A 54,756-nucleotide genomic window follows, 5' to 3' on the forward strand; every position below is an offset into this window, starting at 1 on the left:
AGAAATTGTGAGAGTATGCTTCTTATTTTAAGCCGTAAGCCATTTAACCTATTTTTTTTTTTTTTGGCGGTGCTGGGGTTTGAACTCAGGGCCTCATGCTTACTAGGCAGGTGTTCTTATCACTTCAGCCACTCCACCAGTCTGAGTTTTAGAACAATTTGTTACACAACTACAGATAATATAGTGTGTGAAATGTTTTGAAAGCTGTGTGACATGATTGTCTCTGTACAAGCAACTCCATTTTACAAGTAAGAGGATGAAACTCACCTGGTAAAGTGATGTTCCTGGTACAGACACAATGGGACTTTCATGTCATGAACCCAAGACTTTTTTTTTTTTTTTTTTTTGGTGTTACTGGGGCTTGAACTCAGGCCTTCGCCTTGAGCCACTCCACCAGCCCTATTTCTGTGGAGGATTTTTCGAGATAGGGTCTCATGAACTATTTGCCCAGGCTGGCTTTGAACCTAGATCCTCCTGATCTCTGCCTCCTGAGTAGCTAAGATTATAGGTGTGAATCACCAAACACCAGGCAAGAATTTTTTTTTTGGTGGTCCTGGGGTTTGGATTTAGGACCTCATGGCTACTAAGCAGGTGCTCTACCACTTGAGCCACTCTGCCAGGACATTTGATGCCAGGTTATAGGCTCCTTTTTCTGCCTCACTGTTCCAGTTATCTACTGTAAAGGAGTTAAACTAGCAGCATAAAATGATCACTTCAGGAGTTGCCTCAGTAGTTGGCAAGTCTGGAATTCCAACAGGATGGTGGATGATATCTGGGGTGTTCATTGGAAAATTGAAAGTCTGGGGATGATCTGACAACTGGGGCCTGTATCATTCCTCATGTGTCTGGCAGTAGGTGCTGGCCTCTGGCTAGGACCCTTTCATGTTGACTCTCCATGAAGCTATGTCCTGTGCCTTATAGATGGTGAATGGTTTAGGAAGGGGGTGAGGGAAGGGGGGAGAAATGACCCAAACATTGTATGCACATATGAATAAAAAAAAAATAGATGATGAATGGTTTCCAGAGTGTACCAAAAGGGAGAGAGTGGAAGGTACCACCTCCTTAAGGCTTGGACCCAGAAAGAGGAAGAGTATCACTTTTGCAATGTTCTATTGGTCAGCCTGTCAGAGAGTCCAAATTGAAGGGAAGATTTGGATCTCCATGGGAGACATGTCAACGAATTTGAGGGCCTTTTTTTTTAAACTACCACAATGACTGCAGCTGTTTGGTGAATGGCTCAAAGAAGCTACCCCTGTCCTGGCAGTCCATGTTCCAACAGGCTGGCCTTACGTGCTCAGAAAAGAACTGTGTTACACAAGAACTGGCGGTGTAGTCCAGGGTGGAGTGTTTGCCTAGCAAGTACCAGGCATGGTAGAAACAAAGATCTCAAACCCTTAGGTAGTGGCTTCATAGCACAGAGCATAGCCTAGAGGGAAGTAGCTAAAGAAACACCACCACCTTCATACAAGCACACTGAGAGAAGCCTGGAGAATCTTTTTTAAGCCCAGAGGACAGAATGTCTGAGCCATATCAGAAGGTCATCCCAGGTGGAGGGACAAGCCACAGAGAGAAACAAAGTGTTTGAGCAAGTACAAGTGATTCAGTGTGGCTGTGGGGGATGGGACGCGGTGGGCCTTGCTGAGAGATAAGGCTCTAGGCGTACATGGGAGCCTCGTTCCAAAAGTAGTACAAAAGTTAGACTGCTTGCTTACTGGTGACCAGTGGGGTTATGGGCATGCAAGAAAGGATGGGGGTGTGGATGACAGGAGTTGGTGCTGCCATTGAACTTGAGTGCACTCACAAGGGGGCCATGGGGCTCTCTCAGGGAGGGAGGTATGTTTGGACATGTGGAGTCTGAAAAACTCATGGGTATGCATGTGGAAATTTAAGTTAGTTCCATGTTTGGACAGCTTTGGTCTGTGTAGCAGATGGGACAAATGGGAGCTGCTGATGGAGAGCCTTGAAATTCAGGGTAAGTAGGCCAGGTCTGTGTTCTGCAGGCAAGAGGAGGCCTTTAAGCAAAATATCATAGTGGCTGACACTTAGTGAGCACCCACTATTCCATGCAGTTCCAAACTTTTTTGGTGGGGAGGCAGTACTGGGGTTTGAACTCAGGGCCTCACTCTCGCTAGGTGAGCACCATAGCACTTGAGCCACTCCACCAGTCCATGTTCTGAGCATTTAAAAAAAAATTTTTTTTTTGAGACAGGATCTCTCTATGTAACCCAGGCTGACCTCAGACGTGGGATCTTCCTATCTCAGCCTCCCAGGTGCTGAGACTACAAGCATGTGTCACCATGTCCAGCTGTCTCAAGCATTTTATATGGATCTATTTTTACATTAGAATAATCCTAATAAGGTAAGCACTATTGCATTTCATTGAATTTAAGCTATCATCAATTGTAATCCATATCATTATTTGTGTATTGCTAAGGAAAAAATGCTATTAATTAAGGCATGGCCTACTTAAAAAAAATTTTTTTTGTGGTAATGGGATTTGAACTTAGGTCCTCCAGCACTTTGCCACTTGAGCCACTCCACCAGCCCTTTTTTTGTGATGGGTTTTTTCCAGATAGAGTCTCATGAAGTATTTGCCCCAGGCTGGCTTCAAACCATGATCCTCCTGATCTCTACTTCCTGAGTAGCTAGGATTACAGTCATGAGCCACCCATGCCAGGCAATGGCCTACTTAAGATACATTCTGCCTTCAGATGTCAAAATGTAAAAAAAATTATAGAATCAGAAAATATAGCCGGGTGCTGGTGGCTCACACCTATAATCCTAGCTATTCAGGGGGCAGAGATCAGGAGGATCGTAGTTCAAAGACAGCCTGGGCAAATAGTTCGAGAGACCCTATCTTGAAAAATCCCATCCATCACAATATAAGGTCTGGTGGAGTGGTTCAAGGTGCAGACCCTGAGTTCAAACCCCAGTATTGCAGAAAAAAAAAAGAATCAGAAAATATGATACTCTCTCTCCAACAAAGTTAGAGATAAGGGCAAAATAGTTTCTGCCTGGTATCAAGGGGGTAAAGGGGGAGAGGGAGGGGGTGGGGGAGGGGCATAAGAGAGGGGGTGGAGGAAGGGGGGAGAAATGACCCAAACATCGTATGCACATATGAATAAAAAAAAAAAAAAACTTCCTTGAAGTATCGGAAAAAAAAATGTTATCTGCATTTAAAAGATGAGAAGGAGCTGGCAGAGCACTTGCCTAGCATACCTGTGGGAACAGGCATGAAGAGATTAAATAAACTGCCCCAAGGTCCAGGAAGAGATAGTCAGGATTTGAAATCAGGCAATCCAACTCCAAAGTCAAGTTCTTTCTCACATTTTTGCGCAGGGCCGGTGGTCTCCTGTGAAGCTAGGGGCATAGGCATGGACTACCAACCCAGTTTATTGATTGAGGTTGGGTCTCACTAACTTTTTGCCCCAGATTCTCTTAATCTCCACTCCTAAGTAGCTGGGACTACAGGCATGAGCTGTTATGCCTGGTCCACATTCTTAACAATCGTGTAATGATGCTAGACAGGAAGTTGAGAACAGTATGAAGTTTTAAGAGGACCAGCGTGACTGCTGAAGGTGACATGAATTCAAGGGGAGTATGAAGAGTCAGACGGCCCACTGTGAGAGGGCTGTGGGTGTGCTGGGGATCATGGGGAAAAGAAGGTGACAGACAGGTCAGAGGTACTTGAAGAATGGGCAAGACTGCTCATCTACTGAATGTTGGGTTTTGGAAACAAGAGTAATTCTAAAATGCTGAGCCTAGCAAGGGAACTGCATGGGAATGTCCAAGGCAACTGCTGCTGTCCAAGGGAGAGTTGTGCTGCCTGGGGATCAGACAGTGATACTGCCTGGCACCATAGCCATTCATCATTTGCAAATGAGTTGTATGATCCTGTGCAACCTCTGGATCTCATATTTTCATGTATAAAATGAAAGTATTGAACTAGAATGTGTAAAACAAAAAGGGATGTCCTCTTCTGGAAGGGGTAGGAGGTCATCTCCCCATCCCCAGGGCCTATATGGGAACCTGGTAATAACCCTGCCTATAGGTTACACCAATGGAGGCCCCATCTGGGACTACTTAATTCAGACTCTGAAGCAGGAGTAGTTTTGGGTCTGTACAGATGATGGCGTCAATGGGCAGCTGTCTGAGAAAACTTGCCTGGGAGCCTCCAGGTAGCCAGTTGAAAACCATTAGGCTAGATGAGGGCTGGGTTTCCTTCTGGGCCTAGGTGCTTGTACTGGGATTTGGTGACTGGGACTTGGAGACAGGCCTCTCTTTTCATGTTCCATCTCCCAACCAACCAACCCAAAACTCCTCATTACAGAGGACCAGTACCAGGGTTCCTCAACCATGAACTATTGACATTTGGCCAGGATAGTTCTTTGTTGTGGGTTTCTCCTGTGCATTGTGGGTGTTTAGCAGCATCTCTGGTCTCTACTACTAGATACCAGTAATCAAAAAAATAAAAGTCTCCAGACACTGCCAAATGTTTATGGGGGTGCCAACCCCCCACACCTGTTAAGAGTCCTTGTGACACATTGAGAATGTCTGGTTGGTTCTGCTCTCTCTAGTTACAGACAGAGGCCAGGCAAGGATGGAGAATATCATACAGCAAGTTTAGTTGGGCACAGCAAAAGGGGAGGCCAGGGCTACACAATGTTAACATAGTGGAGGACAGTGTGCCAGCAGGCTGACGGATGTAGTCTCACTCTGAGGGAGGGTGTTTTCCAGAACCCTCATTCCTGGATTCCCAATCAGTCATAGGAGGACCCAGAGCAGCTTCCCAGAAGGGGGTGTGGGAGTGGGGGTGGTGTGTGGAGGGGATTCTTTCCTTCTGTAGATAATTTCCTGGCATCATCCTAGCCCTATCTGATTGGTGGAGGACTGAAGGGGAGGAACTTTCCAGTTGTGGGTGTCTGGGTTCCTGGAGGCCATCTGACTCTGGGATTGATCGCAGTAATGTCTGGATTTTAGGGTCTGGAAGATTGAGTCTTTGGGGATGCAACGAAGAGGTTGCTTGTCTCCCCTTCCCCAAGGACTGTGGAAGTTGTGGGGTACACACTCTTTACAGACGGGGTGGGAGGGGGGAGATTGTCAGTATCTTCATAAGTCACCTTTTGCTTGGAGGTGGCGAGATCTGAGGGAGGACAGGAGAGTCAGGAAAGGACTGGGAGGAAAGAGGGAGGATGGAAAGGTACGGGGAGGGACAGTAGGCAGAGAGGCGGTTTCCCCTCTGCGGACCCATGACTTACTCCACCTGTAGGCTCAGAACACCCAGAAGCAGGACAGCTCCAAAGATGGATAAGAGCAGAATCCTAGTTTCCCACAGGTCGTGACTTCCTGCAGGGAACCCAGGGGGCAGTGGATAATCCTGGGGACCACAGTTGCTGACACAAGGGGAGACTGAGGACTTGGGGATCTGGATGGGACTGGGCTGAGGTGGGGAGTAAGGACCTGGGAGGCAACGCTTTCTGGGCCAACAGGACATCTCAGTGCCCAGACAAGTGGAGCAGTTGTACAGGATGGTGCTGCCCCCTGCAGGAGACATCAGAACAGAGCTGTAAGGGGAAGCCCAGGCTTTCCATCCTTCTAGCTACCCAGCTTCCTTCCTCAGCAGCCCTGCTCTCCGGTGGAAGGATCCACCCTTTTGTTTTTCTACTCACGGCAGGCTGGAGCACAAAGAGCTGAAATGAAAGACAAGGAAATGATGGTGGTGGATAAGTCTCTCAGCCACACACCACTTTGTCCCAAACACTAGGCACCCCTTGGTGTCCTTCCCCATCAGTACCTTCCCTGGTGTACTGGGGGATCTTGGTCTTCTGGAGCCATTGCCAAAACAGAAGGAGTGAGGAGAAAGACCCTTTGATTTCTAGGGAGGCAGAGCACAGTTGTATTGCCCTGGGCCTCAGCAGTACCAGTGCAGCCCCATCCCCGAACCCCGGCCCCCTCCTTGATCAGCCCTCCAGTTACCACTGCCCTCTACCCTGTCCAGCCTCCCATCTCCCGCCTTGGTATCCTCCCAAGCACCAACGTTTCATCTTCCCTTTGACCTCACCCATGACCCTTAGGACTCTGTGAGTCTTCTCTGTTACTTTGTTCATGGTCACCTCATCTGTGGAAATGGGCAAGGAGCAGTGATTCTCTACCCAGCCCAGAAGGAAGTTCTGGGGTCTCTTCTGCTTTCCTGGGATCCAGAGTTCTCCCAGAGGAAGAGTCCAGTGCGTCCAAAGAGGGCTGTGGACTGAGGCAATAGCTGAGGGGGCACAGCTAGAAAGTCAGTCACATAGTGACTTGCCTTGGGGCATGAGGTGACTATTGCTGGGTCTGACTCTGGATATCTGTTCTTACCTAAGGCAAATGCTGAGAAATCTGGGGAAGTCCATTCCTTCCACTGGGCCTCCATCTGGCTGCTAAGTCGAGCTAGGCGACCAGGCAAGTCATGGGCTGGAAGGCGACAAAAAATACAGGCCTGGGCAACTGCCAGGGAAAGCCCACCTAGAGCCAGTACCCACATGAGGCTTGCTGGGGGATGGGGTGGGAGCTGGCCCCACCTGGGCTAGGAAAGCCTCAGAATGCACTGTGATTTTTGGTTCCAGTCCTCTGCCTGGGAAGTTCTAGAGTGTTCCATAACAATGCCACTGCTCCATCCTTGGCTGGGGTAAAGCTGGGGCCCCAGGAACTTGGGACCAGAAGAAGACTTGTCTAGTAGCAGAGGAACAGAGAAAGCAGGGTTTCTTTGCAAGGGGGACAGTGATCTTTACAAGTCTGTGGTTCCAAGAGAAATTTTATTTTTCTTCTTGTAAGTCATCAGTGATAAATAATGAGTGACAGTGAAGAAGTTATGCATGTATATCCCATCCACTCAGAGACCACGAAGTCCCATTTTTTCCCATATCCTCACCTACTATATCAACTCTTCATCTCTTCTGTCTGCCCAGGGAAACCCTGGTCCTTCTCTGACTGTATCCTAGCACCAGGCCCATAGTGGCCTCAGTAACCAAGGGTTTCCTATAAGTCTCAGAGGCACAGCTAAGCCCAGTGACTTCTTTTACCTCTCATAGGAAGATCCTAGTGACTCAAACCCAAACAGGCCCCTCCTGTTTATGTGGTGACGTGGGCACATAAATGTACACACACACACACACACACACACATCCTGTGATTAAACTAAACCTCAAACTATTCACACACATACCACAGATACACCTATGCCAGAACAGTTGCTGGGCAACCGTAAACAGGCCTGGACATGCAGAAACCACAGAAGGATCATCGTGTAGACACCGTGGTCAGCAATACAGATGGGAGCCAGGATGCCAGGGACCCATGCATTAGTCAGATACACTGGCTGACGTGACATGCACATACACATGAAAGAAGGCCAGGATCACCTTCTCCATGGCCAGCCCCTACACTATCAGATCCTTTAAAACACTTGGAGTTCCAGAGGGGTGCTCCAGGCCCTTGCTAATGGGAATTTTCTTAACTCCCTATGTCAGCCTAGGGTAAGTGGCTTTTCTGTTTCCTAGGAAACAGTGACTTGGAACATAGCGAAGAACCCTACCTTTCCATGTTCCAGAGTGTTCTGGCCTCTCATTGGTCAGGCCAAGCCACACAGTTCCAGGAGGGGAAGCCATAGTTAAGGAGACCATATTAGGGCAATCAGAAGTATCCCCTTTCCCTAGAACTCAGTGTCCCTCAAGAGTTCTGCTAGGTTTAGCCTGGACAAAGAGGTGTTCATCACTTTTTCAGACCCCTGAATACTGAGCTTCAACCAAGGAGACACTGGAGAGCCCCAGCCTCAGCCACCAACAAGCCAGAGAACCGTCACTGCCCTCCAAGGATGAGCACCAGTCCAGACCATCTGGTCTGCTTGTGAGTCTTCATGGGCTAAGTTTGGGAATTCCAGCCCACATCTCTACTCCAGTCAGGTGCAGTGGGACCCCTGACTTTCATAGCTTCATAGTTAGTTCTTTTGGCTCCTTGATTCCCTTTCTTTCCCACGATCAAACTGAAATCAGTGCCGGACAAAGCGTAGAGATCTTGAGTTGAGCAGGTCTTCAGGGTCAGGGAAAACAGAATCAAGGCGGAAGCCATGCTCCAGAGCTACCCGCAGGACTTCCTCCAGGAAGCTGGGTGTGCTGACCACCTCCCGCTGCTCTCCTGGACCCCCAGTCCACAGTGGCTGCAGCCCCAGTCTTCCATACTCCACCTCTGGGAGTTCTGAGGGGCGAGGGGCCCACTCTAGACGAAAATGTGGGCCTCCCTCTGCCCTGTCCCCATTAGCCACACCAAACCGAGCCATCATGGCACTCAGACACTCAGAGTCAGTGCAGAAGAGGTTAGCTCGGAAGGTGTCTACCTGGACGGAACTCAGCTCATAGTGGTGTGGGCCCCTGCGAGCAGAGAAGTGCACCAGACGGGGGCTAACATCTATATCTGCATGGAGCAGGGCAGCTGTGGGTACAGGGGTTCCCCGAGAGGCCTCCAGTTCCCGCAAGGCATCCAAGAGAGGCCGGATCTGGTAGAAGTCAGCCTCTGCCCTGAGAAGTGCTGTCTCTCCATACCCACGGGGCAGATCCAGTCGGCCTAGCCTCAGGAAATTGAGGATGTGCCGGAAGGCTTTGCCATCCCTGTCGATGAAGTAGTGGCCGCTTCCTTGGGGGTTAAGATTGGGAGGCATGGGCGTGCCTGGCCTAAACATGGCCCCCAGCATGGAGTCTGGGAAGCGGGTCAAGGTCTCCAACGTAGTGGAATATAGCGTGCCCCCCACATTCAGGGTCACGGGGCCCCCAAAGGAAGGGGGCGAAGAGGACACAGGGGGAGGGGAAATTTTGGGAGGTACACAAGACAGAGAGAGAAGGAAAGGTAGAACTTCCTGGGTGCAGAATTGGGTAGTAACGTTCAGACTCTCTGGGTTGGAGGCACAGGGTGGAGTACGAAACAGCAAGGTTTGTAGCTCACCCCAGCTACTTTGATGGTGGTTGTGGTCTTCGGGGCACAGAAGTCCTCGAAAGGATGAGACAACAAATGAAAAAAGCACAAGGCAGCCAGAGAGAAGGGTCCAGACGTATCTGATTCTGCGTGGTCAGCGATTCCCTTCTGTGGTCTTCAGCCAGCGGGTTTCCGAAATCCAACCAGCAGGTGACGGTGGCGAGCACAGGGCAGACTCTGAAGAATCACCTTCCGAGTTTCTGAGCAGATCGCTGTCGCTGTAGGCGAGTCCACGCAGGGATTCGGAGACCAGTCAGAGGCTGGGCCAGGCTCCGGGTACGGGCCCCAGGAGATGGAGGCGCAGCTGATCAGAGAGGATGGAGAACCTCCTGGTATCTGCTGGGAACCGAAGATGCACGCTCTGTCCAGCTGGGAGGTTCCGGGGTCTGTGATGGAAGCAGCCAGGAGTCTCGGGATTTGGGCGCCGACGCCTTCGCTGGTTGTCGCCACAGCCGCTGAGGTCCTCTCCACCCCCAGGAAGTGGCCTAAGGGCAGCGGCCAGGGGCCCTTTAAGAGCCAGCCCCGCCCCTTGGCGCCCCGCCCCCCGCCCCCGCAGGGCTTGTTCAGCTCCCTTGGAGGTGGGAGTCGAGAGACAGGGTGGACGGGCTGGACGGGCCGACGTGAGCGAGGGTGGGGTGACTCATGAGCGTCGCCCCGGATGTAGCCTCGACGGCCCCTTGGTCCTCCAGGTGTGCTCGATCTCACGTCTGCAACCGTGGCGGGGCGGTGGTCTCCGAGCCCGCCACTCTTGAGAAAACCTAGTTCCCACCGTCCTAGGCTAAGGGACCATTTCCCTCCCTGTGGCTCTGGTGGGGAATTCCCAAGGGGGCGGGTGCTGAGCCACCGCATTCCAAGGATGCCTCCCGGCGGAGGTGGCCGAAGCGGAGCTCTCCATCCTGGCCCAATGCAATTTCCCTAAGGGAAGGTCGGTCCCCACCCCATGTCAGCGGCCTCCCTCGGGCGGGACTGGTCTGGCCAAATCGCCGGAGCACGACAGCCCTGCCCCCCAGCCGCCTGGTTAAGTAGGGCTGCGGCCCAAGCTGACACTGCACTCCCCCGGGAGTTGTCTCCTGCGTGACCCGAGCTCGCAAACTCCGGGAGCCACAGCGCCCAACTCCCCGCCGATGGTGGCGCCCAATAAATAAATTCCGAAAGGAAAAGCAAAGCACAGAGGCTTTAATGGCAAAAGGGCCGGCGGTGGGGAGTGTAGGGTCCGGAGTTGCGGGGTGGGGATGGGGGACGGGGAAAGGCCTGGGATCAAAGCGTGTGGAGGTCGTGACTACGACGGCTCAGCTTCTCGGGGTCGTCTGACGCCATGAGGGAGAAGTCACGGAAAATGTCGAGATACGTCTCATCTCCTGAAGGGAAAGGAGATCAGGCTGGGGCACGCGGGACTGCTCGGCCCTAGCTCGGAACGACAAAATAGGGCAGTGAGGGTGGGGCTAGAAGGGCTAGCACTTGAAGCGTGGGTGGAGGGGAATTTGTGCGCTGGGGGCACAGCTCCGGCGTCTACTCTTGGCTGCGTTCCGAGGGCCTGGTGTGTCGGATGGACCCAAAACATATTTGTTGAATAAACAGTGGCATTAACGCAACCCGGACAGGGGAACAGGTAAGGAAGGACCAGAAGCCCAGGATTCCGGTTGGGCCGGGGGTCAGGATATAGGCGAATACTTTACCTGCCTGGCCCTGGGCCGCTTCCGCCTCTCTCATCTTCGCCAATCGCAGCCTGAAAGGGTGGGAATTAAGGAATAAATGCCATTCTCCTCAGTCTCCCTTGGTTGTGTTTCATTCATCTGTTCTCCCCAGTGCTAGTTCTTAAAAGATGCCTGTTAGCAATGTCAGCACCTGAATGATGGCTCTCAGGATGATCTCCTTTCCTCTGACCCTGCTGCCCCACCTTCTTACTTCACAGCAGCCCCCATCCCCACTGGGAGCCTTCTTTCTCAACCAGCAGGCCCCTCCCCACCCAAACCCTGCTTACCTTCCTCTCTCCCCTTCCCCCTGTGGGTCTTGGGGTTAGCCCTGCCCCAAGGTATAATTTAAGAGTTTCCCCTCAGCCTTCAGGCCTTCTCACAGGGTAACGATGTCAGCATTGGCTGTTTCCATAGCGATGGTCAGAGGGTCCCTGCCTTCAGAGTCCTGAGCCCTCAGATCCGCACCCCGTTTCAGAAATAGGCAGGCAAGCCTGTAAAGGATAGCCAAGTTCAGCTGCACCCCTTCCCGCAGAGCCTTCCTTCCCATGGCCATTAACCCCACTGTCCCTACCCAGTGTGGCCAAGAATGGTTGCATGGTGGAGGGGTCCTCGGCCTGCACTGTCTGCTTGGTTCACATTTGCCCCGTTCTGGAGGAGAAACTCGCAGGCCAGAAGAGAATTCTGCTTGAAGTCAAGAAGGGGTGGCATCTTTAGAGGTGAATTTCAAGATGTTTTAGGGTGGGGTGAACAAGAAGGTGTAAGTGTGGGGTACAGCAATTAGACTTGGCTGTATCTCTACACATGGGTTCACATATTCATAGTTTGATGTTATCAGACCTGACCTAGACTGAGTCATCAGGTATGCTATCCCTACTTTACAGATGAGGAGACTGAGGCAGAAACAGATTGATAAATTGTTCAGTCTCCTGTAAGTGATAAGAGTTTGGATTCAAACTCAGGTCTCTGCCTTCAAATCACATACTTTTAGCAACCAGTATGTATTGCTTATCTCTTCCTATGGAGTGGGGACCCCAGGGAGAGTCAGGAGTCATCACATAGGAGGGAGCCTTAGGGTGGGGTAGGAAGGTCAGCATGGCTCTCACAGCAGCTGTGGCCCGGATCAGTGGTGTGGCATTCTCCTGACCCCCATTGACCCAGTTGACATCAGCTCCATGAGCAAGGGCATCAGCCATGGTGGGAAGGGATGGAGGATGCCCAGCGGCTCTGAACAGCAACGCCCCAGGGTGCAGGCTTCCCAGGTCATCGGAGGAAGGCTCTGTTTGGGGGATTTCACTTTGTTAGGGAGAGTACGTGCTGCGTCTCAGTCAGCACAATTCCCTAATGCTGAAATGGGATAGGTGGCTCAAAATTGTGGGGAGACCTTCATGACTTAGGACTGTGGTGAGGGATGGAGTGATGTGGGTGTGGTTACCTGTATGAGTGAGTAGGTATATTGTGGGGCTCCTGGGTGGCAGATAAACAGCATGATTCCTCATCCTGTCCAACCACCCTGACTGCTGGATGACAGATGAGCTGCCTCCCTGACAGCCTCAGCTCTCACCTCCCTATGCGCTGGTCAAATTCACACCCTTCTTCCCAGGCCTTTGGAGATTCCAAACTCCTGTTTCCTCTCATGCTGTAGACATCCCTTATGTAGACCTCCCTGCCCACTCCCTGTGCCAGGCTCCTTCCTGTGCTTAGCGCCAAGCCCCATTGTAAGCCCCTGAAACTGTAGTCTGGTCCTTCCAACATTCTCAAGGGGAAGTCCTGGGCCTCATACTCTGTCTCTCTACAGGGCCTGGCACAGTGCTAGCACACAGCAGATACTCAGTACATGCTCAAACAACTCTATACCTGGCTTTGATCTGACACCCCCTGGCTGGGGCCTGATGGAAGGCTTTGGGGGCACAGGAGGTTGCACCCTTGGGGGCCCCCTGCCACCTCTTCGCCCTCGAATCTCAGGGAGCTTGGTCAGGAACTTCTTCTCTACATATTTGGCATGAATCCAGGCCTCCTTCTCCTGCCTATGGGGAAAGAAAGGGAACAGTCTTCCTTCTTCCCATTTAGGTCCCTCCCCATAAAAAGGAGCCCCAGGCACATCCACCCAGACCTCACCGAGAGCAGCTGGGCCCTGGCTTCTTCACTGCCATGGCCTCTACACGGGCCTCATAGATCTGGTTGATGACAACATTTCCCAGCTCACACATAAGCTTCAGGAAGCCAAGGCAGAGGTAGAAAGAGACAGGTAGGGTACAGAGTGAGTATCTGGGCCCTCAGGGCTCCTCAGTCCTTTGTCTTCACAATACTTCAAGTTACCTTCACTAGTTCGGGCTCCCAGGAGTCGAGGGTCAGAGACCGAACTTTGGAGAAATGAACACCAAGGCTCCTGGAAGGCCAGAGGGGAAGTCATGCCTTCGGTGAGTGTAACCTGGGGATGCTGCTGCCACTCCTGAAAAGACTAGGAGGCAAGGCCTACATGGCCGCCATGTAGAAGAGCTGGGCCTGGAGGCAGGGCAGCAGAGGCCATGTAGCCTTGACCCAGTGTTGGCAGGATCCTGACTGCTCACCATTCCATCTACCTTCTTCCCTATACTTCATTTTAAGACCCTCTTTCTCTCTAGCTAACCTCCCTTCTCTTATGGCACTTTGGCCTGGACAATACTTCCTATGCCGCCTTCCCTCCTCCCACCAGACTAAGGCCTTACAGACTTGCTTTTTCTAATCCTTGTTGGCTCCTCCTCCCTCACCAGCCCTGACCCTGGCTTCTTCCAACCAAGCCAATAAATTCCTCTAGAAGTCACTCGACCAGACCAAGACACTGTATTATCAGTGACAGAGCTATAATGTAGGAGGAAGCCAGGACAGGGCAGAGGAGAGGTGCCTGTGTGATGTCTAGGGGGTTGCACCACAGCTGGAACCCCCCTAGCAGGGCTTATGGTTGGAGCTTTGGGGAATGACCTGTGGATGCCAGAGCACTGAATGCAGAGGGTGACACCAAGGTTAATGCTGGCCCACTCTGGAGCTGGCTCCCGGCAGTCACAGCACTGGGCATTGCCATCCACACTTTGCACCTGGGCTGCCACGTGTCCAACTCCTCCAGGCTCTCTTCCCCTGGCTGTCCCACCAGAGCCCAAGGTAGCAGCAGAGCCAAGAGCTGGGTGTCCTGAGCCCTGAGGGAGATGGGAAGAAAGGATGACCAGGGGGCTTCAGGTAAGGGGTACCCCATCTCCTAGGGCAGCTTATCACTGCACCCACACACCTGGCCTAGCCCCCGGGGGCTGTCATCAAGGCGAGCCTGGCTGAAGGCTGAGGCGATGCTGCTCTGCACAGCACTGATCCATAGCTGCAGGAGGCGCTCAGAGTCAGCCTGGAGGAGGCAGGACCTGGGGGATCAGTGAGGGTGGTGTAGGGTCTGAGACCTGGAGAGCCATGTGGCAGGATGGGCAGGCTGACATTTCTATTTATATTGAATTTTTTGAAACAGGGTCTCACTGCATAGTCTAGGCTGGCCTGAAACCAGTTATCATGATCCTCCAGCCTCAGCCTTCTGGGTACTGAGATTACAGATGTGGGCCACCACACCCAACTCTCAGTTGCATTGCAGTACAGGTGGTCCCTGATTTATGATGATCCAACTTAAGATTTTTTCAACTTTACAGTGATACAGAAGTATACGCAGATAACCATTCTAATTTTCACTTTCGATAGAGTATTCGAAGTTACATGAGATATTCAATACTTTATTATAAAATAGGCATTTCGTTAGATTTTGCCTAACTTCAGGCTAATTAAATGTTCATAGCATCATTAAGGTAGGCTAAGGTTAGACTAAGCTATGATCAGTGGTTTGTGACATGATATTTTGACCTTACAATGGGTTTATTGTATGTGACCCCATCATAAGTAGAGGAGCACCTGTACTTCTGTACCAGTTGGTAATATCCTCTTAAATACCCCCAGTACCTTTTCCCCTCCCCCAAATTCCTCCTCAATCTAGTCAACCAAAGGGTTAAGGCCTGGAACTCCAGGGCTACCATTTTGGTCATTCAAGTATTGCCCCTGGGGACTGTACTCACTTGCTGGTGGACACCACCTCAAAGCAGAACCGCCTTTCTGAGTCTGGGCAAAGCTTCACTGTGCAGAGACGAAGGTCATCCACTACCACAGTAACAGGGTCCTGGCAGGAGAACGTGATAAGGCAGCCGGAGTCTAGCCACAGACAAGGGCTGAGTCTCCCTAGAGCCCAGCCAGCCAGGTCCTTACCCACCTTGTACTTCTTCTGATAAACCAGTTGGTTGCTCTGAATGGTGAACCAGCGTCTGGAGGAGGTAGAAGTAGTTATAGATATGGGCAGCCATGGGATGAGGCTCAGTAACACAGGCTGTGCCCTTTTCCCCACAAGGATCTTGCTGAGAGGACAGAGACCATGGTAGACTTTCCCATAAGATCTCCAGAGAAGAGTGGACAGTTGTATAGACTGGGACATATAAGGAAGGGGTGCTCCTCATACCTTGGACAACCCAGATTGATTATATTTATGAAGAAAACTTTCCAGCAGATGGCAGTAAAATTCTGGTTTTTCTTTTTTTTTTAATAAAATAAGTTTATTGCTACAAATTTGATTTCTTTCATTGTGGCCAGTGTTTAAGGAGATAGCAATGCTAGATAGATGTAAAGGTTAAGGGTCTCACTATGTAGATTGGGTAATCTTGAACTCACTATGTAGTCCAGGTTGGCACTGAACTCCCAATCCTTCTGCCTCTGCCTCAGGAGTGCTAGGATTACAGGTATGAATCACTGTGCTCTGCTTACTGCTATAATTTTTGACAAGTAGATGTTATCTGGGGGAAAGGGCTCTATTTTCTAATTTGCACAAAAGTCCCATGAGGGTTAGTTGTAGTTCTAGAAGGGGAAGCAGTCATGTCAGGGCATATTACCTTCCTGCTCCTAACCCTCCTTATTTTCCTCAGAGTAGGCCCTAGAATAATCCATGCCCCCAATAGCTTCTACTTCCTCCTCCCTCAATTCTTGTCAGGCTTCTTCACTGTCCTTCAAAACCTCAGGTATCTCAGGGCCTTGGCACTGGCTTCTTTCTGCCTAGAACATTCTTCCAGATATCCATAAAGCCTTAACTCAAAAGTTACCTCAGCCAGGCACCAGTGGCTCAAGCCCGTAAATCCTAGCTACGTGGGAGCTGAGACAGGAGGATCCCAGTTCAAAGCCAGTCTAGGCAAAAAGTTCATGAGACCTCATCTCAGCCAATAGCGAGGGGCAGTAGCATGTGCCTGTCATCCCGGTTATGGTGTGAAGCAAAAATAAGAACATAGTGGTCTAAGCCAGTCTGGGTAAAAAGTGAGACCCTATCTCCAAAATAACCAGAGCAAAAAGGGCTTGAGGTGTGGCTCAAGTGGTAGAGCACCTGCCTAACAAGTGTGAGGCCCTGAATTTAAATCCCAGTACCACCAAAAAAAGAAAAAAAGTCACCTTTTCATGAGACCTACACTGACCCACCCCAGTGGTAGAGCACTTGTCTAGCATACCTAAGGTTCTGGGTTTGATCCCTACCTCAGCAAAACATAAAAAGAAAAGAAATTGCACTCCCTCTCCAGCTTACTATGTCTCTATTCACTCCCATCACTATTATCTTCTAACATGACAAACAATATACTTAGTTATCATGCTTACTGTCTATTGTTAACATTGAATGTATGCTGTGTGAAGCAGGGGGTTTTGTCTGTTTTCCTTGCTGTACTTAGCACACTATAACCACTGCTCAAAAACAAAATAAAGCTGAATGGGGTGGCGCATGCCTGTTAACCCAGGTACTTTTGAGGCAGAGGCAAAGTTATCAAGACCTTATCTCAAAACACAACATCCAAACAAAAGGGGTAGGAGCACAGCTCAAGTGGTAGAGGATTGGTCTGTTATGCACAAGGCCGTGGTTCAAATCCTGATACCTGTGGAAAGGCAGCACATCATGGCAAGAGCACATGGTGGAGCAAAACTGCTTACACTGTGAGCCAGAGAGCAAAGAAGGGAGAGGAAGGGGCCTGGGTCCACAATCCCATTTTGTGGGCAACTCTGTCCACCCCTGCAGTGTCCTACAGACCTTCCACAAGGCAAAAAACAAATCCCAATAGCACAAAAAAAAAGGGTAGGTTTGGGTGGTTGGGGCATCCTCTCCTCACCTGCTCCAGGTCTTAAATGCATTGCTGGCCCGTTTGAAGAGATGTCCTTCCATGACCAGGCCATTAGGTCCCTCTTTAAGGCTTGGCTCTGGTTCCTCCCCACCCAGCTCCTAAGGGCACAGGAGGGCCAAAGGGAAACTGAGGTGGACAGAGACCAAGGCCACAGGTCTAACCACCTCCTGCCCACAGTCCCAGCCCTCACCTTCTGTTTCAGCAGCACATGTCTTTGTTCCATGTCCCTTTTCTCTCGTGCTGAATTCAAGACCAGCTGGTGCAACTGGGCATAGGAGGGGCATCTCAGATGTCCAAGCCTCCTCCAACCAGGCTAGAAGAGTCATCTCAGAGCCCCCCAACCTCTTGACACTATCTTCCTGTTCCCTGGGGCCCTACCTGGGCACCTAGCTCCTTGCGATACTGAGCCAGCTGGCTCAGCTCCTCATGGCCCTGCTGGAAATAGGTAGCCTGGGCCTCCACCAAACGCAGGACCTGGGGGACAGGGTAGGCAGCAGGCAGAGCAGAGGAAGGACCCTTTTTTCTCTCCCTACTTCCTGCTCTCCATCACCAGGCTCCCCTCCACCTTGCTCTCATTACCACTGCAACTTACAAACTCCATGATGTCAAACTTCCTCTTGTCCTCAATCACATTGATCTGAAGGCCCCAAAATACCTGAAGTCAGTCTTAAAATCATAGCACCCCTTGCACATCAGGGACTCCCCAGCCTCAAGGTGACACCTGAGGCCCTGGCACTTCAGGAGGACAAAGAAGGTCAGGTACCTGAAGTGCATAATCCAATGCCCGTCCCCGGTACCCAGCTCGAGCAGTCCTCAAGGCAGCTCCAGCCTCTTCTGCCTCCTGGGCACGGCGCCTGGGTACCTCTGCATTGTGGGTAAGGGCAGCCTCCAGGCTTTCAGCCCCACGCCAGAAATCCCGGCGAGCCTCTCTGAAACCCCGGAGGCCTCTGAGAGTGCGGAGACAACACAGAATCACAGATCGATCCACTTGCACCCAGCAGACAAGTCCAGGGATAAGGCCTGCCCAAATCCTTTCAGTTTGCCTATGCACAGTCAGAAATCCAAGAGGATCCTCGGGATGAAGGATAGAAATCAGGCTACCAAGAACCCCCAACCTCACAGCTCCTTCAGTTACTCACAGGAGGCCCCTGTGGTAATGGGAAGAGTGCTAGAGGGCTGGTTTCTGGGAAATAAGGGCCCCCCTTCCCTCCCATCTCACTCCTTGACCAGGGTCTGGATTTGTTGCTGCAGCGTGTGTTGAGTAGCATCAAGAAGCTCCTGAGTGAAGCAGAAGTTGGTAGGTCAGAGTCAGGACCACAGACAAACCTGCCCCATACTCCACCCCCAGCCCTACCTTTCCCCACTCACTGCATGGCTGTCCAGCTTGTGGTTCAGGCTCACAGTGAATTTGTCAAGACACTCCTGGGCAGAGAGGTACAGGCAGAGTACCAGGCATGAGATAGCAGGGCCCTCCCAACTCTAGACCCTGTCCTGATGGCAGTCCCATCCCTGCTCTAGTCTGAGACCTGCAGACTCCAAGCCAGCCCTCCTCTGCCACAGCATCTCCTTATCCCAACCCCCAGGCTACCCAGATTCATACCCTCCACCTACCGCCATCATGGGCTCTGGTGGGCCCAGGTGGACCAGATCACAGATGCCAGCAATGAAGGCACGGCTAGCAGCAAGGTAATGGCGCCCACTTTCCAGGAGGCCAGTGCCCAGCTTGAAGAGCTGGGAAAAAACAAGGGCAACAGGGACTGGTGCCATAGCTACCATATTGGGGGACACCCTCCATTCCTGCGCCACTTCCTCTCCTCCTTTCCAACTTCACTACCTTCCCTCCAACCCAGTTCTGCTCTCCCCAGTTCCTAACACACACCTGCTGTGTTATCTCTGCTGCTTGGCACCTGCTGTGTTATCTCTGCTGCTTGGCTCCTGCTGCCCTGTGACTGATATGAAATTCCTGCCCATCCCTCCCTCCAGCCTGTCTCTGAAGCCACTGTCAGCTTTACTTCCACAACACCTTTCTATGTCCTGCCAACCTGCTTGAATGGCTTCCCAGGAACTCCTTGCTCCTGCACTGTCTGGCTTCCAGCATGAATTTTGTACAACTCTACAATCTACTGTCTGGGACTGTCCCATTCTGAGATATTGAACATTTCCTTGAACACATTAACCAAACATTTAGGCCATAGGGTCAGGGCCAAGTAGGATGCTAGGGTGCTCAGGAGCCCAATCTATCAGGCCCTCCTCCCAGTGGACAATCAAGGAGACTTGATAAGCCAAGAGACAAGTGGCTGGCCTGAGAAGGAGCTCTGGGAGAGCCAGGTGGCTGAGCCAGAACCCAATCTCATGGCCCCTGGATCTTGTCAATAACTACATTGTCCTAAAGACAAAACACTTGGCTCTGGCCTAAGTTACCATATCTGCAAGGAGCAAGTGTCTGTTCTTCAGCTTAGCCCAGGGTGGCAAGGAGACCAGGGAGAGTTTGTGGGGAAATGCAGGACAGAAAGAGCTTGGGCACCATAGACCTTCAGTGTACTTCTGTTAAACTGAACAGCATCTTCTGGGTCTTATGGAGGCTTCAGAGAAATATAGCTTGACTGCAAGTGGTTAGGAGGATCAGTGATGGTCAGGAAACCGAGCAAGATCAAATCTTATCAGTCTGTGACAAGGTACAAAGATGTTCATAACTCACTGAATGGATCTGAGGGACTGAGGATCTACTTTTTCCTTATTTACCCCAGTCCCCACTTTATATGAGTAAAGATCTTCTGTAAGACTAAACTAGTAACAAACTAGAACATCCATACAATAGAACAGTACTTAGCAGTAAAAAGGGAAGAACGACTGATATGGGCAACAACTTGGATAGACTTTGAGGGCATTATTCCTAGGTTTTTCTTTTCTTTTCTTTCTTTCTTTTGTTTTTTTTGTGGGACTGGGATTTGAACTCAGAGCTTCCCACTTGCCAAAGAGCCACCCTACCACTTGAGCCACACCTCTAGTCCATTCTGCTCTGGTTATTTTTGGAGATGAGATCTCATGAACTATTTGTGCAGGCTGGCCTCAAACCTCAACCCTCCCGACCTCAGTCTCTCAAGTAGCTAGGATTTCAGGCATGAGGCACCATTTTTTTTTTTTAAAGCTAACTTCAAAAGGTCACATACTCATGATTATATTTATATAACATTCTAATTTTTTTTGACACAGGGTTTTACTATGTTGTCTGACCTCAAACTTCTGGTCTCAAGCGATCCCTCCTACCTGTGCCTCCCTAGTAGCTGAAACTAAAGGTGTGAAGCATTGTACACAGCTTGTATATAACATTTCAGAAATTACAAAAATACTGAAACGAAGAATAACTCAGTGGTTTCCATGGATTAGAGAAGGGGTTGGGGTGGTCATCACTATAAAGGAACAGGACAAAAGAGTTCCTTTACAGTCACAGAAGTTTTACACATTAAACACCTTAAGTAGTTATATGAGTCTACATATGGAATAAATTGCCATAGAATTATACACAAAGATATGCAAAAAAAAAAAAAAGTACATGCAGGACTGGGGATGTAGTTCAGTGGTGGAGTGCAGGTTCATGCACAAGGCCCTGGATTCAATCACCAGCACCACCAGGAAAAACAAAAAAAGCATATGCAAAACATCAAACTGGAGTAAGGTCTATAGACCTTATTGTTAATTATATTGTTCCAATATTAGTTTCCTGGTTTTAGCCAGGCTCCAGTGGCTCACACCTATAATCCTAGCTACTCAGGAGGCAGAGCACAGGAGGATCATGGTTCGAAGCCAGCCCAGGCAAATAGTCTGAAAGACCCTATCTTGAAAAAACCCTTCACGAAAAAGGGCTGATGGAGTGGCTCAAGGTGAAGACCCTGAGTTCAAGCCCCAGTACCACCAAAAAAAAAAAAGTCCTGGTTTTGCTGATGTAGAGTTATATAAGATGTCACCATTAGGGGAAGTTGGGTGATTGGTAAATGGGTCTTTTCTTTGCTATTTCTCCAAGTTTATGATTAACTCAAAATAAAAACTTTAGGGCTGGTAAAGCTCAAGTGGTACAGCACTTACCTAGCAAACATGAGGCCGACTTCAAATCCCAGTATTGCCAAAAAAAGTTTAATTAAAATATATATATGTATATAATTATATATTTTTTTGGGTAGGAATGGGGTATGAACTCAGGGCTTTACATTTGTGAAGCAGGCGTTCTACTTCTTGGGTCACACCTCCCGGTACCTTTTGCTCTGAATGTTTTTTTGGAGATGGGAGTCTTGTGAACTATTTGCCCAGACTGTTCTCAAACCTCAATCCTCCTTATCTCACCCTTCTGAGTAGCTAGGATTACAGACATGAACCACCAGTGCCAGCTTAATTAAAAATATTTGAGTGCAGTGGAGTGTGCCTATAGTCCTAGGTACTCAGGAGGCTAAAGCAGAATAGTTTGAGCCTAAGGGGTTCAAGGCCAGCCTGGGCAACATAGTAAGACCCATATCTCAAATAAATGGAAGGAAGAAAGGAAGAAAGGAAGGAAAAGGAAAAAAGTAAAAATAAAGAAAAAAGAAAAAAAAACCAAGTTGGTCATTTACTAGCTTTTAGGTTCTGGTATAGGCAAAAATAAAACATAAAAACCCCTCATGACACATTCTGGTGGAGGAAAATAGATAAGAAACAAAAAAAAAATAGATATGAGGTAGGCACGGCAGATACACACTAAGGGGACCTCCAATGATACACGTCCTTGTATAACCTCTACTTTTTTTTTTTTTTTTTTGGCAGTAGTGGGGTTTGAACTCAGGGCCTCATGCTTGCTAGGGAGCTGTTCTACCACTTGAGTCATGCCCCTAGTCCAAATCTCCATTTTTTTTTTTTTTTTTTGGTGGCACTGGAGTTTGAACTCAGGGCCCATGCTTGCTAGGCAGGCACTCTAGCACTTAAGCCACTCAGCCAGCCCTTTTTCTGTGATGGACTTGTGTGTGTGTGTGTGTGTGTGTGTGTGTGTGTGTGTGTGTGTGTGTGTGTGTGTGTGTGTGTTTGTATGATACTGGGCCTTGAACTCAAGGCCTACACATTGAACTACTCCACCAGCCCTTTTTTTTTTGTAATGGGTTTTTTCAAGATAGGGTCTCATAAACTATTTGCCCAGGCTAGCTTCAAACTGACCTTTGACTCCTGAGTAGGTGTGAGCCACCAGTGCCCCATTCTTGAGTATGAGCAAGACCTGTGATTTGCTTCAACCCAATAGATTATGACAATGCCAACAGGATGGAATCCCATGATGAGGTCTTGTAATGTGGGCAAAGTTGATAGGTGGTGCTCCTGTGATTACCTTCTGTTATTTGTTGACACCTTGTTGGCATACACAAGACTTTCCTCCTAGCCTTCAAGAAGAAGGCAAGAAGCAGCAGCAAGCTATGATGTGACAGGTCTATGGAGAGGGACACATGGCAGGGAACTGTGGGTGGCCTCTAGCTGATGAGGGCCTCATTCCTACAACAGCAAGGAAGTGAATTCTGCCAACAATCATGTGAGCTGGGAATAAAGTGCCAAGCTTCAGATGAGACTGCAACCTCAGCTAAAACCTTGACTAATCTTGGAGACCCTGAGTGGAGGAAAAGTTAAGCTGTGCCCAGAATCCTGACCCATAAAACTAGCAAATGTGTGTTGTTTAATACCACTAGACTTGTGATAATTTGTTAAATAGCAATGGAAAACTAATAGAGCAAATAAATATATATATCATGTCAAAGGTAAATGCTTTAGAGAAAAATAAGGCAGAATGAGGGGTTCTGAGAGTGTATGTGTGTACACACACGTGTGTATCATATAGTTTTCTAAAGAGTGGTCAGGGAAGGCTTTGCTGTCGTGTTAAATGTTTCAGTCTGTGGGCTCCATTGGGGGAGAAATGGCCATGCTATTACTGAATGCCAAGGGCCTGGCACAATGCAGGGGCTCTGGAGCTAACCATGTCTACAAGTGAGTCTTGTTTTCAAAAACTCTAAATTCCTTACTGGCACAGAACTACTTTTTTTTTTTTTTCTCCATAGTCTCCCAAATACCTACCCTACAAGTTAGCATTCAATTATCCTGGAACTCATTCTCAATCTCCAACTTTCTCCCTGGCCCACCCTTTTATTCTAATCTGATTCTGGGTCACCTCTCCATGTCAGGATCACCTTTTCCAGACGGGTCTCCAGTTCTGACACTTCAGCTTCCACCAGCTCGATAGAGGCTCTGGGAAAGGAGGAATGGGGTCATGGGAACAGACCTTGGATCCATCAAGCACGTCTACCTCAATAAGATTGGGGTTGGGGTCGTGAGGCGTTGGGTACAGACAGAGAAAGTCACTGGGTTGAGAAGGGCCACCCACCTGCCTGTTCTTACTCACTTTGCACAGTCTAAGCTATCTATAACCCAGGCCAGAGCAGGAAGAGTAGAAGGAGGGTGGATGTGGTGAGGACAGGAAGTTGGTAACCACCCCAGATGCTGGGGCGGCCCAGGTGCTGGGGGAGGGGCAGGGATCCCAGTGAGAAGGAGGAGATAATGACAGCTCTGAGGGGCTCAGAAAGGACAGAATGTGCAGGCAGGGGGTGAAGTACACTGCAAACCCGTTTTAATAGCATAGATATTACTTTGGCCTAGCAGTTCTTTCTTTCTTGTCCCTTTGAGGCCTACTCCCGGGAGGGAAAGCTGTGTGTGTGCGTGTGTGCGTGTGCATGTGTGTGTTTTATGTTAGGGCATATTGGACCTCCCCTTCCTCAGACTCCCAGATCTTCACACACTTACCGGAAGCGGGGTGAATCCTTGAGACACTCTTCAAAATCCAGCTTGACCGTCATCTCAGCTTGACTTCTGTGGTCTTGGGGTCTCTTCAGAGCCAGGCAAGTGAGGATGTAAATGGAGGCACTCCCTACCCCAGGAGGGGTGTTGATGAGAAAGGAGGAGAGGGTCCTCTGTTGGGTAGTACTAGGGACACAATTCTTTCCCCAAGGGAAAGGGGTGTCCTAGGAGGAGCTCTCACCCTACACTTCCAGGCAGGGCTGGGAGGGGCAGGGGTGGGGCCTGGGCGGAGGAGGGGGGGCCTGAGATCAGAAAAGCCACAGCCCCACCCCCCCCAGAGACTATCTGTTGTCATCTTCCTCTTGGGAGCCCTGGTCTCTTTCTACATCTTTCTCCTTTAATGAGTTTTGGGGCCTGACAATCTAGATTCAAATCCTAGCTGTCACTTAAAGGTTGGGTGGGCAAGTTCTCTGATTCCTGTTTCCTCATCTGGAAGATGGAGATAAAACCCACTCCCGTCCAGGGCTGTCATAAGAAAGATGTGGCTGGGAACCAGTGGTTCATACTGTAATTTTAGCTACTCAGGACATGGGAGATCAGGGCAGCCTGGGAAAATAGTTCAAGACACCCTATCTTGAAAATACCTAACACGAAAAAGGGCTAGCAGAGTGGTTCAAGTGGTAGAGTGCCTACCTAGCAAGCATGAAGCTCTGAGTTCAAACCCCAGTTTCACCAAAAAAAAAAAAGCCTCATACCTGTAATCCTAGCTACTTGGGGCGGAGATCAGGAGGTTTGAAACCAGCTGAGGCACAGTTTGTGAGACCCTATCTCTAAAAAACTTACCACAAAAAAGCGCTGGTAGAATGGCTCAAGGTATAGGCCCTGAGTTCAAACCCCAGTACCAAAAAAAAGAATTAAAGATGTTATTGGTAAACTCATGGCTAACCGGTTACCTAATTAATTGCATAAATCATTGTGATCCTGCTACAGTTTGGGACTTCATAAGATCCTAGACTCTGGTTTTTGTTTGGTGGGACCATGGTTTGAACTCAGTCTTCATGCTTGTAAAGCAGGTGCTCTATTTCTTGAACCACACCTCCAGTCCATTGCTCTGGTTATTTTGGAGATGGGGATCTTGGGAACTATTTGTCCAACCTGGCCTCAAACCATGACCCTCAAGATCTCAGCTTCAATTGGGATTGTAGGTGTGCCCTGCTGGTTTGGGTTTTTTGAGACAGGTTCTCACCATGTAGCCCAGGCTGCCCTTGACCTGGAGATCCTGCCTTAGTACACTGAGTGCTGGGATTACTGATATGCACTAGTACCCCTGGCTCAATCCTAGGTTCCTGTTGAGTCCAGGAACTCAACTGGACTGCTCCCAGCTTCCTTGTTTCTGCACTGCTTTCCTCATTGCTTGTGTGTGAACACCACTCCCAGCCCCCCTGCTCCTTGACCAAACAGGCCCAGCCTGAGTGCCCAATTCACAGCATGGATTCTTGATCTTCTTCTCTTTATTGTCTAAACTAAGGATGGTGGGGGCAGGGGAAAGTTGCCCTTATCCCACTCCCAGCTGACTACATTTTCCATGGTCTGGTTTCCTTTCCCAGAGTCCACTGGAGCTTCGGGGTTTCACCTGGAGAGAGAAGAGGTCAGGCTAGTGGCCTTCTTGCAGCAGGCATGAGATCTTATCCATGTGACCCCCAAAATCCCTAAAATCTACCCACTCAGCTCCTCTGCCTCCCTGTGAAAAGCCAGTGAAAGCACCCCTTGCCTCTGCCCAGGGTCACGTCTTTGCCCAGTCCAACTTGGAGGGTTCTGGCTACTTCCGCATTCATTTTCTGAGCTCCCTGGGCTTTGACAGCTCAGTCCCTTGGTCCCCAGCCACTGATCCCAGTTAGATGCCATCTGAGATGCATTGTCTTTGCAGGACATGGTGGTGCCTGGAGTGGGGTGAGATGGCAGAGAAGAGTCAAGGAGGAGGCACTAAGCCAGGTTGGATAGGGGTCCCAACCCCTTCTGAGCTTCCCTGGCTCCTCTATTGTACAATGTTAGCCTTGGACTCTGGGAAGGTTAGGGCCTCTCTTATCACCTGTTGCTGATGTACCGGCCTAACAGGATTGGGAGGCTGGGAGGTAGGAACTTGCCAAGAGCAGGCCCAGGGAAATGGTGACCTGGTGCCCTCACCTGGCTGCGATGGTGTAACTGTCATGTTCAGGGAGCTCTCATTAGCCTTGTGATCCCTAAACTGGTTTCCAGTGTGGTCCAACAGATGTCCCTCAGTGCTTATGGGAGCCTCGATAACCCAGGTCAAGCCCGCAGAGCCTGGAAGCATCATGAATGAGGGTTGGGACACCCAGAAGGCTGCCAGTTTTCAGCCCTCCCATCCCTCATTGCCTGCCCTGGCTCTCACTGTCCTGATGCTCATCTTCTGTGTCCTCTTCAGGCTCTGGGTGGGAGTAGGACCTCAGGTATATTCCTTTACTATAATACTCCTTGCGATGCAGATTGATCTGCTTCAACAGGATGGGGCTTGAAGGTGGGAGTAACTGATTTCTGCACGTAGAGGAATCTGAGAAATCATCCAAAGCAATTTGAGTCTGTGGCCACTGGCTGTGTCCATGCATCCCAAGTGTGCATGGTGGGCCGCTACCAGATGAGAGAAGCTCAAGCCCCAAGTTCTCATCTCATTTACTTTTCTTACCCCACCCCCTATTTATTTTTTATTTTTGGCAGTACTGGGGTTTGAACTCAGGGCCTCACATTTGCTAGGCCGGTGTTCTACCACTTGGGCCACTCTGCCAGTTTTGTGTTGGGTATTTTTGAGATAGGGTCTTGCAAACTATTTGCCCAAGCTGGATTTGAACCTCGATCCTCCTGATCTTTACCTCCTGAGTAGCTAGGATTACAGGTATGAGCCACCAGCACCTGGCTTATTTATTTATTTGTAGTACTGGGGTTTGAACTCCGGGCCTCACATTTGCTAGGCAAGCACACTACCACTTGAGTCATGCCCCTAGCTAGACCCATTTTAGAAAACCTTCAATGACCTTTCCATCCCCCAGAGACTCTTGGACCTTCTGTTCCTCACCAGCCAGCCATCTGTGGGGCCCATCCTGAGAGGGAACTCCATTCTTGCTGTCCCCTTTCTTCTTTGGGTTCACCTCTCACCACTGCTTCCCTGTCAGGGCTGTGGGGCAATGCCCACTGAGGAAGAGTATGGTAGCACAGTGAAGAACAGAAAGTCCAAGAGGACAATGGGCTCTGGAAAAGGCTCTGGACTATAATTCCCTTGAGTCCTTGGAGACCCCCATTGCTAACCCTTGTCATCTAGGACGTGGCTTGAAGTCACCAGGTTAGTCTCATCTTTCACTCCTCTGGTCAGTCTTCCTGCCCAGGCTCTCTCCACAGGCCTGGGCTTTGGGTCCATCATCACACCTTGAATTCCACTGCTGATGCTGGTACTACCCCCACTGAAGTCACTGTCATTGTTCAAGGGCAGGTTTTTCTGAGTCTTGAGGAACTTCCCTTCATTGTAGTGTGTCTTGCGGTGCTTGTCAAAATCACTGGAGTCTGTGGGTCAGTGTGAGAAGCTGGCTTTTCCACCTGGCTCTCACTGAAGAAGGTTCATTCTGCCTCCCCTTTCCATTCAGTGCCCTTCCCACATCTCACGTGTCTTGGAAAAGCGGTCCTCAGCCCTTGAGCTTCTGTTATCACCATACTGGAGGACCTTGGGGAGGAAATTGTCCATTGTTGCAAACCTGAAGGGGAGGGAGACTAGTTGGGGATGCAGAAGAGAGGAAAAAAAATGGGGGCAGATAGGGGTGGGATCAACCCCACCCCTCATTGGTCTTGGTCAGGCCTGATAGGGATTGTGTAGTACCTCCCATTTTAGGGTCCAAAAATTACAGCTGCCTCAGACCTAAGTTCAGGGGGAAAGTGGGAAAGGCCCCACACCCCAACTGACCTCTGACAGGATACTCACCTCTCTGCCAGTGATTCAGGAGTCACCTTGAAGGAGGGCCCCGCAGACAGGTCCTCATCACTGTCCTGCAGCCTACAGAGGAGAGAGCAGTTGGGAGAGGGACACCAGGCAATATCCAGTCCCTGAGGCTTCTCTGCTTCCTCCTCAGTACCCCTTGTTAGAAAAGAGTCTAGGCTGAAAAGCTAGGATGGGGGCTTGGCACCTGTGGTAGGGGGTGCTGGACTCATCCACCTTCATAAAGCCATAGTCCTTGTCAGTAGGGTGGTAGGTGGCCAGGATATTCATCTCATCCCAGTGCTGAGACTTCCTAGAGTAGGGGGAGGACACAGAAAAGGAGACCTTCTAGTGATTTCTCCCTCACAGCCCTCCCTCATTCTTCCAGGCATTCAAAAAACTTTTCTTACACCTCCGTGTAGAGGCTAGGGATGGGATCAGATCCAATGATAACCATGGTAGCTAGGATTTGTAGGGCACCCGTTGCTCTCCCAAAGGCTCAGAACCTCAGATTTCCCGTCCAGTTGCCTTCACCTATCACTCCAAGCTCTCAGGACTCCGCCCCTTCCCCCGAGGCTCCAAACTTCTCCCTTCGATCTCTGAGATCTCTGCCCGTAGTGCTGGGTTTCTTACTTCTCCGCGCTGGGGGAGGTCTGCATCAAAATGGAGCTGCTGTTTTTTAGGATGCTCCGGGGCCGGTCCTCATAGCTGTGATGGTTCAAGCAAGTTGACCCTGAGCGTGCACTGCACCCGGAGCTAAGGCCCCCGAAGTCAGGGCTGGACGCCCCAGGTACACCAGTAGCGTTGAATCCACCAGGAGATATGCCGGTTCCAAGGCTAGGGCTCGCAATCTCCCCAGGGTGCTGAATGGACCGGGAACCTAGGGCCACTACCCCATCTGAGGGCCGGCTTGAACCAGGACTGCGAGTTACGATGCTCCCAGGGTGCAAGGCGGGCCCAGAACTATGAAACAAGGCAACTCCGGAGGGCAGCCCAGAATCTGCTTCGACTCCTCTGACCCCACCGGGTACTCCCCCGGTTGCCCTTTCAGGGAATTCCCCGCTGACGCCGCTAGCAGCTCTCAGAGGTCCTTGCTTCTCCATGGCCCCACCAGGGGGCCACTCTCAGTTAACCGGCCCGGCCTGCCCGCTCCACATAGCCCCGCCCCCAGAGCGGTGATCAGTGGACGCTCGGGCCTGTCCACTCGGCTTGGAGTCGCGGTGGGCGGAAACGAGTCTATATAGGGACCTCAGACTGGAAACCCTTCTGCACGTCCTTCCCTTGTCCCAATCAAAGACTTTCTTCTTTGTCTCCGCAACTTGTTCCCGCCCTTCTCCATCACCGCCCTCATCCGAATCAGCCAATCATAGGCAGGGGGCCTGGCCAGGAGGCGAAAAACCTTAATTGTGACATCACAACCCTCCAACCATAGCGCAAGTATCCGAGTGAGGTTAGGGGCTTGTTAATAGCTCTAGGGAAAAATCCGAATCGTCAGCGCTGTTGCAGGAGACTGCCTGTCGTTGGAATGTCTTTAGACTATTCGTGGCTTCGAAACCTAAGAGTTTGGTTGGAGTTCAAGTTGGGTTTGAAATATTCGCGACCATCCCCTTCCCCCAAATCGGCTTGCTTTGCCTTTCTGGAGAGGTGTGATGCATTGTGAGGTTATTGTGACATTTCCGGTGTGGAGGACAGAGACTTTCATTTATAAAGCTGCCGCTTCTCTGTGTCCTTCACCCCTCGTTTATTACTGCTTTAAAGCGTGTAGCGGGAAGGAAAGACATCCCCCTTGCCGTAAAGAGAATACTTAAATGCGTCGCTTCCCTGGCGAGGGCTGGTCGTCGGGTCAGTTGTCGTAAAGCGTGTTTGGGCGCCAGCACCCCTCTGCCGCAAAGATGCCTGCGGCAGGCGTTTCTTCCACTGTCGCAAAAGCTCCTTGCCCAAGTTTTCAACACGTTCGTGGCCACCTCGTCATCTTGCCGTGCCGTAAAGCAAGCCTCCCCGACCCCGTCGTCCTTCTGTTCCCACCCTGGTAGTTACTAGTTCTTTAGCTTGGGATGCTTCATTGCCTGGCAGTGCCGTAAAGCATATCTGGTCCCAGCCCCTGGTCGTATTCCCTCAGGGTGTCTGTCCACCGCGGTTGCCACGGTGCCGCCAAGCGCGGCTGTCGCGCGGCCCCGGTGTCAGTGGCGATGGCGGCGGGGTCGGGTGGGAGTGGGGGCTCTGGGGGAGGCCCCGGGCCAGGGCCGGGAGGGGGTGGGGGTCCTGCCGGCACCGGCCCAGGACCCGGGTCCAGCGGGGGTCTCGGCAGCGGCGGCGAGCTGCACCCGCGCACTGGGCGCTTGGTGAGCCTGTCGGCCTGTGGGCGTACAGCGCGGCGGCAGCAGCCGGGCCAGGAATTTAACCACGGGCTGGTGTTGAGCCGGGAACCCTTGCGCGATGGACGCGTCTTCACTGTCCGCATCGACCGCAAGGTGCAGAGCTGCGACCGCGGAACTGAGATATGGAGGATGGTGGGAGGGGACCAGAGGGACGGCCAGAAAGCTCACATCACTGGATACTGAGAGGGAACCGAGAGACCATAGGGCACCAGAGAGTGGACAGAAAGAGAGCCTGAAGTGGACACATTTAGTCTGAAGGAGGAGACAATAAGTTGGAAGCCTCAGAATCCAAAAGCAGGAATCCCACCCACTATAATGGCTGGGCAACAGGCTTTCTGGCACAATTTCTTGGGGATGGAGGATAGTGAGATATCAAGGAAAGAACAAACTATTGAAGGACAAAAACTCTCAGGTAGGACCAGAAAGATAGGCGAGGAGACATAAACAGGGAAAGGGAGGTGTATGCGATTTACTTAACTCTGAGAAAGAATTTGGGAGAATGAATCAGTGGAGTCCCCTCCCAGGAGAGAATCAGGCGGGAGGGGATTGATGTACAAGAGCAAGAGGTATGGGCATAGGAAGCATGTGAATTTGGGTGGCTGAATTGCCATAAAGAAAGGGAAGTTAGAAGAGCAGGGGGTTGGAAATTAACTTGATTTTTCTTGGGGAAAGAAGTGGTGTGAGCACTTTAGTACAGTGCAGAGTTCCTAGGGGAGAGAAAGCCCAAATAATCATTGAGGCAGGGTCTGGAATTTACCTTTGAGTCTGCATCTCTGGATTAGTGTCTGAGAGGTGGTGAGAGAGGGGACCCAGTGCCCTGTGGAATGTGGTTTCCTAGTGGGTGGGAGACTCACTGGTGGCTGGCCCATCCTGAATCTCTCTGTGCACTACCCTCATCATAGGTCAACTCCTGGAGTGGCTCCATTGAGATTGGGGTGACAGCGCTGGACCCCAGTGTGCTGGACTTCCCAAGCAGTGCCACAGGATTGAAAGGGGGGTCATGGGTAGTGTCAGGGTGCTCTGTGCTGAAGGATGGGCGCTCCGTGCTGGAGGAGTATGGTCAGGACCTGGACCAGCTTGGCGAAGGGGACCGTGTGGGTGTGGAGCGCACAGTTGCTGGGGAGCTTCGGCTCTGGGTGAATGGGAAGGATTGCGGTGTGGCTGCCACAGGCCTACCCTCTCGTGTCTGGGCTGTTGTGGACCTTTATGGCAAGTGTACCCAGATCACTGTGCTCCACCCTGAGCCAGGCTTCAGCCCCTCTATGTCCATCCCCACACCTCCCCTCGAGCCCTTGGCCCCACCTGAGGATTCTGCATTGGCTCAACAGGGAACCTCTGGGGAAGAAGGTGAGAACACAGCTAGGGCACTGGTGAGGGGATGGGGCTGAAGTCAAATGCAGTGACTAGCCAGTCTGGGTGTTGGGCAGGGCCATTCAGACCCCAGAGTCTGTTACTGGGGAGAGCAGGGTCTAAAGGAGAGGGTCTCCTGGCTGTGGGCCCAGAAGCAGGAGCTGAACCCTTATTCCCCTCCCATCCCACCTGGTCCCCAGCCTTCATGGTATCCCCAGCGCATGCCCGGCCGGAGACGTTTCCTAACAGCCTTGAGTCGCATAATGGTGAGGGCTTCGGGGAAGCCCAGGGAAGGGGAGTGGGCAGTGAGGTGGACAAGGGTGGGACCTCAAGTGGGGTAAGGAGAGAGGTCTCCAACTCTGAGATTGTAGAGCCTCATCTTGGCTTCCTTTCTTCAACATGTTCCTGTAGACTTTGCCAGAATGGAGCTCTCTGAAGTGGTGAGCAATGCCATCCTGTCTGCTTATAACGGGGGGCTCCTGAATGTGAACCTGAGCTCCCCGCCAGCAGGGGATGGAATGGGATCTAGTGGTGCTGCCACCTCACCAATCCTCACTTCCAACGACGCCCTACTCTTTCATGAGAAGTGTGGCACCCTCATCAAACTCAGTAACAATAATAAGACTGCTGAGCGCCGGAGGCCCCTGGATGAATTCAACAATGGGGTTGTCATGACCAACCGCCCACTTCGGGACAATGAGATGTTTGAGGTGTGCAAGACCCTGGGGTCTGGCTGGGTTTCATGGTCTAAAATAAGGCTTGATCCTTGATACCAGGAGGGTTGGGCCTGGGAGAAAACCAAGAGCTGACGGACCTTTCTCTGCACTTCCGTCTGTTATCCTCAACCCCAGATCCGTATTGACAAGCTCGTAGATAAGTGGTCAGGGTCCATTGAAATTGGTGTTACTACGCATAACCCCAACAGCCTGGAGTATCCAGCCACCATGACCAACCTTCAATCAGGTACCAGCCCTAGGCAGGGGTGGGGATACAGGCTTGGGGTTTCTGAGGGTAACAGAGTGTGTACCCTAACCAGATATCCATGTCCACTCAGGCACCATCATGATGAGTGGCTGTGGAATCCTGACCAATGGCAAGGGCACCCGCAGGGAGTACTGTGAATTCAGTCTTGATGAGCTGCAGGTGAGGGTGGGGCACAGCCCCCTAGGACCAGTCCAGAAGAGTCCCAGGTACTCTGTGGCATATTAGGGGAGCTACATTTTTCTGCTTTGACTAGGAGGGTGACCATATTGGCCTCACACGGAAGTCCAACTCTGCTCTGCACTTCTTCATCAATGGCATTGACCAGGGTAAGGAAACACTGAGGGAGGGCTGCTGACCCAGGGCTGTCACTGGGATCCGGACCTCATCCTCCTACCTCTGTAGTGCTTACTCTCCCTATGTTTGATTCTTCTCCCCTCATTTTCCTCCATCACAGGTGTGGCTACCCCATTGACACCCCCAGTGGTATACGGTGTGGTGGACTTGTATGGGATGGCTGTGAAGGTGACCATTGTCCACAATAATAACCACAGTGATCGTCTCCGCCGGAACAATGCCATCCTGAGGGCGCTGTCCCCTGAGGGTGCTCTCCGCCGTGCTGCTCCTGTTGCCCAGGCAGAACCTGAACGCCTGCTCTTCCACCCCAACTGTGGGCAGAAAGCAGCCATTACCCACGAGGGACGCACTGCCCTGAGGCCCCAGTATGGCCCACGGGGTGGGGAGAAGCCTGCAGAAGGGACTTTAATGGCATTAGGGGTGGGGGGCTGGAATGTGGGAGGCAGAAGGAGTCTTGTCTGGGGAGTCCCGAATAGGAAGGTGGGGAGCCTACTGGAATATGAGGTCTGGATGGTTGGCTTGGGGCAGTGGGTGTTGGGCAGGCATTGCTGGAGTAAGTCTTGGCATATTCAGTGTGTGTTGGGATCTGAATTCCCACTTGCTGTGTCTTCAGTGCCACTGATGACTTCAATCATGGCGTGGTACTGAGCAGCAGAGCCCTGCGGGATGGAGAGGTGTTTCAGGTGCGCATTGACAAGATGGTGGACAAATGGGCTGGCTCCATTGAGATTGGTGTTACTACCCACAACCCTGCCTACCTCCAGTTGCCCTCTACTATGACCAACTTGCGCTCTGGTGAGCTCCCAAGAAGGGCAGGGCTGGGACTGGGTCCTAGAGAAGAAGCTGTGCCCACATTCTTGGCCCTTGCTCTCTAACCCCTCCCCCCCCTCACCTTTTTGTGGCGGTACTGGTGTTCAAACTCAGGGCCTCACACTTGTTAGGCAGATGTTCTACCACTTGAACCACTTTGCCAACCCCTCTAGCTCCTTTTTTTTTTTTTTTTTTGTGATACTGGGGTTTTGAACTCAGGACATACACCTTGAGCCACTCTACTAGTCCTTTTTTTTTTTTTTTTTTTTTTTTTGAGATAGAGTCTTGTGAACTGTTTGCATGGGCTGGCTTCAAACTGCAATCCTCCTGATCTCTGCCTCCTGAGTAGCTAGGATTATGGGTGTGAGCCACTGGCTTTATCTCCTTTCTTATCACACTTGTGATAACTTACTCTGCCTGGGGAGTGCCACAGGGGCAGGGCCTATGGCCCCCTGGAAAATTGCAATTTTCTTGTCCCACTCAGAAGAAAGCCAAATGTCAAAGGAAAGACAGAGTGGGCTGTCAGCTTGGAAGAGTAATATTGAAGTGCTATGTAAAGGAGAGGAGTACTGCCTTCTCATTCATGTCGTCTGCCACTCCTTGTCCTTGTAGGGACCTGGATGATGACTGGGAACGGGGTGATGCACAATGGGACAACCATCCTGGATGAATACGGGCACAATTTGGATCGCCTCAAGGTGGGAGAGTGGGCACACTGCTGGGGCACAGCAGTGGGGGAGCAGGTGAGGCGGGGCGGATTCAGGACTATCCCAGGTAGGAACTCTGCCTGACTCTTCACTCTAGCCCCCCCCTTCTTCCAAGGCAGGGGACACGGTGGGCGTGGTGCGGCGGGAGGACGGGACTCTCCACTTCTTTGTCAATGGAATGACTCAGGGCCCTGCTGCTTGGAATGTACCCCCAGGCGTCTATGCTGTTGTTGATCTCTATGGCCAGGCAGCGCAAGCCACTATTGTGGACGACATGGGTGAGCACTGGGCAGGGTTGGTGCAGGAGGTTAGGGTGGACTTAGGAAGCCTTAGAGATATCTAGAGACCTAATGGACGATGTCCATTCTTGCAGAGGTGCCTCCAGTCACTGAGCCACTCCCTGAAGGGAACAACCAGGTGTCTCCAAGCTCCCCATCCTCAGGGGCAGGGGGCTCTGATCTGCGTTTCCACCAGCTACACGGCAGTAATGCAGTGATCACCAATGGGGGCCGCACCGCACTCCGTCACAACTGCCGCAGCGAGTTTAATGATGCCATTGTCATTTCCAACCGGTCAGTCTCTGGACTTTTATGTTTCTATTGTCCTGTTTCCCATCTAAGTAGGGCCTCAGTGATCACCAGTCTCTTTTGCAGGGCCCTGAGGGATGGTGAATTGTTTGAAATTGTCATTCAGAAGATGGTGGACCGCTGGTCAGGCTCCATTGAGGCTGGTGAGGGGCCATCAGTGTGTAAGATTGAGGGTTGCTGGATGCTTATGACTTGGGAGCAGCTCTGACCTTTCCCTGCCTCTTCCCAGGAGTGACTGCCATTCGACCTGAAGACCTGGAATTCCCCAACACTATGACAGACATTGACTATGATACATGGATGCTGAGGTTGGGTTGCCTATGCTGGGGCTGGGTACAGCTGGGTAGGATCAGGGAAGCAGGGTTTGGGTCTGTGGTGGCCCCAGGCAGTGGCAGACCTAGGGGATTTGGCTGACCCTTCCATTTGGTTCCCCATCCAATCTACAGATGAGTTCCTGTTTTTGCACAGGGGCAAAGGAGACAGGATTGGGCCTCAGACCAAGATCAATCCCCTCCTCCCCCCACCACCATTCCAAGGCACTGGAGGGTCCTGACAGAAGGAGTCTGAGCAGGGGCCAAATATGGGGATGAATCTGGGGAGCTGACCCACCCCTCTGTTTTCCCCCAGTGGCACAGCCATCATGCAAGATGGTAACACGATGCGCAATAACTATGGATGTGACCTGGATGCACTGGGCACAGGTGCACGCATTGGCATGATGCGAACTGCCAAGGGTGATTTGCACTATTTCATCAATGGTCAGGACCAAGGCGCCGCCTGCTCAGGCTTGCCTCCGGGTAAAGGTGACTGCTCTGTGGCTTCCAGCCTGCCACCTTTAGCTCAGGTTGCCTGGACCCTCAGGTTTCTGATGCCTTCCTCCCCTACACAGAGGTGTATGCAGTAGTGGATCTCTACGGCCAGTGTGTGCAAGTGTCCATCACCAATGCTACTGGCCCCATGGACAACAGTCTGGCAACCAGCAACACCGCCACTGAGAAGTCATTCCCTCTGCACTCCCCAGGTACCTGCTGTGGGCTTGACAGATCCTGTTGGAAGGATGCTGCAGGGTTATACTTGGGACACAGAGCCTTGTCATTTCCCTGCCACCCAGGAGCCCAGATATCATGTGATGGGCATCCTGGGTTTGGGAATAAGTTTTGTTATGGTGAAAGGTATCATAAGGTCATTCATTCATTCATTCATTTATTTATATATGTATGTATATATATCAATATATATATATATATATATAACAATACTAAAGTTTGAACTCAGGGCTTTGGCTTGCCGGACAACCACTTAAGCCATGCCCTCAGCCCTTTTTGCTTTAGTTATTTTTTTAGATAGTGTTTCACACTTTTTTTGCTTGCGGCTACCTTCAAACAGCAATCTTCCTACCTATAGCTCCTATGTAGCTGGAATTATAGACTTGTACCACCATGCCCCAGCTTGTTAGTTGAGGTGGTGTCTTGACTTTCTGCGTCACTGGCCTCAAAGCATGATCCTTCTGAGTAGCTGGGATTGTAGATGTGTGCCACTATGACCAGCCCTTGTCAGGAATAATGGTAGATGGAATTTTAGCATCCACTTCCTATTTTATCTAAAAGCTTTTGTCTGCAACCTGTCTCAAGCAAGCTCCCCTAATCCTATCCCTTTCTTTGGCCATTAATCCACAGTGGCTGGTGTGGCTCACCGATTCCACAGTACATGTGGCAAGAATGTCACTTTGGAGGAAGATGGCACAAGGGCAGTGCGTGTGGCTGGCTATGCTCATGGCCTTGTCTTCAGCACAAAGGAGCTCAAGGCAGAGGAAGTCTTTGAGGTGGGCTGTGGAGATACGATGTGGGGCTACCAGGCCATCAAAGAGGCCCAGCTAATGTTTTCTCTTCCACAGGTGAAAGTGGAAGAGCTGGATGAGAAATGGGCAGGTTCCCTCCGGCTGGGGCTGACCACACTAGCACCAGGAGAGATGGGGCCTGGAGCAGGCAGTGGCCCAGGACTGCCTCCTTCCCTGCCAGAGCTCCGGACTAAGAGCACCTGGATGGTGTCCAGCTGTGAAGTGAGGCGTGATGGGAAGCTCCAGAGGATGAACTATGGCCGGAACCTAGAGAGGCTGGGGGTGAAGCAACTGACTTGGAAGGCACCGGGGGTTGGGAGTGAGAGTGGCAGAGAGAGTGGGTTGAACATCTGTCCTCATTCTACCTTGGACCTAGGTGGGGAGCCGCGTGGGCATTCGTCGGGGGACAGATGACACGATGCATATCCTTGTGGATGGAGAGGATATGGGGCCTGCAGCCACTGGCATTGCCAAGGTAGGCATCAGCTTCCTTGGGTTCTGAGAATGAGTTGTTGGGTGGAACTCTTTTGCTGACCTCTGACATCCTTGGTCTTGTGTCCCCAGAATGTGTGGGCTGTGTTGGATCTGTATGGGCCAGTACGCAGTGTGTCCATTGTCAGTTCCTCGAGGATGGAGGAGCCAGAAAGTACCCAGCCTCCTTCTCCTAGCTCGGACACTGGCAGTGAGGGCGAGGAGGATGACGAGGGCGAGGAGCATGGCCTGGGAGTAAGAGGCTGCAGCAGGGCCTGCTGGGCTTGGGGACAGGCAGTTGGTGGGCCAGGACTTCTTGGGTTCCCCAGTGGTGCAGCATAGGCTCATGTTGGAGCCCTGGGTGCATTCCAGTGGGTTGGGTCAGGCCTGCCATAGGCTCCTCAGGCAGCTCAGTCTCTTCTTCCTTGCCAGGGCCAAAACCAAGTGGGTATTATGCCCACAGCTCTCGAGTTTCTGGAGAACCATGGGAAGAATATCCTCTTGTCCAATGGGAACTGCACAGCGACAAGGGTGGCCAGCTACAACCAGGGCATCGTTGTTATCAGCCAGCCCTTGGTGCCCCAGCTCCTGGTCCAGGTGTGCCTTCCTCCTTCTGCTGGGCTCCTCTCCAGGGTGATCCAGGGCCAGACCTCCTGGAGGGGTACCTTCTGCTACAAACTGAAAGATATGTAAAGTTAGTCAGTAGAATGAATCTTATAGGGACAAGAATTTTTACACAGATTCTAGTAAGATGATGACTTAGCTGTGTACCTGTGGCTCATGCCTGTAATCCTAACTACTCAGGAGGCAGAGATCAGGAGGCTCGTGGTTCAAAGCCAGCCCAGGCAAATAGTTCATGAGACCCTATCTTGAAAAACCCTTCACAAAAATAGGGCTGGTGGAGTGGCTCAAGGTGAGTTCAAGTTCTAGTACCACAAAATAAATAAATAAATAAATAAAAATGATGGCTTAAAGACAGAAGGGAGGGGGTTGTAATTCAGTGGTAGAGCTTGCTTGACATGTGTGAGCCTTGGGTTTAATCTCCAGCTCCAGGGGAAAAAAAAAGAAAAAACATCTGAGTTTGTAGTTTCTAGTGCCTCCAAACCTCAGGAAGTACAGTGTTCTACGCCACCGTCTGGCTGGGGTAAGGAGCCTGGTTCTCCTGAGTGGGTAGCCTTTGCTCAGGAAACAGTGATTATGGAGTAGTTCCTTCTCCTGCAGGTACGGATAGACTTCCTGAATCGACAGTGGACATCTTCCCTCGTCCTGGGAGTTATCACCTGCCCACCTGAGAGGCTCAATTTCCCTGCTTCTGCCTGTGCCCTCAAACGTGCAGCCTGGCTGCTGCGGGGCCGTAGTGTCTTCCACAATGGTCTCAAGGTGAGGAGGGAGCCAGAGAGCATGGAGAGAGCCACACCTCTAAGTAGGTTGGGACTGGCCAAGAGGGAGAAACAGAGCCCACAGTCCAGGAAGTTAGAAGCACAGGTCTGAAGGGCAGCAGCAGTTGTGGGCAAGGGCATGTCATTATGTGGTGAGTCTTAGGCCTGCTCCTTCTTCCTGTACTCCTGCCAATGTCTAGATGAGCTTAAGACAGGGAACTCTAGGTTACTGAATTGGGTATAAAGCCCAGGCAGTGGGCACAGGTAGAGGAAAAGCCCAGTGACTGGCAACTCGAAGCAGAGTGAAGGGCAGGATGGCTGCTGGTGGAGAGTCTGACGTCGAGAAAACAGCAGTTCTCTCCTCCCAGATCTGTGAGAAGTTTGGGCCAAATCTGGACACGTGTCCTGAAGGCACCATCCTGGGACTGCGGCTAGACAACTCTGGGGGGCTGCATCTCCATGTCAATGGGGTTGACCACGGGGTGGCTGTGCCAGATGTGCCCCAGCCCTGCCATGCGCTTGTGGACCTCTATGGGCAGTGTGAGCAGGTCAGTGTCAGTGGAAGTGGGGAGACTGGGAAGTTTGTGGTCCACAGAGGCCCTGGGAGCTGATCAAACTCTGGTTACCACCTCTCTGCCCTGTAGGTGACAATTGTGAGCCCTGACACAGGGACTGCCAGTGGGAAGAGTGCTGGAACCCAAGGGGACATGGAGAAAGCTGACATGGTGGACGGTGCGCCAGCCTGAAGGGACCAGGATACTACCACCTGCTCCCCTCCCCCTGCCCCAACTTTGGTTTTTCCAGCCCTAGCTCCTCTGATCTGTCCCCCCTCTGCTCCTCAGGAATCAAGGAAAGTGTGTGCTGGGGTCCACCACCTGCTGCTAGCCCTCTAAAAAGCTGCGAGTACCATGCTCTTTGCTCCCGCTTCCAAGAACTGCTGCTGCTTCCTGGTGAGTCACAGTACTCCAGAACATACATCATTCATTCCTGGAGCCATGCTTAGAGCCCCGGAGGCCAGCAGGGCAGGATTCATAGCACCAAGCCTATCACTCACTGTCCCACAGAGGATTACTTCATGCCTCCACCGAAGCGTAGCCTATGCTACTGTGAATCTTGCCGGAAACTTCGAGGAGATGAGGCCCACAGGCGCCGAGGGGAGCCCCCCCGGGAATATGCCCTGCCCTTTGGCTGGTGCAGGTTCAACCTCAGGTACAGATGGGCCAGAGTCACATATTTTCCCTACTGCTTTTTGCCCTCTTGAGAAAGAACAGTCCCAAGAGGTGTCTGCAAAAAGTGATAGAACTTCTTGGGTAGGGGATGACCTTAGGAAGCCAGTGACCTTTGTCCTGTCTGTCCTGTTCTCCTAGGGTGAATCCCCGCTTGGAAGCTGGGACACTAACCAAGAAGTGGCACATGGCATATCATGGAAGCAATGTGGCAGTTGTACGGAGGGTACTGGACCGAGGCGAGCTGGGAGCAGGTACCATGAAGTGGGCAGGGGTGGAGCAGACTGAGCGTGGTGGTTCTAGGAGATTTGCTCTGACCCAGGTCTCCTCACAGGTACTGCCTCCATCCTGAGCTGCCGGCCTTTGAAGGGAGAGCCAGGGGTGGGATTTGAGGAGCCTGGAGAGAACTGTGCACCTCCCCGGGAGGAGCAGCCCCCTCCAGTGTTGCTCTCCCCCTCCCTTCAATATGCTGGGGCCGAGACCCTGGCCTCCAAAGTGCAGTGAGTACATGGGAGGAAGAACAGCACAGGGGCTCAACCCGGGGGGTACTCCAGAGGCTCTTGTCCTCTTTATTTGCCACAATCACCCCCTTTTCCCACCCTGGCTTGCTGGTTGCTCCTCTACCTGAGCTCTTTCTTCACTTAGTCATTGAGGTCATTAGCCACTTGCTACCTCAGTGAAGGAAAAACAGAATCTTGCACTTGTGAAACTCACGTCTTCTCGCTCTAGAATGTTTACACATAACAAGTCTTTAGTATTTTTAAAGGTTGTAAGTCAGCATTGTGAAAACAAAAGGATAGTGGAGTGAAGCAGTGCACTTGGAGTGGACGTTAGTGTGTCAGGGTGGGCATCATAAGATGAGATTTGAGCAAATGTGTGAAGTGGGTTGTGAAGGAGTCAGCTGAGCAGGCTTTGAGAGGAAGAGCACTGCACTATAGAGAACTGGAGCTGAGTCCCTTTCAGTGAAAGTATTTCCCAGGAACAGCAAGGCTGTGTGGCAGGAGGAGTTAGCAAGGAACAGCAGCCAGGGGGTTAGAGGTCTCACTCCCATTCCTATTTCTGCTTCTTGTCTGACAGATTCCGGGACCCCAAATCCCAGCGGACGCACCAGGCTCAGGTGGCGTTCCAGGTGTGTGTGCGCCCTGGCTCCTACACCCCTGGCCCTCCTTCTGCTGCCCTCAGAGAACCTCCCGACCCACACTTCAGCCCAGCGGAACTTGAGTGGGTCACTAAGGAGAAGGGGGCCACACTCCTCTATGCCCTGCTGGTACGGGTGGAATGAGGGGTGAAACGCCACCACAGACAAGCACAGCCGGGCCTCGGCCCAGGATTCTGAGAGAGACTGCCTCCACCTCAGTCCAGTGATTTATGGCATGCACAGGTGCTTTCCTGGCAGACACGGAACATGTAGGCAGGCTCTCAGATTCACGTGGGAAGTGGAGCACATTTCCACGGCCAGGCGGCCAGGGCCCAGCACACTCCCTTTGCTGGGAGGGAGCCTGTGGGGAGCCCAGCTCCAAGCCCTGGGTTCCCCCTTCATGCACTGACTTGGGGAACACGACTCCCTACGACTCCCCTCCCCATATCACTTAATTTATTTCCGTTTTTGTTTCTGGTTACTGTGAATCCCAGGAGTCTCTCCCTGTGCCCACACGAAGCTGCTTTTTTCCGGGGCCATGGGGTGGGAGTGGGGAAGGAAGGGCGGGCCCTCTGTACAGTTGTTACTGACTCTGATTTCTAAGGAACTAATAAACGCCCTCTCAGAGCGCCTGCCTCCATCTGTGTCTAGCGCGGCCCAGGGCTCCGATGGCCCCTGGGAGGCGAACCCGGCGCCCCGTAAGCCTCTGTACTCCCCCTGGGGTTTGGACGTGCGTGGACCCGTCCTGGCGCGCTTCCGGCTTTCTCTCTCGCCCAACCCGCAAAGCCGGTCGGAATCATGACTCCGGAAGGATTCGGCCCGACCACCGGATGTGACGCGAGAGCCCAGGCGCGCCGGAGGCCGCGGAGAGAGCAACGAGAAGACAGGTAGGGAGGGGCGCCGAGACAGAGACCCCACCCCAGCCCCTCGCCTACACCGCGCTGTGGGACGGGGGCTGCAGCCCGCGGGGCTGGGCGAGGGCGCCAGACACACGTGATTAGGGCAGCAAGCGGGCCGCGCAGACGGGCTTCCGCCTCGGTGTGCCGCGGTCCTCCTGAGTGCCCGCTGCCCAGCAGGCCCCATCCCAGGTCTGGCAGCCAGTGACCGAGCCAGGCGCCCGAGGCCCAGGCGTCTCCGGCAGCACCATGCCTGCACTCCTGGAGCGTCCCAAGCTTTCCAACGCCATGGCCAGGGCGCTGCACCGGCACATCATGATGGAGCGGGAGCGCAAGCGGCAGGGTGAGCCTGGGTCAGAGCGGGAGGACGGACACATCATCCAGAGTGGCTGTCTGCTATCCCAGAGCTGCCCCCTTTCCTCCCCCGACCCCCACGGGTCAGGCAGCGCGCCTGCTTGGCGAGGCTAGGGAACGGAGGGAGTGGCGTCAGGGTGGGAAGTTAGAGACTTGGTCCAAGTTCCAAACCATACGCTGGGAAGGACCTTGGAGAGCATCTCATAAAGCCTCTCACTCCCTACTGCTGCGTTGGCAACGAGCCTTCATGGCCGTGCACACCCGAGTGGGGAAACTGGCTTTGGTCTTTAGTTTCTTTAATATCCATAGTATTTTCACCACCTTGCCACTTCCCCATTCTGCCTAATTGTTCCAGAGGAGGAAGAGGTGGACAAAATGATGGAACAGAAGATGAAGGAGGAGCAGGAGAGAAGGAAGAAAAAAGAGATGGAAGAAAGAATGTCACTTGAGGAAACCAAAGAACAAGTAAGCTCACTCCCAGCCCTGGCTTCTTCCCTTGACTCTCCTTGTCTTTTATTTTCTTCTGATTCTTCTCTCAGATTCTGAAGTTGCAGGAGAAGCTTTTGGCCCTCCAGGAAGAGAAGCACCAGCTTTTCCTGCAGCTTAAGAAAGTTTTGCATGAGGAAGAAAAACGGAGGCGGAAGGAGCAGAGGTCGGATCAGAATGAACAGTAAAAACGGGGGCAAAGAAGAACTGGGATCAAGTAACAAGAGTCAGCTTTTAATGGCAGAAAGCAGGTCCTGACTTTGACTTGGCTCCTTTTCATTGCAGCGACCTTCCCACTCTGACCCCAGCGGCCTACCAGCAGGGCCTGACAGTTCACACAGGAACTCACCTTCTTAGCATGCAGGGTGAGGACTAAAGAAACTGCCTGACACAAGGGACTTTCTTAGTATTATGGTTTTCCATTTCAGCATCATGAAGCCCCTCTTCCTTTTTAGGGAGCCCTGGAGGACATAATCGTCCAGGAACCCTCATGTCAGCAGACAGAGCCAAACAGATGTTTGGACCCCAAGTGCTTACGGTGAGATGTCTAGCTCCAGTTGCTTTTCCCTACTTCCTTACCTACTCACATTCTGGCCACTAATGGTCTGGATGCAAACATACCAAACACTCACTATAGAGGTGGAGAAGGGCATAGAGATAACAACTTCCTAAGTTTCTACTTTTCAAGAACTCTGCAGGCAGTTGAATTTTCACCCTCCCTCCTAGACTCGGCACTACGTGGGCTCAGCAGCTGCTTTCACAGGGACCCCAGAACATGGGCAATTCCAAGGCAGCCCAGGTAGTGCCTATGGGACTGCTCAGCCTCCGCCTCACTATGGGCCCACACAGCCAGCCTATAGTCCTAGTCAGCAGCTCAGAGGTGAGTGCTGGGAAGGAGTGGGGCTTTCTTAGGAGTGCAGAGGGAAGAGTTAAAAGTAAAAAAAGCTAAGTTCTGATGGGTGTGCCTGTGTTCCTCAGCACCTTCAGCATTTCCTGCAGTGCAGTACCTTTCTCAGCCACAGCCTCAGCCCTATGCCGTGCATGGCCACTTTCAGCCTACCCAGACAGGTGATAACACCGTGGGCAAGAACCGTGGCTCCATGGGTCCTTTTCTCATTGTCTACTCATTTCACACACCCTTCCTCCTCACCTAGGGTTTCTACAGCCTGGGGGTGCCCTGTCCTTGCAAAAGCAGATGGAACATGCTAACCAACAGACTGGCTTCTCTGACTCAGTGAGTATGAAGCCTTTGGAGGTCAGGAGGGCTAGACCTTGGGGAACCCCAGGCATGCCTCAGGTTAACTTTGTCCTCTGCAGTCCTCCCTGCGTCCCATGCACCCCCAGGCTCTGCATCCAGCCCCTGGACTCCTTGCCTCCCCTCAACTCCCTGTGCAGATGCAACCAGCAGGAAAGGTATGGATGGTAATAAAAAAAAATTCCTACATCACCAGGGAAACAGGGTCTGTTGGCTCCTAGTGTGGTTGTCCCTTCCTCTTCATCAGTGCTTATCAGTAAGGGTATGAAGTGGAAGTCCACACACTGTGACAAAGCCCTCCTTTTCATCACCACCCAGCCAGGCTTTGCCACTACCAGCCAACCTGGCCCTCGGCTCCCCTTCATCCAACACAGCCAGAACCCTCGATTCTACCACAAGTGATCATCAGATTTTATCTTCAGTCCATCCCTCCATCCCCCATGGGTGAGGGTCTGCCCTATGTGACCCAGGTCAATAAAATGTACCTACCACTCTCTCTGGCTGCTGTTTGTTTTGCTTCCCAGTCAGCTGTCAGAACTGCTTGGAGGGTGGAGGGATGACAGCCAGACCCCAATCAAGATAGTAGGTCCTAACAGACTCAGTGGCAGACTTGTGTATTTCTGGTTTCTAAGCTAGTCAAAAACCTACCCATTTCAAATAAGCAACTGAGTTGGGGGCTTCATATTAAACTTTCAGTTTTATTCAGGTTTGATTTAACAAATGTGTCGGGGAGAGAGCCCGAGGGAAAGGGTAAAGCCCATGGGGGCAGGGCCCTCCTAGATGCCTGAGGAGGGGGCAGGGCCCCTCCCCTCTCCTCTTCCCTCTCCACCTAAAAGGGTTTGGGGAGAGACACAGGCAGGGGAGGGGGCTGGTCCCCAATCTGTGTGGGTGGTGCTTGGGGCAAAGGACTATGGAGAACAGGGGACCAGACCAGGAATAATGGGGGTGGCAGAGAGGGCACAAGGACCATTTGCCAGATTCCACAGCTTTCTGATTCCAAATTCAATTAAAAAAAAAAAATAAAAATAAACTACAAGCAGCACCCACCCCATTTCCCCCACCAGGGCTGTAGTGCGAGGAGAGAAGAGGAAGGCAGCTTCTCCAAGGCCATGGCTCCCTCGCTCCTGGCCAAGGGAGCTAGGTGAAGGGCAGGGGCTCCCCGACAGTTTGAAGGGGTGGGTAAAACCAAAATAAAACGTCAAATAAATTGTATAGGAGGAGTCCAGCCAAGGGCACAGCCAGAGCGGGGCCAGGCTGGGGGAGGGGGCCTCTGCAGGCTGAAGGATCACTGCTGCCACCACCGCCACCCTGGGTGAGAGAGAGAAATCATATTAAGATAGGATAGTAACTTCAGTAAGGGTGAGGAAGACAGCACCAGGCTGGGGGCAGAAAACGAGCCCAGCAACACTTAAGAAAAATTGAGACTGGGTATGCCACGAGTGGCTCACAGCTATAAGCCTAGCTACTTGGGAGGTAGAGATCAAGAGGATCGTGGTTCAAAGCCAGCCCCAGCAAAAAGCTTGCAAGACTCCATTCTCAACTACCATGCTAGGCTCAGTGGCATGCACTTGTGATCCTAATTCTACATAGGAGGCTGAGGCCAGGACCTTGGTTCTAGGCCAGCCTGGGAAAAAATGTTGGAGACCCCACCTCAAAGGAAGTTGAAGGTATGCCAAATATCCTCTCCTTCTGCCTATAGCATTCTAGCAACAGCAGGAAGTGTAAGACAGAAGATCACAGTCCAGGTTGGCCTGGGCAAAAAGCAAGACCCTATCTTCAAAATAAGCGCTGGAGGAGTAGCTCCAAACTTACTACTACCAAAAAAAACTCCCAACCAACCAACTGGGCATGCAAACTTTAAAGAAGAACTGTGAGGGTTCCACCATACATACTCACCTGGGAGCCAGTTATTTTGCCATGGCCTTGATTGCAACAGCTGCCTCCTCTGTCATGGCAGACAGCACCGTGATCTGGAGAAGCAAGAGATATACTCAGTAGATGCTTGAACTCATAATTTGAAGCAGCACAAGGAGCAAAGCTGAGCACACCAGTGGGAGGGAACACAACCATACCAGGATCTCTTCTCCACAGTCGTACTTCTGCTCAATCTCCTTGCCGAGGTCTCCCTCAGGCAGACGAAGGTCCTCTCGCACTTCCCCACTGTCCTGGAGCAGTGATAGGTACCCATCCTGGATGCCAATCAGCTGGGGGCAAAAAAGAAAGAAAAGTTGAAGGTATGCTAGGAAGGATGAGGCTAATGGTCTGATGGACAAACTGGAGTGACAAATTCTAACAAATATCCTCTCCTGCCATTGCCCTCCACCCACCCACCCACCCACCCACACACAGCTTTGGGGCAATCCCTTCCTCACCCAATAAACCACCACCCATTTTCATCCAAACATACATACCTGGAAGTCATTCCTTTTGATATTTGGAACATCCATATTATGAGTTGACGGGCAGATATCTTCATATTTCTTCCCAGTAAAGATGTCAATACCAACCAGGTGAACCTGTGTATGCATCATAAAGAGAGACCCAATCAAACCCAATGACTAAGGAGATGAAATATTGCTGGCTGAGGAGAAGCCAGCTTACACTGTTACAGTGACAATTAGGGGAAATGGAAATGAGCCAGTCAATTCAGGAAAGAAACGCAAAAGCCTTCAAACAAAAAACCCTGAGGTTAAAAGACCACTTCTGAGTTTGGGGTTCACAGCATAGGAGAAAGTGATAGGGTGGGCCCAGGGAAGGAAGTTACCAAATGCCAGGAGCCTAGGTAAGTATTTTCTGGGCACCACATAAGGGGCTAAGAACTTGGAAAATAATACAGGTAAGGACAGACAAGGGGTGGTGGCTCACACCTATAATCCTAGCTACTCAGGAGGCAGAGATCAGGAGGATCACAGTTCAAAGCCATCCCAATAGTTCCTGAGACCCTATTTCAAAAAAAAAGGCCTAGTGTAGCTGAGCGATGGTGGTACATGCCTATAATCCTAGGCACTCAGGAGGCAGAGATCAGAAGGATCGAGGTTTGAAGCCAGCCCAGACAAACAACCTCACAAAAAAAGAACTGGTGGAGTGGCTCAAGGTGTAGGTCCTAAGTGCAAGCCCCTGTACAAAAACAAAACAAAACAAAACACAAGGGCTTGCCTTGCAAGTGTGAGGCCCAAGTTCAAACCCCAGTATCACCAAAAAAACAAAAAAGGTATAAGGAAAAAGGCTGAGGAACAGGATTGTGAAAGGAAGAGAACTGAAAAAATGACTTGGGATAGATCAAGCTATGCAGTTAGGAAATAAGGAAACCAAAGAAGGATCTAAGCATTAGTGGATAACCTTTAATCTATGCCAAGTCAACAAAAGATAGGAAACTAGGGAACAAAAGCACAAGAAAGTCAACAAAAATGAACCAGACTAAACTTCTGAAAATACACAGGGAATGTCTGAGGGAACAAGGAAGCTCTAGCAAGAATATTAAAACCAAGAAAGCAAAGAGGCCAAAGACATCAAGAAGGCAGGGAAGGTAGAGGAGTTTGAGACTGCACCAGAATTCCAAAGGGAAAGCAATTTTAGGGGAGGGGAGCAGCAAAGTGATTTGAAAACTCAGGTACAGAACTGGTGGAGTCCTTAAATGGTAGAGTGCCTGCCTAAGTATGAGGTTCAAACCCCAGTACCACCAAAAGAAAAAAACAAAAACAAAAACAAAAAAACTCAGATACACCAGAGCCCTCCAGAGGAATGCTGCCTTCTGCACTGAGAAGCCATTTGTGGGCCAAGTGATGGAGACAAAGAACACCTACAAAAGTTCAAGGGAAAAAAAAACAGGAAAAGTGAAGGCAAGAATAATGAAGAACTGAATAGAGCATAAAAAAACAAGAGAAGAGACTGGCACAAAGATGGAGAAAGGAAAAGACTATCACAGAATGATGAGAGCAGAAGAGTACCCATGAATAATCTGAATAGGTTCACAGACTGAGTGCTGAAGAAAAGGACTGAACTCACTTGAGAAAAGGAAGGTAGAGAGCCAACACTGAACAACTTGATGCCAGGAGCCCTACAGAGGTGGGAGGTGCAGAAAAAGCAAGAATTTAAGAGGTAAAATTCTAACCTTGGCATGGCCATGCTTGCCAGTCTTCGAAGTAGACATCTCCACGATCTTACATGGCCGTCCTTTGAGTACCACAAAGCCGTTCTTCCGTAATGCTGAGCACTGCATTGGGAAGGTGGCTGAGGCCCCTGCATCTCCTGTCTCGAAGTCCAAATCATCTGCCATTTTAACTGGCTTGGATTCCAACTAAAGCCAAAAAGAGAACTGGGGTTAGAAAGGATGGAGGTTAACAGGACTTCTCATCTATCCCATTCCTCCCTGGAAACACTGCTCTATTTCAACACTTTGTTCCACTATCCATTAAAATAAAATTAAAGTTACTGGACTAAATACTGGCTGAGGTCAAATACACAGAAGAACTAGTGTGTATGGAAGTGGGGAATAACTGGATCTTCCCCAAATGAAAGCTGAAGTGGTGGCTTGGGAAAGGAAGGCTCCAGGGAGTTGGGATGCCAAATCTCAGAGATGAGGAAAGGCCTACTTCCAAGGAACAGAGAGGACTCAGGTGTTACTTGCCACTGCCAACCACCCCTCTTCCCCACACATAGCCAGTCAAGGCTATAATTAGGTGAGCAGCTATGAGCCAGCAAAAGGGCGGGGCTAATGGGAAGGAGAGGGTGGAGACCAGAGGACAAGGCCCCACCCGGCTCTGCTACCCCCCACCTCTAGCCACACTGGTACAAGAAAACCACAAGGCCTCTTTGGGGGATTCCCGCCTCTCCAACATGCGCTTACAGATGCAGTCAACGAGGAGAGTAGTTTCTTAAATGATCCCCCTGCCAAACACCTCGATCTCAGTTACCAAAGGGAACCCAGGAACCCAGCCTTTCCTCGGGGGCCCTCCCACTTTTCCCAGGATGCATCGGTCCTGTCTGCTTTTCAGGCCCGGCCAGTACAGTCAGTAGAAAGTGGAGGAGTGAGGAGTGGTGAATGACAATAAAGTAAAACTAAAAGGTTGGTAGTAATGAGTAGTAGAAACCATACTAGGCTGTTTGGAAACTCTTAAAACCGAGAACTCTTTCCCCCACGAGACACAAAATACGGAACACAGTGACAAAGTGAAAAGCGCAGATCCACCATAGGGAACTCATCTGCCTATGGCTTTAAGGCCCTATGTACGGGCAGAGAAAAGTGGGGTTTCTGTTCAATCACCCCCAGGTCTCTCCATTTCTCCGGCCTCCCAAACTCGGAAATGCCACTTATACCTGGCTGCCCTCCTCACTTCACGTGAGACCAGAAGGAAAAACTCCAGCGGCCCATGAGGTTGGAGAACGCTAACATATGCCTGCAACGGGCCCTGCGGGGTGATCTGAACCCGGGCCCCGAGATCCTCCCTCACATCAAAATCCCAGGCTCCCTTAGCCGCCCGTGAGGACCAGCCCTCCTCGCGCTGGGGGTTGCCGGCTCCCGCCCACCATGTGGCCGCCCGGGGCTTCCGGTGGCCGGGACCTGGGGGGAGGGGTCCCCGCGCTGCCATGAGGCCCCGGTCCAGAATCGGCCATGAGGCCTCCGACCCCGAGGACAGCCTCCCGTGGGGGCCACTTCCGATGCCGCGACTACCCCCCCTCCCCCAAAAGCTGCACCAGGACGGAGCCACGCCGTTTCCCCTCCCCCCCGCTGATCGCTAACCCCCCCCCCACATGCCCTCTCACCGAGCAGCCCCCTCCCCCACCTCACGTGGGCGCGCGGCGCCGGATCCTCAATCACCGAGGGACCCTTGCCCCGGCGGGGCCGAGCTGGCCCCCGGCCCTCGCCCGGAGTGGCAGCCTCTCCCGCGTGGCGGCCTCGCGGCTCGCCGTCCCCCGCCCTGCGTCGCTCCAACGTCACCCGTCCGGCCCCAACCGTCACCCCGTGCGCCAACCGGGCCGTGAATCCGCGCCTCTCCGCACCTCGCGCCGCTCCCCGACCGAACCTGTGCGGCGGTGGCTGTCGCTCCCCTCTGCCCCCTCCCCGACCCCCGCTCAGTTCCATCTCCTTCCCATCCCAAATCGAGGTTCCGCGCAGGCGCGCCCTGCCCGCTCTCACCTCGCGGGAACGCACCGACCCGACCCCGTCCGCTCGCCGCGACCCAACCGCTGCCTCCAAGCCCGCTGCTGCCGCCGCCGCCGCCTCTACCACCGCCGCCGCCGCCGCCGCCGCTGCTGCACACGGGTCTTAGTACGCAGGCGCCGACTCCCCACTGACCAACCAAGCAGCCCTATGACAGCCGCGCAAGCGTGCTGTCCTAGTCCTCCGCCCTCCACCCCCGCACTGCGCAAGCGCACAGATCCTCCCCGAGCTCCACCCTCTCTCCCACCTACCCATCCAATGACGCGCATACGTGACCCCGCCCCTAGTCTATCTTGAGCGCGTCCAACCAGTCAGCAACGCGCAGGCGCACCCGGTTTTTTAAGCTCCTCAATCTCCACTTCCCTTGCCTTGATAGACCACTTCCCTTACCGGATAGTCCTTGCGTCTGCGCAATTAAGAACCCTGCGCTCCACACCCTTTGAAGGAAACGCCTCGGACACAGAACGCATGCGTCTTGAGACTCTTAACCGCCCCTTCCACCTCAGACGTCGTCTATACGCCGGCGTTGAAAAGACCACGCCACTTAGCGCTTGCCGCGTTTAGAACGCATGCGTGCGAGGAAACGCCCCGCCTCGGCTTTAACTGGACTTAAACGACCCACACGTTTTATAAACCTTGTTCTGTGGGGTGGGTCCTTTATCTCGGAATTTCTACACATGCGCGAGAGGTCGCTTTTCGCTCTGCTCTTCCTAGCGCGCTATTGTGGTCATTGCTTCACTTCTTAAACTCTACACTTTCGATGTGCCATAGAGTTCTGTTCGGAAAGACAGAGCGGTCCTGAACCAGCCACCATCTTGTTTAAGCCCTGGTTGGTGTTGGTCCCTGTTGCTGTCATAGAGGCTGTTCCACTCTTGAGTCCTAAATAAAGATACATAGCGTCCCTGGTTTTTTTTTCCCAACTGGTCTGTCATGTTTCCAAAAGAATTGTCTAAAGCTCCCCTAGGAAAACTTGATAAGGAATGATAATGTTAAATTGCACTGATACTCTATTAATCCTAATGACCAAGACGCTGGAAACAAACTGTCTGTCGGAATTTATTTCCCTGGCCTTCATCTTAAGGGAAAATGTTGCTTCTTTCCTTGCAACAATGTATTCTCCCTCCAAAGTCTTAAGCACTGCGTGCGTGGCTAGAATAGGTTAAGGTGAATAACTGGACTGTGAAACAAATGACTAAAAATCTGGGAATCCAAAACCTTGTTTTGCAGCTTTTAGAAATGACTCATTTCTCTGCCTTGATTTCCTTTCCACTATCCAAGGGTAGTAAAGGTGACTGAACTTCCCAACTCACCAGGATGTAAGGCTCCTGTGAAATGACATATGTCGGCTGTAACACTAGCTTTAATTGCTAGCATTTATGTACCACACCACATTCACTATCCACCACAGAATCCTTCCTGAACTTCCTATCCTCTCCTTTATATAGACAAAACCAGTTTATTGGATGCCTTGTTTAAACTCCCAATTCCAGCTCTTCTCAAAGATGTGTTACTCATATGGACCAGCAATTCCACGTATGTATACAATACCCCAAAGAGTTAAAAACAGACTCAAAAATAGTCATAACATCACATTAGCCAAAACGTGGAAGCATCAACAGATGAATAGATGATCAAAATATGTTTATACAAATACAATGGAATATTATTCAATCATAAAAAGAAGTGAAATACTAGGAGTGGGGACATAGCTCAGTGAATAGAGTGCTTGCCTATCATGCAGAAGGCCCTGAGTTCGAGTCCCAGAACCTCAAAAAAGAAAAAAAAAAGTTGTAATATGTACTGATATATGCTACAACTGAATGAACCTCAAAAGCACTATGCTAAATTAAAAAAAATGCAAACACAAAAGGACACATTTTCTGAATGAATGGATACAAAATATCCAGACTAGGTAAATCCATAGAAACAAAAGTGATTGGAGGTTGCCAGGTCCTGGGAGAAGAGAATAGGCAAGAACTGTTTAATGGGCATGAGACTTTAAAAGTGATGAAAATTATTTGGCACATACCAACTTTATTTAAAGTACACAAATGTAAAGTTGCATTTATTGACGAGCCCCCAAAATGTGGTAGCACCTTAAATACCTATCAACTGATGGAGGGATAAATAAAATGTGGCATGTGGCATATATACAATGAAATGTCATGCCGTAATAGAAAGTAATGAAGTAGCTGGGCATGGTGGCACTTGCCCATAGACCCAGCACTCAGGAGGCTGAGGCAAGAGGATTTTGAGTTGAAGCCAGCCTGGGCTACAATAGTGAGATCCAGTGTCAAAAAAAAAAAGGGGGGGGGGTGGAGGGGGGACACAGCTCAAGTGATAAAGTGCTCGCCTAGCAAGTATGAAGTCCTGGGTTCAATCCCTTCCCAGAAAGAAAAAAGGAAGGAAGGGCTGGGTAGATGCTACAACATGAATGAACCCTGAAAATATTTTCTAAATGAAAGTTACAAAAGATGACATAGTTTGAAACTAGGGCTATAGCTCAGTAGTAGAACATTTGCCTAGCATGTTTGAGGCCCTGAGTTCAATCTCTAGCACCATACACAGGAAATCATATATTATCCCATTTACATGAAATTTCCAGCAGTGGGGATGAGGAGGTAGAATCCGTGCCGCAAAAGGGCAAGGCCCTGGATTTAATCCTCAATACTGAAAAGAATAGGCAAATCCATAGAGACAAAAAGTATATTAGTGGTTGCCTAATGCTGAGGGGTTGGGGAGATGGGGGGTGACTACTGATTGGTACAGGGGAGGGGGAAGAGTGAAAGAATCTTTTTGGTGTGAGGACAGTGTTCTAAAAATGAAGTGATGGCTGCACAACTCTGAAGCTATTAAAAACCACTGAATTATACTTTAAACAAGTGAATTGTATGGCATTTGAATTACATCTTAATAAAGCTGTTAATGAATTATTATCTTTATATGGCAGTGAATATCGTATGTGATGTGACAGAGTTAGCCTCAGCTTTATGAAGCATTGACACAGTCCTGATAGCTTATCTAAGGCACAATCTCCACAAATAGCCAAGTGATCACAGCCCCCAAGAGTGTTCAATCAATCAACTAGAAGAGGCACAGACTGTGGCCATGGCTTAAGTGATAGAATGCTTGTCTAGCAAGCCCAAGCCACTGAGTTTAATCAGTGGCTTGGAAAAAAAAAAAAAGTGCCAATTAGAAGAGGCACAGGATTTGTGTGTGTGTGTGTGTGTGTGTGTGTGTGTGTTACTGGGGTTTGAACTCAGGGCCTACAAGTTGAACCACTCCACCAGCCCTTTTACTGTGAAGGGTTTTTTTCAGGATAGGGTCTCCACAACTATTTCCCTGAGCTGGTTTTAAATCTCAAGCCTTCTGATCTCTGCCTCCTGAGTAGCTAGGATTACAGCATGAGATACCAGTGCCCAGCAAATTTTATTTTTTTAATTTATTTTGTGGTACTGGGGCTTGAATTCAGGGCCTTCACCTTCAGCCATTCTGTCAGTCCTATTTTGTGAAGGGTTTTTCAGGATAGGGTCTCTTGAACTATTTGTCCAGGCTTTGAACCGTAATCCTCCTGATCTCTGCCTCCTGAGTAGCTTGGATTACAGGCATGAGCCATCAGTGCCCAGCTAAATTTTATTTTTGAGTTAGCATACATTAATAATATCCGGGGATTTAATTATGATAATTCCAGACATAATTACAGTGTACTTTGAACAAGTTCTTCTCCTTCATTATATTTCTAACCTTTCCCCCACCCCCATGGTTTACATTTTGATGACCTTCAAAGGTCTTATTATGTGCTACACTAGGCACATGCCTGTAAACCTAGCTAATCAGGAGGCAGAGATCAGGAGAATCATGATTCAAAGACAGCCTCCAGAAAATACTTCAGAGACCCTATCTCAAAAAACTCATCACAAAAAATGGCTGGTGGAGAGGCTCAAGAGGTAGACCCAGAGTTCAAATCCCAGTACTGCAAACAACAACAACAAAAAGTCTTATTATGTCAAGCTCTTATAATGATGACCTCCTGATTATTTAAATTTCTTTACTTTTTTTTTTTTTAATAATTACTACACTGTGTTGTTTAGGCAATAATTACAAGCAAAGAAAGATGAAAGTCAATTCTGGTTTAGAATAAATGCAATTTTCTTTTTAAATTTTATTTTATTATTTTTACATTTAATTACATGTATACACATTATTTGGGCCACCTCTTCCCCCCCCCCAACACACACACCTAAATGTCTTTATTTTTAAAAGTGCATTTGTGCTGGCCGCCAGTGGCTCATTTCTGTAATCCTAGCTACTCAGGAGGCAGAGATCAGGAGGATCGAGGTTCAAAGCCAGCTCTGGCAAATAGTTCAAGACCCTGTCTGGAAAAAACCCTTCATAAAAAAAGGGCTGGCAGAATGGCTGAAGGTGAAGGCCCTGAGTTCAAGCCCAAGTACTACAAAAAAAAAAAAAAGAGAAGAAGAAAAGAAAGAAAGTATATTTGTGCTGGTTCCTGAGACTCAGGCCTATAATTCTAGCTACTGAGATAGAAAGGATGGAAGCTGGAGACCAGCCTGGGCAAATAGTTCTCAAGATCCCCTTCTCCAAAATAATCCAACCAAAATGCACTGCAAGTGTGGTTTAAGTGGTAGAGCTCTTATTTTAAGAGTACCTGCTTTGAAATGTGAAGCCCTGAGTTCAAAGTCTAGACCCACGGAGGGAGGGGGG

At 50.9% G+C, this 54,756-nt stretch overlaps 6 protein-coding genes across 22 annotated transcripts; 2 read left to right on the plus strand and 4 right to left on the minus strand.

Moving 5' to 3' along the window:
* Positions 1-4,594: 4,594 nt before the first annotated feature.
* On the minus strand, positions 4,595-6,648 carry Tmem95 (transmembrane protein 95). The gene is made up of 5 exons (XM_074047012.1): positions 6,355-6,648; positions 6,062-6,148; positions 5,795-5,875; positions 5,670-5,690; positions 4,595-5,583 (listed from the first exon to the last, which is right to left on the minus strand). Exons 1-5 carry the CDS (start codon positions 6,518-6,520, stop codon positions 5,255-5,257), a joined length of 684 nt encoding a protein of 227 aa, XP_073903113.1. The 5' UTR covers positions 6,521-6,648; the 3' UTR covers positions 4,595-5,254.
* Positions 6,649-6,772: 124 nt separating this feature from the next.
* On the minus strand, positions 6,773-8,866 carry Kctd11 (potassium channel tetramerization domain containing 11). The gene has a single exon (XM_020151179.2). It carries the CDS (start codon positions 8,720-8,722, stop codon positions 8,024-8,026), a length of 699 nt encoding a protein of 232 aa, XP_020006768.1. The 5' UTR covers positions 8,723-8,866; the 3' UTR covers positions 6,773-8,023.
* Positions 8,867-10,155: 1,289 nt separating this feature from the next.
* On the minus strand, positions 10,156-29,504 carry Acap1 (ArfGAP with coiled-coil, ankyrin repeat and PH domains 1). 5 transcript variants are annotated; one of them, XM_074047004.1, is made up of 31 exons: positions 28,296-29,504; positions 27,871-27,975; positions 27,669-27,740; positions 27,356-27,444; positions 27,005-27,256; positions 26,097-26,255; positions 25,871-26,008; positions 25,451-25,626; positions 25,265-25,319; positions 23,693-23,816; positions 23,083-23,140; positions 18,506-18,625; positions 18,263-18,316; positions 18,114-18,172; positions 17,658-17,841; positions 17,487-17,531; positions 17,273-17,368; positions 17,085-17,159; positions 16,883-16,992; positions 14,962-15,013; positions 14,771-14,871; positions 13,954-14,077; positions 13,653-13,864; positions 13,011-13,080; positions 12,810-12,904; positions 12,549-12,718; positions 11,798-11,970; positions 11,266-11,402; positions 11,075-11,185; positions 10,677-10,726; positions 10,156-10,358 (listed from the first exon to the last, which is right to left on the minus strand). In XM_074047004.1, the coding sequence occupies exons 1-31, from the start codon at positions 28,763-28,765 to the stop codon at positions 10,258-10,260; spliced, it is 3,837 nt and encodes a 1,278-aa protein (XP_073903105.1). In that variant the 5' UTR covers positions 28,766-29,504; the 3' UTR covers positions 10,156-10,257. The 5 variants fall into 5 exon arrangements, with proteins under 5 accessions (XP_073903105.1, XP_020007180.2, XP_073903108.1 ...); XM_020151591.2 differs by having other exon boundaries at positions 11,266-11,375; positions 28,296-29,502; XM_074047007.1 differs by having other exon boundaries at positions 28,197-28,331.
* A 117-nt stretch (positions 29,505-29,621) lies between these two features.
* Neurl4 (neuralized E3 ubiquitin protein ligase 4) lies at positions 29,622-41,511 on the plus strand. 8 transcript variants are annotated; one of them, XM_074047001.1, is made up of 29 exons: positions 29,622-30,133; positions 30,943-31,387; positions 31,591-31,656; positions 31,802-32,100; positions 32,242-32,353; positions 32,445-32,533; positions 32,628-32,700; positions 32,829-33,093; positions 33,342-33,523; positions 34,151-34,236; positions 34,343-34,523; positions 34,619-34,817; positions 34,899-34,975; positions 35,062-35,140; positions 35,460-35,635; positions 35,722-35,853; positions 36,509-36,654; positions 36,727-36,891; positions 37,046-37,144; positions 37,234-37,395; positions 37,573-37,737; positions 38,362-38,520; positions 38,888-39,067; positions 39,164-39,251; positions 39,362-39,469; positions 39,584-39,728; positions 39,887-39,999; positions 40,080-40,245; positions 40,823-41,511. In XM_074047001.1, the coding sequence occupies exons 1-29, from the start codon at positions 29,852-29,854 to the stop codon at positions 41,025-41,027; spliced, it is 4,644 nt and encodes a 1,547-aa protein (XP_073903102.1). In that variant the 5' UTR covers positions 29,622-29,851; the 3' UTR covers positions 41,028-41,511. The 8 variants fall into 8 exon arrangements, with proteins under 8 accessions (XP_073903102.1, XP_073903099.1, XP_073903100.1 ...); XM_074046998.1 differs by having other exon boundaries at positions 29,623-30,133; positions 36,727-36,951; XM_074046999.1 differs by having other exon boundaries at positions 29,623-30,133; positions 35,460-35,629; positions 36,727-36,951.
* Positions 41,512-41,643: 132 nt separating this feature from the next.
* On the plus strand, positions 41,644-44,368 carry Gps2 (G protein pathway suppressor 2). 3 transcript variants are annotated; one of them, XM_020151556.2, is made up of 11 exons: positions 41,644-41,770; positions 41,960-42,122; positions 42,489-42,598; positions 42,673-42,785; positions 42,905-42,984; positions 43,075-43,157; positions 43,346-43,499; positions 43,598-43,687; positions 43,774-43,853; positions 43,937-44,032; positions 44,197-44,368. In XM_020151556.2, the coding sequence occupies exons 2-11, from the start codon at positions 42,029-42,031 to the stop codon at positions 44,320-44,322; spliced, it is 1,026 nt and encodes a 341-aa protein (XP_020007145.1). In that variant the 5' UTR covers positions 41,644-41,770; positions 41,960-42,028; the 3' UTR covers positions 44,323-44,368. The 3 variants fall into 3 exon arrangements, with proteins under 3 accessions (XP_020007145.1, XP_073903111.1, XP_073903110.1); XM_074047010.1 differs by having other exon boundaries at positions 41,650-42,122; positions 44,193-44,368; XM_074047009.1 differs by having other exon boundaries at positions 41,650-42,122.
* A 184-nt stretch (positions 44,369-44,552) lies between these two features.
* Positions 44,553-50,579, minus strand: Eif5a (eukaryotic translation initiation factor 5A). 4 transcript variants are annotated; one of them, XM_074047011.1, is made up of 6 exons: positions 50,425-50,579; positions 47,986-48,171; positions 46,286-46,390; positions 45,947-46,078; positions 45,771-45,844; positions 44,553-45,182 (listed from the first exon to the last, which is right to left on the minus strand). In XM_074047011.1, the coding sequence occupies exons 2-5, from the start codon at positions 48,148-48,150 to the stop codon at positions 45,782-45,784; spliced, it is 465 nt and encodes a 154-aa protein (XP_073903112.1). In that variant the 5' UTR covers positions 48,151-48,171; positions 50,425-50,579; the 3' UTR covers positions 44,553-45,182; positions 45,771-45,781. The 4 variants fall into 4 exon arrangements, with proteins under 4 accessions (XP_073903112.1, XP_020007155.1, XP_020007163.1 ...); XM_020151566.2 differs by lacking the exon at positions 50,425-50,579 and adding an exon at positions 50,011-50,181; XM_020151574.2 differs by lacking the exon at positions 50,425-50,579 and adding an exon at positions 49,658-49,802.
* Between the last annotated feature and the right edge of the window lie 4,177 nt (positions 50,580-54,756).

Source organism: Castor canadensis, chromosome 11, assembly GCF_047511655.1.
Source record: "Castor canadensis chromosome 11, mCasCan1.hap1v2, whole genome shotgun sequence".
NCBI lineage: Eukaryota > Metazoa > Chordata > Mammalia > Rodentia > Castoridae > Castor > Castor canadensis.

Coding starts and splice junctions, on each gene's coding strand:
- Eif5a (XM_074047011.1), bottom strand. CDS start 48,150: ATGGCAGATGATTTGGACTTCGAGACAGGAGATGCAGGGGCCTCAGCC. Junction 46,391..47,985: donor GCAAGCATGGCCATGCCAAG/GTTAGAATTTTA, acceptor ATGCATACACAG/GTTCACCTGGTTGGTATTGA. Junction 46,079..46,285: donor TCAAAAGGAATGACTTCCAG/GTATGTATGTTT, acceptor TTTTGCCCCCAG/CTGATTGGCATCCAGGATGG.
- Acap1 (XM_074047004.1), bottom strand. CDS start 28,765: ATGGAGAAGCAAGGACCTCTGAGAGCTGCTAGCGGCGTCAGCGGGGAA. Junction 17,842..18,113: donor ATCCAGACCCTGGTCAAGGA/GTGAGATGGGAG, acceptor CCGCACTCTCAG/AGGCCTCCGGGGTTTCAGAG. Junction 11,186..11,265: donor ACCATTCTTGGCCACACTGG/GTAGGGACAGTG, acceptor TATCCTTTACAG/GCTTGCCTGCCTATTTCTGA.
- Tmem95 (XM_074047012.1), bottom strand. CDS start 6,520: ATGTGGGTACTGGCTCTAGGTGGGCTTTCCCTGGCAGTTGCCCAGGCC. Junction 5,876..6,061: donor CAGAGTCCTAAGGGTCATGG/GTGAGGTCAAAG, acceptor CTGCCTCCCTAG/AAATCAAAGGGTCTTTCTCC. Junction 5,584..5,669: donor TCTTTGTGCTCCAGCCTGCC/GTGAGTAGAAAA, acceptor AAGGATGGAAAG/CCTGGGCTTCCCCTTACAGC.
- Gps2 (XM_020151556.2), top strand. CDS start 42,029: ATGCCTGCACTCCTGGAGCGTCCCAAGCTTTCCAACGCCATGGCCAGG. Junction 42,985..43,074: donor TCACCTTCTTAGCATGCAGG/GTGAGGACTAAA, acceptor CTTCCTTTTTAG/GGAGCCCTGGAGGACATAAT. Junction 43,688..43,773: donor CTTTCAGCCTACCCAGACAG/GTGATAACACCG, acceptor CTCCTCACCTAG/GGTTTCTACAGCCTGGGGGT.
- Neurl4 (XM_074046998.1), top strand. CDS start 29,852: ATGGCGGCGGGGTCGGGTGGGAGTGGGGGCTCTGGGGGAGGCCCCGGG. Junction 32,701..32,828: donor CATCAATGGCATTGACCAGG/GTAAGGAAACAC, acceptor CCTCCATCACAG/GTGTGGCTACCCCATTGACA. Junction 39,470..39,583: donor AGAACTGCTGCTGCTTCCTG/GTGAGTCACAGT, acceptor ACTGTCCCACAG/AGGATTACTTCATGCCTCCA.
- Kctd11 (XM_020151179.2), bottom strand. CDS start 8,722: ATGCTGGGGGCCATGTTTAGGCCAGGCACGCCCATGCCTCCCAATCTT.